General features: G+C 44.3%; 2 protein-coding genes across 2 annotated transcripts in view; one reads left to right on the top strand and one right to left on the bottom strand.

Annotated features, from left to right (window-relative positions):
* LOC8060356 (protein trichome birefringence-like 38) overlaps positions 1-2,400 on the top strand; it is a 4,606-nt gene extending 2,206 nt beyond the window's left edge. Inside the window, exons 3-5 of the mRNA XM_021458086.1 lie at positions 1,274-1,440; positions 1,560-1,721; positions 2,041-2,400. Of these exons, the coding sequence (XP_021313761.1) occupies positions 1,274-1,440; positions 1,560-1,721; positions 2,041-2,344 (633 nt within the window). The 3' untranslated portion in view covers positions 2,345-2,400. The remainder of the gene's footprint in view (positions 1-1,273; positions 1,441-1,559; positions 1,722-2,040) is intronic.
* Positions 58,026-59,196, bottom strand: LOC8060355 (ethylene-responsive transcription factor ERF071). The gene is made up of 2 exons (XM_002455501.2): positions 58,920-59,196; positions 58,026-58,830 (listed from the first exon to the last, which is right to left on the bottom strand). Exons 1-2 carry the CDS (start codon positions 59,053-59,055, stop codon positions 58,283-58,285), a joined length of 684 nt encoding a protein of 227 aa, XP_002455546.1. The 5' UTR covers positions 59,056-59,196; the 3' UTR covers positions 58,026-58,282.

Here is a 72,089-nt window from a genome sequence, read left to right as displayed (position 1 = left end):
ATTTTTCTGCGCTAATGTTAATCTTTAGTATAAGTTTTCACTCGTGCAATTCGTCAACCTTAGCCTACACCAACTATATGGGCTGCCAAGCATGCATGCCCTTAATAGAAAATCTATGGGATAGAGTGGTAAGAGATGGAAAAATGATGGCAGGCGGCGGCGTACTACCTAACTAGGCTATTATTGGTTAGCTCAGTGGTGGACAGTGGTGGCAGTCAGTCAGACACCAATGTTTTGTCAAAGATGAAGAAACAAGCGATACTTTGTACTAGAATATAGAAGAATGCATGACGAAGGAGGTGTGGTAATGTTGAGAAGGTCGGTGATGATATGGACTGGTGTGCATGAAAGGACATAGGAGGTCAAAGAAAGTTATATGTAGTCATATGGATAGATATATGTTTTTGAATATATGTAGATTAGATGTGGTATAATGTCGGACCGGGAAAAATGTTGGGCCAAAACCTTTGGCCCGACCATATTTAGATGGGTGAGTAGTCGTGTCAGAACATATCCGGTCGTGTTCGGCTGGTTAAAAAAAAGGCTATTGCTAATCATATTAATTTATTATGAGAGAAATATTATTATTCCATGATTGAAAAGTTCAAATTTTAGATCGGATCATGGATCGAAAAACATGACCAGACCCAAGATTAAAAAACTAGTGGGTCGAATTCAGTTTGGTTTTTCCTAACCTGGAACAGGCGAGATGAGACCCATGATAAGATGTAGGGTAGATGATGATAGAAGATGGGGATATATTGATAGATGATAAGGTCCTGTTTAGATTGGTGATGAAAATTTTTTGGTTGTCACATCGAATGTGTCGGAAGGATGTCGAAAGAAGATTTTAGAAACTAATAAAAAACAAATTGCATAGCTCGTTAGGAAACTGCAAGACAAATCTATTAAGCATAATATAATTAATCTGTCATTAGCGCACATGTGGGTTATTGTAGCACTTAAGGCTAATCATTGAGTAATTAGGCTTAAAAAGTTCGTCTCGCGATTTTCAACCAAACTGTGTAATTAGTTTATTTTTGTATATACATTTAATGTTCCATGCATGTGTGCAAAGATTCGATGGGACGGATGAAAAAATTTTGGATGGGGAACTAAACAGGGCCTAAGATGGAAGATAAGGGTGAATATGAGTTGTCGGATTGTAGTCCAGCTGTCATCAAAACAAATGGTTTATTTAGAGGTGAAAATCATGTGAAATACAATTGCATCCTCAGATGACGAATGATAGACGACTCTTGCTGTCTTGCAGGACTACGGTGTGACTCTGGTGTACTTCTTGTCGCATTACCTAGTCGACCTCACCAATGACACCGCCGGGCGTACCGTCCTCAAGCTCGACGGAATGGACGAAGCCCGCGCGTGGCTCGGCGCCGACGTGCTCGTCTTTGGCTCGTGGCGTTGGTGGTGGCGCAAGACGTAAGAGCTCGATCGATCGATCGATCGTTCTCCTTGGCTTGGTTTCTTGCCCCCATTGTCCCTCCACTCCTGAACTCGTACTTTGTGTGTGTATTATTTTGTAATTTAATTTGGTGCAGTTGGGACTACATCCAAGCAGGCGACAACACGGTGGTGCAGGACATGGACCGGACCCAGGCCTTCACCAAGGGGCTGCAAACCTGGGCTAGATGGGTCGACGCCAACCTCGCCCAGACCAGTACCAAAGTCTTCTTCCAGGGATACTCGCCCGATCACCTCGAGTAAGAAAACAATTTTCTGCGCACACACATTTGGTCTCTCTCCATTGGTATCTATCAGCAAATTTACATAAAATATAGAGCAAGTAGCTAGGTTGCTTTGGTCCATAGCATGGCTGCTCGCCAGTAGCGTAAAACTAGTTTTATAACATGTTGTTAGGCTCTTCTTATAACACGTTTGTTACGTTCTTCTTAATAAAATACGGGTTAATCACCTGATTGAAAAAAAAATATAGAGGCTGCACAATTTGTGCAAGCACTTGAGATGCTGCGAGTCCGACACATGACCTGATTAACAAGCAGGCGTGACTACACCTTGCAGTAGCCAACAATGGGGAGCGCCGCCGGGTAAGACGTGCATCGGGGAGACGCAGCCGCTAAACAACGCCGCGGCGTACCACGGCCAGCCCAACCCGCAAGACGCGATCGTGAGAAGAACCCTGGGCGCCATGGCAAAGCCGGTGCACCTTCTCGACATCACCTTCATGTCGCAGCTGAGGAAGGACGGCCACACCACCAAGTACAACGGCGACAGCCTCGGCCGTGACTGCACCCACTGGTGCGTCGCTGGCGTCCCAGACACTTGGAACACCGTCTTGTACGCGGCCCTTGCAGGGAATTCATGACATCATTGAGCTTTTTTCAGATAATAATAATGACATTATTGAGCTAGTATGTACTCTCTGTGTAAAAAAAATAAGTGTCACTATGCTATTCATGTCGGTTAAATTTTTTAGTTTAATTAGATTTATAAAAAAAATATTAGCAACATTTATATTCAAAATAACTTTATTACAGAATTAGGTTTAAAGATTTATCTAATGATACTAATTATGTACTATAAATATTTTTTTTATATATATATATATTTGGTCAAAGTTAAAAATATTTAACTCCGATCCACAGAAGATGAAAACGACAATAGTTTAGTATCTATAGCAAGAGATATTACTCCACCCGTTTAAAGATTCTAGGACATACAATGTCATCTTCCTTGCTCTAGCTTTGGTTTCACTACAGGAAACCAAAGTTTTGCCAAATGTCAAATGCTTTGCTGAGTGCCAAAAGTCGGGACCGGGTACCGCACTCAACAAAGCCAGGCCCTCGGCAAAGAACCTTTTTGTCGAGTGCCAAACACTCGGCGAAGGTCGGCCCTCGGCAAAGATGGTCTTTGCCGAGTGTCGGACACTCAACAAAGCAAGGCACTCGGCAAAAGGGTGATGGTGGTACACACCGTTAGTCTTTGCCGAGTGCCAGAAGTATGACACTCGGCACAGATGGCACTCGACAAAGTTTTTTTTTGGTTTTTTGCGTCCAATTTTTTTCGCTGGCTTTACACTTTATATTAAAGTACATGTTCAAATTTGACATAGTTCTCGATATATTTCCTATATATCTTTAATTTATTTCATTTAAATGTATTTTTCTCAAAATTAGAATATTGAACTGTAGGTGCATGGAATCATAGAATTTGATGATTGAAAAAAATGATATTCGAGATACTTATTATAATTTGAGGTCATTTTAAGGAGCACGTCTGAAATTTCGAACGTCTTATACACGAAACATGATGAAAAAGTTGCGAGAGAAATGAATTTTAATTATATAAATTGCAAATAAAGTCTAAAAATCTTGAAACCTGGCGACACGTTTTTACATCACACATGTGGACGCTATGATAAAAATTAAGGAACGTTTCGCTAAAGTTCTCACATATGTTAGTTATAAATATTTCGCTAAAGTTGTCATATACACTGCCACACGTTCGGGCATTAGCACCAGACGGGAAGGGCCTGTTGCCCCGGTTCCCGAGCCGGTGCTGCCGTTCCGGGACTAAAGGCCCACCCTTTAGTCCCGGTTCGGGTAACCGAGGCTAAAGCCCCCCACTTTAACACCGGTTGGTAATACCGACCGGTGTTAAAGGGTCCTGCCAGGGCTGCCACGTTGCAGGACCCTTTAACACCGGTGTTAAAGGGTTTCTTTTTTTGTTCACTTCTTCGGTTCTGTTTATTGTTTTTATATAATATATAATAATAGGTTTTTCAATACATGTTTTTGCTGATACAATAATATATTTATATTACACGCATATTAAGCATATATAAATGAAAATTATAGGCTTAGCTTAATAATTAAGCTTTGCCTATAATAAAATGAATAGACCACATCAAAAATTAAATAGATATGTAAAAAGCTTTATATATATATAGTTTTATATGTACAAAATTCGTAACACATATATACATAGAGTTTTTTTCTCCCAATATCTACAAACAATACAAATGATCATCGTTGTTTGGAATAAGAGTTTCGTTGCCGTTGAAGTGAAACTCGCCGTTTGGATTGATCACTTGGTCGCGGAGAAATCCTGCTATCGTCTCTTGGATAGCTTTGATTCGGTCTTGTTGTAGGACCTTTTCCCTCAACCATTCCGTCTTTAATTTGAAATAAATAAAAAAGGTATTAGTTATCTAAGTTATTCAATATAATTTAGGAGATAATGAAAAGAGACATGCAATGTACTCTGAGCGTCTCTGTGGGTGTTTGATTGACTTGTGCCATCATGAATTTCCACACGTAATATGCACATAGATTGTTCCCTCTTCTTGTCTTAAACACCACTGTACGATATATATATAAAAATATTCACGACCACGACAATAAGAAGGCTAAAAGTTAGCGAAAGTTTGTTAGCTAGTAGAACTTACTTGTGGATGTATTATGTTAAGCGGCACTTTACATCCACTGAGATGTTCACGGTCAATGAATCTTTCTCAAACCCTATACACAGCCATTGTGGATCGTGAACTAATAATTACAGAGTCATATTATGATATTTTTGTAGCTGAGATCGACATTACGTACCTTTGAATAATGTTTACCATTTGTTAATAATTTTCTTGTGGTTTTCTCATTGAGTCAAAGATTATCAACCGGTTCTTGGGAATTTCAATGACCATGAGTATCCAGTGAAAGCTGTTTACACACACATATATATAGTCAGTCCTATAATGTCAAATAAAATATGCATGCACTTAATAACTATATAACTCACTCGAAGTTGAAGGGGAAGAGTATTTTTTGTTTTTCTGTTTGGTTCACAAAGAACCTCATAAGATTGGTGCAGACTTCTGTCTCATGATCTGCTGTCCACACTGCCTGCGGAGCCTTGAAAACAATATAAGGGTCAACGAACCCAATACTATTGTCATTTCTCATTCTGAGCTCTCTCATTTGGTGCCTGCATATATACATACAAATCCTAAGTGTGTAAGGATTATATACATATAATTAAAGAAGTTAGAAGTATAATAAAAAGAAAAAAATACTTACAGACAAAAGCAGCTGACAAGAGATTTGTCAAGAGCGTCGAGGTGACATAATTGGTGCAATTCTTCGAACTGCACATATATGAGGTCGTCTCCACGGAAGTAGTGATGTTGTCTAATACGAACAGAAATCCAATTCTCTCTCCTTCTAGACGCCTCAATGCACCATTTGTTTATTGCAAACATTTGTGTGCCGAGCTCGTGTAAACGCTTAGGGTCGAATAGACTCCTGCCCGGTTCATATCTTGCCCTCCATTGATCAACTACCTCGGCTTCTTCAAATGTTTGGCATCCAAGAATGACGGCAATTTCTTCCATATTTAAACCGCTCTGTCCAAAGTAACGCTCAAGCGAGTCTAGCTCAGACAACGCTAAGGATTTCTTTGGCATCAAGTCTTCATTTGAGCCGTATTGATTTGGCACAATCAAAGGGGGCACCGGTTTTGATACTTCTCCGAGCTGTGGGACCCCCTTTCCTACTCTCTTCTTAGGTTGTGAAGACTTGACCAGAGACCGCTCATAGTCCGAAAGTGCTGGCTTTTTCTGAGCTTCGCGTTGCTTCTTTTGATGGTCCACCACCTTCTGCCTCAATTCCGATGGCTTTACATAAAAGTATGGCTTTTCTGGGTTAAGCTGTTTTTTTCTATCCTCCTTCAATTTATCAAAAAATTGTTTGACCTCAGCTTTGGATGTAGCAATTACCTCCTCTTCACTCTTTTCGTAAGGTAATTTTTCTAGCGTCTTAGCTCTCTTTGCTGAGGCAGCCTTCTTTGGAGGTGGGACCGATGACTTCGGTCCTTCTTGGGCAGACCACTTCTGACTACCTCGCTTTGGAGGCGAGGGGACCGACCGTGCACTCTTTGGAGAGGGCGGTGCAGGTGGTGGAGGTGGTGGGTATAGATGGCCATGCAGCCCGTGGCCCGTTGGCCCGGCCCGCGGCCCGGCATTTTGGCCAGGCCCGGGCACGGCACGGCACGACAACTACCGGGCCCGGGCCGGCACGGCCCGAGGCACCGGGCCGTGCCTGGGCCGCCATCGTGGCCCGTGGCACGGCTCAGGCACGGCCCGACGGCCCGATGTTTAATGTCCCAGTAAAAAATATACCTTTTAATTCTAAAAAAAAAGAAAATATAGGTCTGTTGGCTCATCCATCCATCCTAATTGGCCTGTTAAGAAATATAGCTTGCTAATTCTAAATAAAAAAAGAAAATATAGGTCTGCTACTGGCCTGGCGCGACCTTGGCCCGGTGGCCCGCTGTGCCTTCGGGCCGGCCCGACGGCCCGCGGGCCGTGCCTTGGGCCATAGCCCCGGCACGAGGCACGGTGATGGCACGGCCCGACGGCACGACGGCACGGCGCGGCCCGGGGCAAGCACGGCACGACACGGCACGCCGGGCCAGCACGGCCCGATGGCCATCTATAGTGGTGGGACTGATCTTTTCGGCGTTGGAGAACGCGGTGGAAGAGTTGGAGACCTCGGTGGAGGAGTTGGAGACCTCGGTGGAGGAGGTGAAGACCGTGGTGGAGGCGGTGGCGGGGTCGGTGTGGCCGCCGCAGGTGTTGGAGGAGATCCAGCATTGTCACCGCCCGCAGCACTATGATGCGCTAGGGAGAGAACTGGACTTAGGTTGGAGGAGTCTCTGCAAAGAAAACAATTACAAGTTTTGTGAGCAAACTTTTTTTTAATTTCAATACATAATAAATAATATAAGAAGTAAAATCACACACAAACCTATGTTGAGGAATAATTATGAAGCGCTTGCGCCAACAAATAAATGTCTTCTCAGCTTCACGTAAGGTCTTCTCTCTGTCTCCCCCTTCTAGGTCTAGAGGCACATTGCCACAACCTTTCTCAACCCTATCAACCGAGACGCTAGCATATCCACCAGGTACTGGTCGATTATGAATTCTTGGATTTCTCGTTCGGTCGATAGGGTTGACAACAGCGATAGCCACCTTTTTGCTTGCATTCCCATCTGGTACATGTAGCTCACAGGTAGTAAAAGCCTCTGTGACATCATCCACGGGGAAGTGTAGCTTCGTGTCATCCTGAATGGTTGGTACTTCCGTGGATGCACAGCTGCTTTTCAACTGGCCTGGGGGGCTAACATTGACCTCAGGCTGTGATGTACCTTGCCCTTTCGTCATTTGACTAAGTGCTGCTTGCAATTGCATTTGAATCTCTACCTGCATCCATTCTTCACGAGCTTTCTCGCGCTCTTCTGACTGCAGAACAAAAGCTTCTAGGCGGCGGATCCGCTCTGCCTCCTCATCCTTCTTTCTCTGGCTGCTTCTGTAGGTATCTTGATCGGTTTGGAATGATTGCAGCCACGGAACTGCCCCATAGCCTCTCGTACGCCCACCGTGCTCAGGATTTTCAAGCGCATAGGTGAGTTCATCCTTCTCCCTATTAGGCCTGAACTCACCAGACTGAACCGCCTCTCGTGCACGGACTAGTCTCTCTGCTGCTCTAGAGATTTCTTAGCCCCAAACTAGCACCCCGGTGTCTGGGTCCCCGCTTCCCCCATGACCGTAGAACCAATGCTTGGAGCGCTCGCTCCAATTCTTTGCTATTGTCTCGGGTGTGACCCCCCTAGCAAGCATCTCCTGTTCCATTCGGTTCCACTTGGGAACAGCACTCTTATAACCACCGGATCCCATATGATGGTGGTATGTCTTTTTACTTGCATTCTCTTTGTTTCTAATGGCTCGTTCCTCGTCCTCTTCTGATTTTTTGTACTGCACAAAGTCATCCCAGAAGGCCCTCAGCTTTACGTATTGCTTGAGGTTGAAATTTGAAGTCTCGTTTTTCTTGACATATTTATTGTACAAAGTCTTCTTCCAATTCTGGAAGAGTACTGCCATCTTCTTCATAGTCCAGTCATAAATTCGCACCTTCAACTCTTCATCGTTGGTGTCAAAGGTGAAAACGTCTATGATGGCTTTCCAAACTAACTCCTTGTCACGATCAGAGACAAAACTGATCTCAGGAGCACCTCGCTTCTCTCTCCATTCACGAGCACTGATCGGTATTTGATCTCTCACAAGATATCCACAGTGACTAACATATTTATTTGCATGTTCACCAAGTGGTCTGCCTGTAGCTATCTCAAACTCAGAGATTACATAGCGGCCCTCCAACGGCTTCTTTGGCCCTCGTGGAGGTACGCTTCTCCCCGTAGAGGTCGATCCAGAAGGCTACACGTAGATATAGAAACAAAAATACTAAATTAATAACCAAGTAATAAGTCTAAAACCTAATGTAAGAGATGCATTAATTATATATGTTTACATTTACATATACCTCGCCAGTATTTTCTTCTTGTTGCACGACAAGTTGTTGCTCAGGCGCATTGCCCTCTTGTTGCTCAGGGGCATTGCCCTCTTGTTGCTTAGTCGGATTGCCTTGCATGATCTCGTGGTAATCAATAAAGTACTGACTACCGTCGTCGATCATATTTTGAATGGCAGCTTCCATATAATCAGGATCATCATGAGGACGGTCAGCCATTTCTATGTCTGCAACCATACATATATATATATATATTCTATATAAGATAAGAAATACAATAGAATAATATACTAAAAAACAATGCTAGAATAATAGTACAAACAATAATATATACAAAACACTACTAGAATAAATTTGGTGGGTAAACACTACTAGAATATATAATAGAGACTTATATACTACTACAAATGAAAGTGTTGGAGTGCTCTAAAAATAATACTAGAATCTTTTAAGCCAAGTAATACACTAGAATAATATACTAAAAAACAATACTAGAATAATAGTACAAACAATAATATATACAATACACTAGAAAATAAAATATGATACAAGAATAATACAAGAATAATATACTACAAATATATACTAAAAATACTACAAGAATATATATTACAAGAATACTACAAGAATAATGAAAGTGTTGGAGTGCTCTAAAAAATAATACTAGAATCTTAAGCCTAGTAATACACTAGAATAATATACTAAAAGAATAATACTAGAATAATAGTACAAACAATAATATATACAAAACACTAGAAAATAAAATAGATATTAGAGACTTATATACTACTAGTACCACTACAAATGAAAGTGCTGGAGTTCTCCAAAAATAATACTAGAATCTTAAGCCTAGTAATACACTAGAATAATATACTAAAAATAATAATACTAGAATAACAATACAAACAATAATATATACAAAACACTAGAAACTAAAATATGATACAAGAATAATACAAGAATAATATACTACAAATATATACTAAAAAATAATACTACAAATAATATACTAAAAAAATAATACTACATAATAATACAAGAATAATATTAATATATTACAAATATATACTAGCATAATATAATTTATAATAACAGATCAACACTACACTTATACTAATTGTAATACCCGATTTTAAGGACAAAACCAGATATGCACCATATGTGAGTTTTAAAAGCCAAATCTCACATATAGCTACAAATAAGGGGTAATATCAAAATACAATGCATAAATTATATAACGTACTTAGTATGAAAGAGATAACCTTTAAAAGCAAACAGCGGATAAATAACTCCAACTTCGGGTATTAACTCCACTCTACAGGATCCAACTGACTGGTTGATCACAAGCCTAACACTCCTCCTGAAGTATGGGGGAAGAGTGAGTCCATGTCGAACTCCACAAGTATAGCAACTAGATTGTATAGCTCCCACAATCTCATGATCAATGTGACATAAATAATGTAGAGCATTAAACAATAAATAATGATTATTTTAACACACATGAATCATCACCCTTAATGTAGATGTCCCCAAGGCCGCTCCTGACCGTGAGCTCGGCTAGTATACTAGTTTTAACACTCTGCAGAGGTTGTACATCTTTACCCATGAGTCATGATTTACCCTTTCGCCCGAGGTGATCAGCCTCTTAACCCCCTTCCTAGGGAGGTCGGCAGGGATCACTATGAAGCCTTTCAAAAGTTCGTCTAACATGTTAGGGCCGCAAGGTTTCCTTCGCGAGCAGATATAGATACCCCCTTCCGAATGGCACAATGACGCGCAGCCTATACACATAGGGACAGGGGCTCGCACTATAACCGTGTCGGTTCAGCCCCTCTAGCGCCCTTTCGGGTAACCTCTAACAAGCTAGAAAAGGTCTTCATACTGAGCTAAAGCCAGAGCCATTATAGCCCTCATGGTTGCACTGTTGTCCCGGGTGATCACGTACAGACAAATCATCAAGTTGCTAAAAAGTCATTTTTATCGTTTATTACTTAACATTAATCTAGTCACAGGATCATGGTCATAGAAATAAAATCCAAATGCTATACTTGCCTTAAACACTTGATCAATTCTCAAACCATCAGCTTCCGGTCGTCATCTTCTGATCTTCAGCGCCCACAAACGGTTCTCGTCTACTCATAGCAAGCACCACGCACAGACAGACATACAAGCAACAAATAAAAACAACTAAGAACAATACACCACACAAGAGAAAAAAGCATACTAAAAGAGAATTAGTGCTAGAAGATCGCAAGAAGCACCATAACCGAGCCTATCGCTAAAGGAAATGATTAAGGGTAGTTTTATATTATAAAAGAGAAGCTCACATATTTGATCTATTTAAGTAAACAAAATACTGATTAATATTAATATATTTATTTTCAAAAGTCAAGTTAAAATTAATCATATTTTATTCATAAATATTTAATTAGATATCATTTATGCTAATTCAACACTAACTTGTAAATAAAAATTGACATACGAGAGTAGGAGTTTAACATGCGTATTTAATTTAGACTAGACAAATTATAGCTTAGGTACATGATTATGTTAGCAATTAATCATGTTAACATTTATATATAAAATACATAAGCATAAAATCTATATTGATTTTAATTATAAACTAGATGCAAGTATATTAATCAATTTAGTATTTAACTATACGTAGAAAACTATGTGACAACTAAATTAAAGCACCTTGTGTTTTAAGGTTGAACTAAGCATTTTATAATTCAAAAGACATCAGGGTCAATATTAGTTAAATTAACAATAATTTATGAAGGACCGAAATATAAACCTATTATGCTTTTAATTAGATATACAATTGCATGAGCATAAACTAAATTAATATTAACTTACACCGCTATCACGTAGTTTCGGTCGACACGATTGCATGCGACGAGAACCAATTTATAACCCTAGGTTAATTTTTAATTAGAAAGCTATTTAATAAGTAATAAACAAATTGTATTCAAATAAATAAATTCAAAAGGAAGTTATGTAACAAATATTTATTCTATTATGTAGAGGGCGATGACATGAATCTAGCACAATTTAAACGAATCAAATCAGAGTTAGGATGAGTAAACTGCAAAAATTACGAACGGGTGGCAAATCTGTAAATACCTCGTCTTCATCTTTTGGTCACGTTCGTGAACGCAGCCATGGCCGGCTGTTGCTGCGTCTAAACAAGGGCTCGTGCGAGGGGGTGCAGGGCCTCTGCTGGCCGTCTGGTGGTGCTGGCAGCACCGCGGGCGGCACAAGGCCTGCAAAGTCAGGAGTAGATCAGCTGGACACCCAGAGCAGGGGCCGAGCAGCCACCGGCGGCGGCGCTGTTCCATCAGCACGAAGGGGCAGGGGCTCCGAGGCGGCCGCGGGGTTAAGCGCATGGTGCAGCAAAGCCGTAGGGGTGCGTTGTCTCGACCGTGGCTGCTGTAGAAGGCCAGCATCAGCACCAAAGCATGGCGGTCAAGCTCAGATCGATCGACCGGCGGCGGCAGCTAGGGCTTGGGTGATGCTGTAAGCTCGGATGAGACGTCTACGTTAGGGTTTGGGAATAAGGGCAGCGCGTCACCTGGGCTACCATATATAGGGTCGTAGACGTTTGGAGTGGGGCACTCTGAATCACGGGAAAAATCAGGAGCTGGGCGACGGGATTTCGTCTCAGCTGAGTCCGGCTCGATCACGTCTAGAGGAAAGCGATGACACGGTTTGCGTGTCGTAGCAGTGGATCAAGGTGCCGCCGTGATAGAGAGAAAAGAGGGTGCTGCGCTGGGCTCGAGAGCAGGCTGCGGGAGGGAAAAGCAGGCCATGCCTACTGGTCGTGAAAGAGAAGGGAGTTTTCTCATTTATTTTATTTTCTTTTCTTTATTTCAAAACCTATTTCAAATCCATTTTAAAAAAAACGGTTTGAAAATATTTGTGCACTTTGGTCAAATCACTCAGCACAATAAATTCTCCTGCATGACTCCACAAACAAGTTGCTAAGCTCTATATGATAAATTTTATTTTAATGAAAAAAAATATTATTTTCCTGTATTCTCATGAGCACAAAAATAATAAATTAAATTAAACTTTCATCTATTTTAAAAGGAGCAAATTTTTGGGTGTCACACTAATATACTAATTAAAAACTAACATATATATATATATATATATATATATAATATACTAAAAACTAATATACATTTCATTCTGCAGATTATATATATATATATTATACTAAAAACTAATATACATTCATTCATCATTCTGCAGATTATATATATAAACGTTTGGAGATCGATTTAGTGTATACGTAGAGGATGTAGATCTGAGACGCGACCGGAGTTCGATCAATCGGTGGCCGGAGATGGTGGCGGCCGGCGCTGCAGACGGCGCGGCGGCGGCGGCGCTGGAGATCGGCGAGGTCGCGCGCGGGCAGATGAACGGGCGGCGGCGCTGGAGACGATGAACTCGACGAAGACGAAGAACTGCTCAAATCCAGGGCGTTCATGACTTAAATAGGGGCAGACCCTTTAGCACCGGTCCGTGGCTTGAACTGGTGTTAAAGGGACCCTTTAGCACCGGTTCCAGCCACGGACCGGTGCTAAAGGGTCCTAGGCGGGCTCGGGCGGGGTCCTGAAAATTTTTAGGACCCTTTAGCACGGGTTCCCACTATGGGCCGGTCCTAAAGGCCCTGTTTTTTACTTTAGGGTTTTTCAATTGTTTATATATACAGTTTATATTATAAATTGTATAGTAGATTAAATATTTTGCATAATATTTTTTAAACAGTGACATATATTGTAATTTTTTTAATGTACACATGAAAATTTTTAACCTTAAATATCTTACTATATTTTTATAATTTGCAATGATTTTGTAAGAAATGTTTAGTATTTTGTTAATGCCAAAATATATTATTCCAATAAATTTACAAAAACTATATCCAATCAACTGGAAATCTATTTTCACATCATATTGACGTTAAACTTTTTATTTTTGTTATTTATTACTCGATTTGCTAGTAGGGTATAGTTTTCATCAAATAAAAAATCTATTTATAATATAAAAATATATATCTTGATGAACACACCCTTTGACCGAACCCTAGATTGTCCCAAATGGAAAAGTCATGAATACAAAGTTTGTTAAACTCATCAAGTTCTACATTTTGTCAAATGGTCAACTTTTCTTTTGGAAAAGTTTGAACCACTGAATTCTACATTTTCAGAGAATTCATAGCCACGCAGCGGTTTTGGAACCCTAGATGGTCTCGAATGGAAAAGTCATGAATACCAATATTGTTCCACTCATCAAAATCTACATTTCATATATAGACCATTTTTGCATTTGACAAAGTTTTGGGAAGGTGTAGTTGAAAATCCACAATTGACACATATAGTCATGACAATTTTTGCATTTGATGATCTCTAACAATTGGAAAAGTCATGAATACAAAGTTTGTTACACACATCAAAATTCACAATTCTCAAATATAGTTTCATACAAAGTCAAGCCGACACAACAGTGAACTTCTTCTTGACATATGACCCTTGGTTATGATCCTGCCGTAACCTTGGAGTATCCTCATTGTTTAACAGAATGCTTGGGTCTTTGTTGACTATGAAGGGCGGAATTCGATCATCCCTTTCGTAATCGCCTGACATGTCTGACTTGTCCTCAATTCCGACAATGTTTCTTTTCCTAGAAAGGACAATGTGGTGCTTTGGCTCATTGATGATTGAGTGGTCATCATTTTTTCCTCTCTTTGGTTTCGTAGACATATCTTTGACATAGAACACCTGACTCACGTCTGCAGCAAGGACGAATGGTTCATCTTTGAACCCACTATTGTTAAGGTCCACGGTTGTCATCCCATACTCCTTGTCGACTGTTACCCCACCTCCGGTCATCTTCACCCATTGGCACCGGAACAAAGGAACTTTAAAATTAGCTGCATAGACTAGTTCCCATATGTCTTCTATGCGTCCATAATATGTTTGTCTGTTCCCATTTGGATCCGTGGCATCCACGCGTACACCACTATTTTGGTTGGTGCTCCTTTTATCTTGGCCAACTGTGTAAAATGTGTTACCATTTATCTCGTACCCTTTGTACATGAGGACATGCCATGATGGTTGCCTGGCCAACAAATAAAGCTGCTCATCAATGTTTTCATCACCTTGACATTTTTTGCGCAACCAATCGCCAAAAGTTTCCATGTGCTGACGCATTATCCAAGCTTCATTCTTCCCGGGGCACTGGGACCGTAGGAAATCTTTGTGTACCTCAACATATGGTTCCACCAATGAGGAGTTCTGGCGAACTGTGTAGTGTGCTTTATTGAAGTAATCGTCTCCCGTACCAATATATGTTTTCTTCCCAAGTGTTCCCTTTCCGCTGAGTCTGCCCTCGTGTCGAGATTCAGGAATGCCAATTGGGTCAAGGTCTGGAATAAAGTCAACACAGAACTCTATGACCTCCTCTGTTCCGTAGCCCTTGGCAATGCTTCCTTCTGGCCGGGAACGACTATGGACATATTTCTTTAGGACACCCATGAATCTCTCGAAGGGGAACATGTTGTGTAGGAACACAGGACCAAGAATACGAATCTCTTTGACCAGATGAACTAGGAGGTGTGTCATGATATCGAAGAAGGATGGAGGGAACACCAACTCAAAGCTAACGAGACATTGAACGACATCATTCTGCAGAGTAGCTAGTTGCTCTGGATTGATTGCCTTCTGAGAAATTGCATTGAGGAATGCACGTAGCTTTACGGTGGCTAGACGTACGTGTGGAGGTAAAATTCCTCTTAAAATGACCGGCAGCAATTGCGTCATTAGAACGTGACAGTCATGGGACTTCAAGTTCAGGAATTTCTTCTCTGGCACATTAATTATTCCCTTGATATTGGAGGAGAATCCAGATGGGACCTTGATGCTGCTAAGACATTCAAACATGCTTTCCTTCTCTTCTTTGCTCAGAGTGTAGCTAGCAGGGGTTAAGTAATGACGTCCATCATCTGTCTTTTCTGGATGCAGGTTGTCTCGTTCTTTCATGCGCTGCAAAGTCTTGTCGTGCTTCAAGTGAATCCTTAGACTTCCCATAGACACCCATGAATCCGAGCAAGTTCACACAAAGATTCTTTGTCAGATGCATCACGTCGATCGCGTTGCGGACCTCTAGGACATTCCAGTAAGGTAGCTCCCAAAATATCGATTTCTTCTTCCACATGGGTACGTGTCCCTTAGCATCCTTGGGAATAGGTTCGCTGCCTCGTCTCTTTCCAAATACCACTTTTATATCCTTGACCATTTCGAGTACATCATCCCCGGTTCGATTGAGAGGTTTGGTCCGGTGGTCTGCCTTGCCTTTAAAATGCTTGCCTTTCTTTCGTATTGGGTGGTTCACAGGAAGAAACCGACGGTGGCCAAGGTACACGACCTTTTGACATTTTTTCAAAAATACACAGTCAAGGTCTTCATAACAATGTGTGCATGCATTATATCCCTTGTTTGACTGGCCTGAAAGATTACTCAGAGCTGGCCAATCATTGATTGTTACAAACAGCAATGCTCGCAGGTCAAAGTGCTCTTGTTTGTACTCATCCCACACGCGAACTCCTGGTTTGCTCCATAAAAGTTGAAGTTCCTCAACTAATGGCCTTAGGTAGACATCTATGTCATTGCCAGGTTGCTTCGGTCCTTGGATAAGCACCGGTATCATAATAAACTTCCGCTTCATGCATAGCCATGGAGGAAGGTTGTAGATACATAGAGTAACTGGCCAAGTGCTGGGACTACTGCTCTGCTCACCGAAAGGATTCATACCATCTGTACTTAAGGCGAACCGCAAGTTTCTAGCATCATCTGCAAAATCTGGAAATTCTCTGTCTATCACTCTCCACTGAGATCCATCGGCAGGGTGTCTCAGCATATTGTCTATCTTACGGTCTTCTTTATGCCACCGCAACAACTTTGCATTGTTCTTATTTCTGAACAGACGTTTTAATCGGGGTATTATAGGAGCATACCACATAACCTTGGCAGGAATTTTCTTCCTATGACGTCCTTCACCTTCAACATCGCCAGGATCATCTCGTCTAATCTTATACCGTGATGCCTTACATACTGGACATGCATCCAAATTCTCGTATTCCTCCCCACGGTAGAGGATGCAGTCATTAGGACATGCGTGTATCTTCTGGATTTCTAATCCCAAAGGGCAGACAACCTGTTTTGCTTCATACGTAGTGGTGGGCAATTCGTTGCCTTTCGGAAGCATCTTTTTTATGATCTTCAATAACTGCCCAAATGCCTTTTCAGATGTACCATTCTTTGTCTTCCATTGCAGCAATTCCAGTGTGGTACCCAGCTTTTTTTGCCCCTCTTCAGCGGTGGGATATAGCGATTTCCTGTGGTCCTCTAGCATGCGCTCGAACTTGGCTTTCTCTTTATCACTTTCACATTCTCTTTGTGCATCACGGATGACATCACCAAAAACATCATTGCCCCGATCATCTTCTGCCGCTACCTCTTCTTCATTATCTCCCCCCATTGCAACATCATTGAAGCCACCGTACTGAGCAATAATATTGGCATGGTCCAATTCTTCTTCTTCTTCTTCACCTTCATCCATTATAATCCCGCTTTCTCCATGTTTGGTCCAACAAATATAGTTTGGTACGAAACCAGACTTTAATAAGTGTGAATGAAGAGTTCTTGAGTTAGAATATTCCGTCAAATTCTTGCTCACGGCACATGGACAGCACATGAAACCGTCCCTCTTATTTGTCTCGGTCACACTTAAGAAATAGTGCACGCCATTAATGAACTCTTCGGAGCGCCGATCGGCATTATACATCAAATTACGTGTTACCATCTGCATTAAATATAACATATATATTATGAAAACCATGCACACATATAGTTTCTCATCTTATTGCACAACATGTCTAAGATACATAGTTGATTAATTCAGGAAAGCTTGGCAACAACAAATACAATCGCAACTAGCACTAAAAAACCAAAACTAAAATGCACTTAAGCAACATAATTAGTTCGCGTCCGATCTCAACTATAATAGATAGATCATTCGCTTGATCAACATCATTGAACTCCTTTCGTCGGCTCACTGCCTCACCACCTTCAGCCTCAACCACCTGTGCAAAAGATTTCTTAATGTGTTCAATGTATTCTTCCTCCCAGTACCAACCTGTACATCCGCCGGTACCATCCCACTGAAATTAAAAGAGAGAATCAAAAGTTTAATTATTATTATTTAAAAAAATATGCACATATATAAGCAAATGTCTGGAAATAACTCACATTACGATCCGGACACTTGTAGAATATACGACCCTTGTTTACTCCCTCTTTCGACACTTTGTACTCCATCAAAATCTTCTGCCCACACTTGCCACAAGTAATGAGAGGGAGTTCCGGACGGTATCGCTTTTGAACCCGTTGAGAGACCGAAGACCCGGTCACGGTTGCCATCTACTATCCATACTTAATTTTTAAACAATTATAAATTCCACATTTACTAGTAAACATGTATGATACAATGGACATTATGTAGTAATAAAAATAAATCAAGTGATATTAACAAACCCATTAATTTGAACTATCCTACTTTCTAAGATCATAAAAAGATACTATAATTCATTCTTGCAAACTACATTAATACTAGGTCAACCATGAAATATGATATATATATATATGGATACTAATTCATGTGAATGATTCAAAATAACAAAGTGGATTTGAGCTAAAAAATGATGGGAACATCACAAGCCAAAAACAACATGAAAAAGACAAGAAAGGCTGAAGTTAGTCACCTCCAAGCACGAAGAGACGATGATGGAGTCGAAGAAGATCAACGATGGGCGTCGAAGATGAAGAACAAATGAAGAACAAGCAAGAAGAAGCTTCAAGAACAACAATGGTGCTCTCGGTTTCAAATGGGCAGAGGAGAGGAGGGAGCCGGCCTATAAACCGGACCTTTAGCACCGGTTCAGGGCAAAAACCGGTGCTAAAGGGTCACTCTTACAAACCGGTGCTAAAGGCTTTGCCTCGGCCCGTGGCACTGGCCGGTGCTAAAGGGGACCCTTTAGCACCGGTTTGTAACACGAATCGGTGCTAAAGGGTCCCTGCCCTGACAGCACCAGTCAGTAGCCGTTGGGCAGGACCCTTTAGCACCGGTTCGTGTTACAAACCGGTGTTAAAGAGGTCTTTAACCCCGGACCGTAAAAAGGCCGAGGTTTTTGGTCATTTTGGGCATCGACCAATGCCTCATTCTGTAGTAGTGATATGTATCAAAGAGATGAATTAAAGTTAATGGACTTGTATTTATATATAATTGTTGCCTGCGCAGAAAATCCATCGATCGATGTTTAATTTACCAACAAGTTATCCACATCTCATGAGCTCATCATCCATAAAAGGTTCGTTCACATAGTTAATTAAACTAGCTAAACAATTAGACTGACGATTAGTACAATAATATACACGCAGCTAGCTTATATACTAGCTAGTGTGAGCGTAAGGACTAGCTAGCAACCCAGTATGATCTGCAAGTAGCCGTATTATATTGCGCGTATGCACGCACGTCAAAGATTTTTTTAAAAAAAATATTTCTTTGTCACTCGACAAGGAATTTCCAAAATATTTCTTTGCCGAGTGCCTATTGGGAGGACACTCGACAAAAAATTTCTAAAAATAAGTTGTATTTCTTTACCGAGTGCTTCCTGGGAGGGCACTCGGCAAAGAATTTTCAAAAAGAAATTATTTCTTTACCGAGTGCCAAACACTCTCAGTAAAAGTCGGCCCTCGGCAAAGATGATCTTTGCCGAGTGTTAGACACTCGGCAAAGAAATGCACTCGGCAAAGGGTGACGGTGGTACACACCGTTAGTCTTTGCCTAGTGCCAGAAGTATAACACTCGACACATATTGTCTTTGTCGTGCCAAATTTGGCACTCGGCAGAGATTTTTTTTTTGGATTTTTGCTTCCAAACTTTTTTGTCTGGCTTTACACTTTATTTTGAAGTGCATGTTCAAATTTGGCACAGTTCTCGATATATTTTCTATATATCTTTAATTTATTTTATTTAAACATATTTTCCCAAAATTAGAATATTAAAACTGCAGGTGCATGGAATCATAGAATTCGATGATTGGAAAAATGATATTCACGATAAATATTATAATTTGAGGTCATTTTTAGGAGCACGACTGAAAATTCGAATGTCTTAAACACGAAACATGATGACAAAGTTGCGAGAGAAATAAATTTTAATTATATAAATTGAAAATAAAGTCCGAAAATCTTGAAACCTCGCGACACGTCTTTACATCACATGTGGACGCTATGATAAAAATTGGGGAACGTTTTGCTAAATTTGTCACATATGTTAGTTATAAATATTTCACTAAAGTTGTCACATATGTATCAAAGAGATGAATTAAAGCAATTGTTCATCATTTCAACATAGGGAGAACTTAAGCATTCCTAGTCACATATGAGAGTGGAATCATTATTATTATTACTAGGGTTGAAAACTTTATTCAAATAATGCAATAATTTTTTTGAGTGAGTAATAAAGAAAGCGATAGGAAAAGATACTTACCTGATTGGGGGTCCTCCCCCAAGCTTATCCTTTACTTATGGCTCTGGGGAAGTATCCCATGTGCCTCCAATAGGCAGCTTGGGTGTCTTTTGTTGTGCCTTCATGCGTTCATTCATTTCTGCCCATTGTTGTTGTTGCTGCCGCCGCCATCGCACTTCTTCTTGATGCCACTAGGTGTGCTGCATGTTCATGTTTGCTTGTTGTTGTTGCCATTATACATCTTGTTTGTGCCATCCTGTTGTTACCTTGCACATGAGAGTTGAATGCGGTTTGCAACTCATCGGTGCGGATGTTTATTCCTCGCACTTGGTTTGTGAGCTCCTCTAGTCCGGTCATCGGGTGCGGAGGCATAGGTGGAGGTAGGCCCTCGGAGTCAGAGTCACCTCCTTCTTCTCCTGTGGGTGTCCACTCCGATCCTCCAGCTTCGTGATCGTGAGAAGTCGGCATCCGTCGATTCAGGTGGTGTCGGCTACTCCTCTTGCTCTTCCTCTTCTTCTTCGTGCATCGGGCTCTCTTCTCGCTTGGTGTAGCGCGAAGAGCTTGTGCTTGCACAAGAGCGCTTCGATCCCGCCTTCACCTTCCTGAGGGCATCGATGATCGTCTTTCCAAACCTACCCATGGTGAAAACACAAGACAAAAGATGAGAATTTGGGCTCGGAGTAGGGGGTTAGCTCAGGCTCTCAAGGGCTAGTGGGCTTGAGCACTTGGAGGGCTTTCTTGCACTAGAGCTAGAGAGGGAGTGAATGAGAGTGAGAGTGAGAGGGGTGAAGAGATCAACCGGCTACTCGTGTATTTATGGGAGATGAGCAGCGCGGGGAGTGGAGGGGCAACAGCCACCTACACGTCGGCCAAAGCAGGGCGCCAACCGCTCTAGGGTGGGGCCGGCCAGCCCCAGGGATCAGCCGGTCCCTGGCTGCCTCGGTTCGCCCCCCCCCCCCCCTATTTTTGGTTCAAAGCCATTGGGGGCATTGTCCAGGTCACAACATTTATTAAATTTTTTCTTTTTTTGGGTTTGATGAAGAAGCTTCTACTCCGGTTATGGTGGTGGAGCTTTTTGCTTGTCCTACTTGCTTAAAAGTTTTGTGATATATTTGTGGTTGCCTAGGTTGGTTATTCTTTTAATTTTTCTTATAGCCAACGAAGGGAGACTTGAGGTTTTTTCTTGAACTCTAAAATTAATACGCCCTGAGCTAGCATAGATTGTTGTATTTGCAGTATTAAGGAATGGCCTTCCCAAAAGTAAAGAGACTTATTTAGGTTCACCTACATCCAAAATGACGAAGTCGGCAGGGATAAATTTATCTTGAATTCTTATCACGATGACTTTAGTCTTTAGCCATCCCTTCAGGGCGTCTACAGGTTTTGTCTGCCATTTGCACGCAAAAATTTATAGGGACCAAGGATCCGCTAAATAGGGCTTCATATATTTTCTTTGGCATAATATTGATACTTGACCCAACGTCACACAGAGCATTGTTAAAGTGGTGTGGGCCAATGGAACATTCAATTGTGGGTCACCCCGGGTCTTCCTTTTTTTGAACAAATAATGTTTGAATTATTTCATCAAAATTCTCATGGCATAAAAGTTGGTCTTCATTTATTGAGACCAGATTGGCAGATTCTACGGGAGTTGCAGATTGTTCAGAGGTTGGTATTGCGGCGGCGATCTGTGCTAGTTGAGTTTCAATTATTTTGTTGAAGCTTAGCTGATCCTGTGCGGAGGAAGTCAAGTTTTCTAATTTAAAATTTATGCTCTCTATATTTTTATCATGGTGAGCAAGTTTCTTAGTAAGGTTTTCATTAATTTTGGCTTGCCCTAGCACTAGATCTTTTAATGAAGGCTGATTCGAATTGTAATTGGAATTGTGGTTCGAATTACCTTGGTAGGGTGGACTTTGCTGGTTGTTACACCTGTTATTACTTGGTTGGCAAAACCCATTGTTGATGAATGCTACGTTTTCTCAGGTTTCGGGGCAGTCGTTTGTCGAGTGGCCAACATTTTCACAAACCTCACACGTCATGCGTGAGTCTATGGCATTGACGGTGCTTGTCATGGCTTCCTTCTCTTAGGCACGATCATCCAACCTTTTCATCAATAGGTCTATTTTTGCGGCCAGCATATCCGTTTCTTTAACGCTATGCATTCCTTTTTGTGTTTTCCTTTCCTCCCCCAACTCTGGTTCGTCACCATCTTAGTGATCAGTGCAATGGCTTTGTCGATGGTGAGGGAGAGGAAGGCTCCTCCAGCAGCAGCGTCAATGTGCCCCCTAAACATCTGGGTTAGCCCATCATAGAAATACTGGAGCACTAACCAATCGTCGATGTCGTGGTGCGGGCATGCTTGGATGTAGTCTTGTAGTCTTTCCCATGCCTCTAGAATTGACTCGGCGGTGTTCTGCTGGAAGTTGGAAATTCTTCCCCTTAAGGCATTGGTTTTGCTCATGGGGAAGAACTTGGCGAGGAACGCCGCAGAACATTTGGCCCACGTGTTGACAACTTCCTTTTCCTTGTAGAACCATTGTTTTGCTTTTCCCGCAAGGGAAAAGGGAAACAGACGAAGCTTTATGCTTGCAGGTGCGACGTCTTTGATGACTATGGTGTCGCAGAGCTCGAGGAAGTGTTGGAGATGTGCGTTTGTGTCCTCGCTTGGCAAACCATGTGAAAGGTTCTTGTTTGGTTTTGGTAATTGAGTGACAACTTAGGTGGACTAATAGTGTTTATGTGAGATACACCCCACTCAACCCTAGGAACTCCACCTCCTTTGTAAATGTGCCAACACCACCAAGTGTCCACCACCAAAGTGCAAGTGTGTTAGCTTTTCACAAACATTTTCACCAAAGGAGTTAAGTTAACACCTCAACTTGCCACGCCACTCGATCCTAACACGCATGCAAAGTTAGATCGCTCAAGTGGCACTAGATGATCGATATGCAAACAAGTTTGCCCCTCTTGATAGTACGGTCATCTATTCTAAATCCGGTCATAAACTTCTCTACACACCTATGACCGGTGAAATGGAAATGCTCTATGTTATACGTTTGCCTTGCGCTTTCCATTCCATCTCCTCCATTGTTGATGCAACACATGCACCAACCAATTACCAAATGATATGATCCACTTCATATCATCACGTGACTGTATTGGTTCATCGATCTTGACCTCACTTGCTCTTCAGCGTTGCCTCGGTCCATCGGCGCCAAGTCTTGCTCAAGCTTCACCGTCACACGCGGTCCCTCGCTTCAAAGCCTCTGACTTGCCCTTCGCTCTTGCAACCGGTCCATCAAGCCAAGCCTCATCTTGGTCTTCTCAACCTTGGTCACATGACCCCATGTCATGTCTCATATGCAATGAGCTCCTTCATCGCATCATCACATGTAGACTAATCTCCTGTGTATCTCACATAAACACTATGTGTGGTGAACAAGAACTTCGTTGTGTGATGGATGATTGTAAGCTAAACACTTATATTTCTCGTTATATCCTGCTTGTGTTAGCTTCTTTAGACTTTTGTTGGTGCAATGTTGTTTTGAATGGTTATTGTGAGTCCCTTGGTTCTTGCACAATCATTCAATTTCTTCTTTTACTCTTTGTGATATACCCTGTCATACACATCACGGTTTATTTCTTGTCACACACACACTTTTTTTAGGCACCCCACGGATTACAAAATTTAGGGGGAGCTTGATCTTAATGTATGCCATCTTGATATTGATCAAGATTTGAAATTCCAAATTCAATGCATACATTAAGGGGGAGCCCAACCTAATTTTTGGAATTCAAAAGCTCTACTTCTTTCAATCTTTTATAAGCCTAAGTTGGTTGTCATCAATTACCAAAAAGGGGGAGTTTGTAAGTGCATTCGCCCCCGGTGTGGGTTTTGATAATTAATGACAATCGAATTAGGAACTAACATGTCTATCAAGTGTAATCTACAGGTGTTAGTTCATTGATGGAATCAAACAAACACATTTGGTGAATCACAACACCCCCAAAATTTCTTCATTTAAGCGACGTTTCAACTCAAGGAGCTACCTAGTTTTATTTCTTGGTTGAGTTATAGGAAACGCCGCACTATCAAGAGGGATGCAAATTGAGTCGGTAAGATGAGGATAAAGGTGCTCAGGTCATCTTAGGTCTTGCGCTTGAGAGACACACTTGCACACACGAACTTCTGGAAAGTTTCTTCTCTGCCAGGGTGAGCCGGTAGTACCGGCCCTCAGGGCCGGTGGTACCGGCAGTGCCAGCTCTACTCCTGTGTTTTGCGAGAAATTGAACTACCGGTAGTACCGGGCCTTGACCGGTGGTACCGGCTACCGCCGGTAGTACCGGTGAAACGCCGGTAGTACCGGCAGGCAAAAATCCCGCAGAACTCATATTTTGCGAGATTTTGCACTGCCGGTGGTACCGGCCTTCCACCGGTAGTACCGGTGCTGGCCGGTAGTACCGGTAGGCCTTTTTCTCGCATCTTTCTCAGCTTTCTCACGTTTAGATCTGGGGGCGCCGGTGGTACCGGTGTTTGCACCGGTAGTACCGGCCAGTGTTCTGTACTCTAGTATAAATAGCTCTTCCCTCTTTTCTAACCTTTGGCTTGCTTATTCTAGCCACTCCAACTCTGAGAAAACAGTCTCCAAGCTTCGTCTCACCCACTCTCTCTCCCTCTTGCTCCTAGACTTCATTTCTTGAGAGATTCGAGCTAGAGAAGTGAGATTAGAGAGTTGGGAGCATCGATCTGCGACTTGAGCACTCCGTTCCTCGTCTTGCCGGTTTGGTTTGTGTTTGTTACTCTTGGGTTCTTGGAACCCTAGCCGGCTAGGCGTTCTTCGTGGTTGCCCGTGTTGACTCATTTGTGAGGGCACCCCGAAGTGTTTGTATTACCCTTTGATTCTTAGTGGAAACATCAAGCTAACCTTTGTGGTTGCTTGAGGAGGAGACCTAAGTGGTCAGACCTTCGTGGTCACCTCAACAACGGGGACGTAGGTACTCCTAAGTGGAGATTGCCGAACCTCGGGAAAAATACCGTGTCTTGCTGTGGAGGTAGCTTCGACTACCCTTGCTTGTGTTCTTTGTGTTCCTCTTTCTATTCCTTCTTTCAACAGGTAAACAAAGGTCGATCTACGTTGTGGTGAAGGATTAAGCTAAGGGGACTCCAACAACATCCTCTTCTATACTTAGGAAAGTGGGGTAAAACTCAGATATGAAATCTAAGCACTTTTTACTCAGATTTCGTAGCTGTCTTAGGGAGTCGGTAGTACCAGCAGTTTGCGTCGGTAGTACTGGCTGTGTGACACCAGTAGTACCGGCCCAAACTGTCGGTGGTACCGACAGGCATTTGACTTCCGCAACTTGAGTTTTTGAGTTTCAGGTTTTTAAGATACGCCTATTCACCCCCCCTCTAGGCCAATTAGATCCTTTCAATTGGTATCAAAGCAAGGTTCCTCGTACAAACGCTTCACCGCGTGAGGAATAACATTGGTCAAGATGGATCCAACAACTCAACAACAAATCGTTGAGCAAATCACAGCATAGATCACAGCATCCTTGCAGCTGCAGTAGAAAGAGCAGATGAAGAAAATGCAAGAAGAGCTAGACAAGATGAAAGAACTCCTAGGTAAAAGGAGTCTTGAGTCTGATGGCGAAGGTGGAAATGAAGATGCTAGCAAAGGGCCAAAGTCCTACAACAACACTGGGTTTGATTACAGCAGCTCAAGCAAAAATCCAACATTGCCGATGATCAATCCTGGAAAGCCACCTCCATTTGATGGTATAAGGTATACCGATTGGGCTCATAGAATGAAGTTGCATCTCATTGCAGCAAGATGCTGGGAAGTAGTGGACATTGGAGTGAATCCACCGCAAAATCCAAGTGAGTGGACTTCCGAAGATGAGAGAGACTTTCACCTCAATGCAACAGCTGCCACCTTGATTCTGCAATGTCTCACTCCGGAAGACAACAACAAAGTAAATGGTATGGTGAATGCTAAGCAGATTTGGGACACCTTGAAAGTGTCATTTGAAGGAGACAAGAGTGTAAGAGTAGGAAACATTGAGCTCTTGCAAAGCAAGATTGAGAACTTTTGCATACTTGAGGGAGAAACAACAAAAGCCATGTTTGATAGGTTTTTGTCATTGATCAATCAAATTAGAGCACTTGGAGCAACAACATGGGATGACAACTCTGCAGCAAGAAAGATTTGTAGGGTGTATAGACAAAGGAACAACATGCTCGCATCCGTTATCATGGAGAAAGACAACTATCATACTATGACTCCTCAAGAAATGCTAGCAAAGTTGATGCACCATGAAGTCTTAGATGATGAAGCCAAAGAAGCCCTAAATCAAAGAAAGAACATAGCACTCACAGCTTCACATGGAAGTGAGTCAAGTCATTGCAACAAAGGATGTTGTGAGCATAAGCACAAAGAGGATGATGATCTCGATGAAGAACAAGCTATGCTAGTGGGAAACTACAAGAACTATCTGAGAATGAAGAAAGATAAGATGAGGAGATACGGAGGAAGCAAGCCATATAGGAAAAGGTTTTGCTATGAGTGTGGTGACACCGGCCATCTTGCAGCAGATTGTCCAAATAAAGGAAAGAAGTCAAGGTACACCAAACAAAATGACAAGAAGTACAAAGACAAGAAGAAAGGGGAAGCTCACCTCGGGCAAGAATGGCAATCGGACAGTGACAGTGATGATGATGACAATGAGAAGAAGAGTGTAGCTGCCATCGCAGTACAAGAAGGATCCTCCCCAAACAAGATCCTCACCAACGTTGCCTCATCAACAGCACTCATCTCCGACATCCATTCATCGCCTAGGCTCTTCGCCAACCTCTCCGATGACGATGATGACACCCCTACATGCCTTATGGCAAAAGGAGATAAGGTACAAGCTGACTTCTCTCCTCAAACCACTAGTGACTATAATAGTGATAATGAAGATGATGAAAACTATGCCAACAATCTCATTAAGAAATATGGTAAAGCTGCTGCAACTAAAATTCTAAAACTAATATACGCTAATGACAAGCTTGAGTCATGCATCGAGTCGCAAGGGGAATTGCTCCTAGAGGAAAGGGAGAAGAACCAAGGGCTCGAAGTATGTCTCTCCAAGGAAAAGGAGAGGGTTGAGAAATTGGGTGTGGAATTGTCTTTAGTCAAGGACTCCAATGAGCGATTGACTAAGGAACATTCTTCACTCAATGGATCTTTGGCTAGCCTAAAGACTAATCATAGTTTGGCTCAAGAAAGCCTCACAAGCTTGACAACAAAATATCATGAGCTTGAACAAAACTATGAAAAGCTTTGGACTAGCACCTCTACCATTTCCAAGGATTCAAAAGCCTCCACAAGTAAAAGCTGTGAAAGATGCATAAATGTTGATATAAATGCATGTCTCACTAACCTTGATGAGTTAGCCAAGAAGGACAAGGAGATCCAAAGATTAAACACAATTGTCAAGATTGGTTGCAAGTGCAAGGACAAGCAACCGGCAAATGTGTTCAAGGCATCAAGGCACCCCATAATAAAGGATGGCCTCGGATACAGCAGGTATAATGGTAGAGCCAATGGAAGAAACATGATAAATGGGGTGGCGTGTGTGAAGTTCAACAAGAGTGTGCCTCTTGTTGACCTTATTGACAAAGTGAACAATGTTGTCACTCCTACAATTCCACTTGCAAGCAACAAGGACATCAAAAAGAAGCAAAGGGAAATGCCCAAGCAACAAGAGCCTGTCTCACGCAATCATATCAGTGATTACATGTGTTGTTGGGATAAGGATGGCAAGATTGTTGTGAAGTATGTGGGCGCCCTCAAAAAGAGACAAATCTTGAGGAGTGTTTGGGTGCCCAAATCTTATGTGTCTAACCCCCTAGGTTCCAACTCGGGACCTAAAACAAAGGCTTAATCTTATCTTGTAGGTTTATTCCTCCGGTGGGCCAAGTTGGGTGCTCGATAGTGGATGCACAAATCACATGACCGGAGAGAAGAGCATGTTCACCTCCTTTCAACCAAATCAAACCACAAGTGAAAGGATTGTGTTTGGTGACAATAGTAAAGGAGATATCCTTGGTTTAGGTAAAATTGCAATTTCAAATGATAATTCCATTTCGAATGTTTTGCTTGTGGATTCGTTGGGATACAACTTGTTGTCCGTCTCACAACTTTGTGAGAAGGGTTACAATTGTCTCTTTACGGATAAGGGTGTGGAAGTCTCTAGAAGGTCGGATTCCTCTATTGCTTTTACGGGTCAACTAAAGGGCAAGCTCTATCTAGTTGATTTTTCAGCTAGTAGAGTGGGGTCCGAGACTTGTTTAGTGGCAAAATCTAGCATGGGCTGGTTGTGGCATCGCCGTCTAGCCCATGTTGGGATGAGGAACTTGGCCGATCTTCAAAGAGGTGAACACATCCTTGGACTAACAAATGTTTCTTTTGAGAAAGATAGAATTTGCAGTGCATGTCAAGCAGGAAAACAAGTTGGAGCCAAGCATCCCGCGAAGAACATTGTGACTACATCAAGACCACTTGAGCTTCTTCACATGGATTTATTCGGACCCAATGCTTACATAAGGATTGGAGGTAACAAATATGGTTTTGTAATTGTTGATGATTTTTCTCGCTTCACTTGGGTATTCTTTTTGAAGGATAAGACTGAGACTCAAGGGATCTTCAAGAAGTTTGCAAGAAGGGCTCAAAATGAATTTGAAATAAAGATCAAGAAAGTGAGAAGCGACAACGGGACTGAATTCAGAAACACCAACATTGAAGCATACCTTGATGAAGAAGGGATCAAGCATGAGTTCTCGGTTGCATACACTCCACAACAAAATGGTGTGGTGGAAAGAACGAACCGAACACTCATTGAGGCCGCAAGAGCAATGTTGGATGAATACAAGATTTCCGAAAAAGATTATTGGGCAGAAGCAGTTAACACAGCATGTCATGCTATCAACCGCCTATATCTTCACAAGCTGAGGAAGAAAACTGCCTACGAGCTCCTAACCGGTAAAAAGCCTAAGGTGGATTACTTCAGAGTTTTTGGATGCAAGTGTTTCATACTTAATAAAAGATCCAAAAGCTCTAAGTTCGCACCAAAGGTCGATGAAGGATTCTTACTTGGTTATGCTACTAATCAACATGGCTATCGTGTTTTCAATGAGACCACCGGTCAAATTGAAATAGCGGTAGACGTGACGTTTGATGAAAGCAACGGCTCTCAAAAGGAGCAAGTCAATGCTGAAATTTTAGGTAAAGAAGAGCCATCACACCAAGTAATCAAAAAGCTTGCTACCGGTGAAGTGAAACCCGTTGAAGAAGAAGAAGATGATGCACACATGCAAATTCCTCGTGACCCAAACCTGCATCATGGGTCAACCAGTACCCATGATAATGCTTCCACATCAAGAAGAGGTCATGGCTCAAGAGAACAAGCTGCACAAGATCCGCCTCAAGCACAAGAACCAAACCAAGATGGAGATCAAAATGTTGAAGATCTAGACTCTTCAATCAACCAAGACCATGAAGATGAAGATGATGGTCCCATTCAAACAAGAACAGCGGTGCCTCACCCAAGAGTCCATCACTCTATTCAACGGGATCATCCCTTTGATAGCATTTTGGGAGACATACAACGAGGGGTAACAACACGCTCTCGTTTAGTTGGTTTTTGTGAACATTACTCTTTTGTCTCCTCTATGTTGCCAAATAGGGTGGAGGATGCCTTGGCGGATCCGGATTGGGTGATGGCTATGCAAGAAGAGTTAAACAACTTCACTAGGAATGAAGTCTGGTCCTTGGTGGAAAGACCCAAGCAAAACGTGATAGGTACCAAGTGGGTTTTCCGCAACAAAGAAGATGAGTATGGTGTGGTCACTAGAAACAAGGCTCGGTTGGTAGCCAAAGGTTTCACTCAAATCGAAGGTTTGGATTTTGGGGAGACTTATGCACCTGTAGCTAGGCTTGAATCTATTCGTATATTACTTGCCTTTGCTGCTCACCATGATTTCAAGTTGTTTCAAATGGATGTGAAAAGTGCATTCCTAAATGGCCCCCTCTCCGAAACCGTGTACGTGGAGCAACCACCGGGTTTTGAAGATCCACATCATCCTGATCATGTATACAAGCTGGACAAGGCACTCTATGGGCTTAAGCAAGCCCCTAGAGCTTGGTATGATTGTCTCAAGGATTTCCTACTCAAACAAGGGTTTGAGATTGGGAAAGCCGATCCCACTTTATTTACTCGCAAAGGCAATAATGATATTCTTATATGCCAAATATATGTCGATGACATTATATTTGGTAGTACTAATGCGGACTTCAGTGAGGAATTTAGTAGGATTATGACCAAGAGGTTCGAGATGTCCATGATGGGGGAGTGGACCTACTTCCTTGGATTTCAAATCAAGCAACTCAAGGACGGCACATTCATAAGTCAAACCAAGTACACCACTGACATGCTAAAGAAGTTTGACATGGACAAGGCCAAACCCATAAAGACACCAATGCCAACAACCGGACATCTTGACCTTGATGGAGACGGCAAGGCCATTGATCAAAAGGTATATTGCTCCATGATTGGATCTTTGCTTTACCTTTGTGCATCTAGGCCTGATATTATGCTTAGTGTGTGCATGTGTGCAAGATTTCAAGCTAATCCGAAAGAATGTCATCTTATGGCTGTTAAGAGAATCTTTCGATATCTTGTGTTCACTCCTAATCTTGGCTTATGGTACCCAAAGGGCTCCACTTTCACTCTACTTGGCTACTCCGATTCGGACTATGACGGTTGCAGGGTAGAGCGAAAGAGTACATCAGGAACTTGCCAATTCCTTGGCAGGTCTTTGGTGTCATGGAGTTCCAAGAAACAAAACTCCATTGCCCTTTCCACCGCTGAAGCCGAGTATGTGGCGGCTGGCGCGTGCTGTGCCCAACTACTTTGGATGAAGCAAACCTTGAGAGACTTTGGTTGTGAGCAAAGCAAGATTCCCCTCTTATGTGACAATGAGGGGGCAATCAAGCTAGCTGATAATCCTGTGAACCACTCTAGAACAAAGCACATAGACATTCGACATCACTTCCTGAGAGACCACCAATCCAAAGGAGATATCGCTGTGCAACATGTGAGAACCGAATACCAGTTAGCCGATATCTTCACTAAACCTCTAGATGAGTCAAGGTTTTGTGCTTTGAGGCGTGAACTAAATATCGTTGATTCTCGTAACATGGCTTGATGTCTTGCACATACTTGATTGATTAGAATGGACAAATCTTTGTGAAAAACTCTAGTGTCTTTCAAAAACTATTTTTCACATCTCAACCTGGCCATTGTTTTGTAATGATTTGACGAAATCTGGCCAGGATTGATTTGTTTTTAAGTTCCCCACACTAAATTCATCATTAAGCGTTGTTTTCTGCCCTGCCGGTGGTACCGGTGCCCAGCACCGGTGGTACCGGCTCCAGCCGATGGTACCGGCCAAAGCCCGATAGCACCGGTAGGCCAAAATCCCGCAGAATTCATCTCGCAGGTCTCTGGCCCGCCGGTGGTACTGGCCCCTGAAGCCGGTAGTACCGGCAGTGCTTTTTACTGCGGTATATAAGCCGCCCGCGGTTATTCTCTTTCTTATCTCTTCCCCACCCGCCCGCCCCTTTCTCTCTCTCCATCTCACGGCGGCGGCGGCTCTTCCCTTGCCCCGATCTCTTTGCTCCTCCATCTTCGTCGCCCGATCTTTGAGGAGGACCTTGCCCCGGCCGTGAGGGACGCGTAGAGGTCCTTGGTTGACTCCAAGACCCGTGGGTTTGCTTGGATTCGGCTCCTCTTCTTTGTGAAGCAAGGTACATCTTGAAGTTGCTCGATCTCTCAATGTACCTATCTTTAGGCCGATTCCTCGCAATCCTTTCCTCATCTTAGTGTGTTCTTGCCCCTAGAATGTTTTATGCGCTTTTCCCGTGGTCGATTTGGTCGATAGGAGGTGATTTCCTTGCTCCACGTTGCCGCCGGTAGTACCGGCCCTAGGGCCGGTGGTACCGGCCCCTGTGAGCAAGGCAGTTCCTCCCATCGCCTTGATCGATTTCTTGTTACATTCTAGTATGGCCTTGTAACGATCTCTTGCTGCCCCTCTTTGTGGTGTTGTAGCATGGATTCCGGCAAGCGCAAGAACCCTCCTCGTGGTGCTCGTCCTCGCTCCAGTGATGCCGGTGGTCGGTCTGCGGACCGGTCAGTGCGTGGTCGTGGAACTCCTTCTCGCAGTTCGGGTGTGGCTGGTGCTTCCACTGGTGATGAGGGCATTCCTGCCCCTCTTCACACCCACACCATCCCGTGTCCGCCTCCTTCCCATCAAGCTAGAGTTCGAAGTCAAGTTGTGCCTGATCCTGTGCAAGAGGAGGGCAGATCCATGGACCCCAATGTCCTTCGTCGCTCCCCTCTGCATCTCAGTGAGGTTGGTGCTCGCCGGACTCTCCAATGGCATCCTCAGTTCAATGCTCATGTCCGGAGGCCCTCTATTCCCTCTGGTACGTTGCCCCGTTTTGGTATTGATTACAAGAAGCGTCTTACGGACTTAAGAACTCAGCGCAGCGAGAACCCGTACAAGTTCATCAAGTTTGAGGGAGTTGAGGAGAGGTTTTGGTCTCAGTTTCACAATGACTTTTATGAGTCCGTCCTCTACAAGGGCAGCAAAGCCACCAAGAATGGACCTCTTTTTCAGCACAAGTATGTGGTCCTCAAGTCCTTACAAGATTTCAATCATCTGGAGGTCACTGCTTTGATTCAAAGGCTTGAAGAATGGCGTATTCTTCCTCTTATGACTCTTGAGAAGAATTGGAATGAGGAGATCCTCTTTCAGTTTTGGGCAACTTTGTGGGTCGATCAAGCCTTTAGGGTGCTGCATTGGATGACTCAAGGTGTTCACTATCGCCTTGATTTTATCACTTTCTCTCGTTTGCTTGGTTTTGATCACTTGGATCGCGATGCACCCCGGCTGTCTACCATTTTTGCTGAGGGGATTTCTGAGGCTGACATTGATGCTGCTGAAATGTACAAGCCCGGAGCTCATTCGGATCTCAAGACCACTCACCTGAAGCCTTACTTCTATGTGCTGAACAACCTGATCCGCTACACCATTGACCCAAAGTTTGGAGATTCCATTCACCTTCGTCAAGATGCTCCTAAAATTTTGGCTCGCTTTGGTGCTAATGGTGGCCGCTTTGGTGTCTCGGATTTCATGTGGAACAAGATTGCTGATGCGTCCGTGGATCCAAACAAGTACCTGCCCTATGCTCCATATCTGATGTATATTATTGAGCAAGTGACTGGCATGCAGTTCTCGCACCCTTGCATTCATGCTCCGGTCCGTGCAAAGCACTTGGGTCCTCCTCATGCTCCTCCTCTCAGTCCTGCTGGTGCTGCTACTCCTGGTGCTGCTACCCCTGGTTTTGCCACTCCTGCTGGTGCTGCTGATGCTCATGGTGAAGATATTCCTCCTCAGGGAAGCGGTCGTGGTCGCCGCAGTCCTACCCGTCATGCGTTGCAGCGGTTCTTCTCCTATTTTTGCTATTGCCAAAAGAAGACCGATCAGCGTCTCCGTCGTCTTGAGGAGAAGGCAGATCTTCCTCCGTCCTCTCCTCTTCGTGAGTTCCAGGATCCCTATGATGAATATGACAACATGCACCGGACTTCGGCTGATGACGATGAGGAGCAGCAGGATCCTCCCTCTGCTTTTGATCCATCCTATGGTGGTGGGATTCCTGCTGGTTTCTCAATGGAGGACACCGAGGCTGGCTTTGCTTATCAGGATCTCTTTGGAGCTGCGGACGATGTTACCAGGGCCTCTGCTTCTATTGCACCCCCTCATCAGCAGTCCACCTCAGCTGATCCTCATGGTAAGGGTCCGTTGCGTACCTTCATCGACTACAGCGACGACGACGACGACGACGACCTTGGTGGTGGTGACGAGTAGTCTTTCTAGCTCTTCCTCACAGCCTACCCTTTTTGGCACTTGCTGCCAAAGGGGGAGTGTTAGGCTTATATTTGCTGTAATAAGTTAGTTGCTGGTGTCCGTCTTAAACTTTCTTAGTGATGAACTATGTGTGGTGAACAAGAACTTCGTTGTGTGATGGATGATTATAAGCTAAACACTTATATTTCTCGTTATATCCTGCTTGTGTTAGCTTCTTTAGACTTTTGTTGGTGCAATGTTGTTTTGAATGGTTATTGTGAGTCCCTTGGTTCTTGCACAATCATTCAATTTCTTCTTTTACTCTTTGTGATATACCCTGTCATACACATCACGGTTTATTTCTTGTCACACACACACTTTTTTTAGGCACCCCACGGATTACAAAATTTAGGGGGAGCTTGATCTTAATGTATGCCATCTTGATATTAATCAAGATTTGAAATTCCAAATTCAATGCATACATTAAGGGGGAGCCCAACCTAATTTTTGGAATTCAAAAGCTCTACTTCTTTCAATCTTTTATAAGCCTAAGTTGGTTGTCATCAATTACCAAAAAGGGAGAGTTTGTAAGTGCATTCGCCCCCGGTGTGGGTTTTGATAATTAATGACAATCGAATTAGGAACTAACATGTCTATCAAGTGTAATCTACAGGTGTTAGTTCATTGATGGAATCAAACAAACACATTTGGTGAATCACAGCACCCCCAAAATTTCTTCATTTAAGCGACGTTTCAACTCAAGGAGCTACCTAGTTTTATTTCTTGGTTGAGTTATAGGAAACGCCGCACTATCAAGAGGGATGCAAATTGAGTCGGTAAGATGAGGATAAAGGTGCTCAGGTCATCTTAGGTCTTGCGCTCGAGAGACACACTTGCACACACGAACTTCTGGAAAGTTTCTTCCCTGCCAGGGTGAGCCGGTAGTACCGGCCCTCAGGGCCGGTGGTACCGGCAGTGCCAGCTCTACTCCTGAGTTTTGCGAGAAATTGAACTACCGGTAGTACCGGGCCTTGACCGGTGGTACCGGCTACCGCCGGTAGTACCGGTGAAACGCCGGTAGTACCGGCAGGCAAAAATCCCGCAGAACTCATATTTTGCGAGATTTTGCACTGCCGGTGGTACCGGCCTTCCACCGGTAGTACCGGCGCTGGCCGGTAGTACCGGTAGGCCTTTTTCTCGCATCTTTCTCAGCTTTCTCACGTTTAGATCTGGGGGCGCCGGTGGTACCGGTGTTTGCACCGGTAGTACCGGCCAGTGTTCTGTACTCTAGTATAAATAGCTCTTCCCTCTTTTCTAACCGTTGGCTTGCTTATTCTAGCCACTCCAACTCTGAGAAAACAGTCTCCAAGCTTCGTCTCACCCACTCTCTCTCCCTCTTGCTCCTAGACTTCATTTCTTGAGAGATTCGAGCTAGAGAAGTGAGATTAGAGAGTTGGGAGCATCGATCTGCGACTTGAGCACTCCGTTCCTCGTCTTGCCGGTTTGGTTTGTGTTTGTTACTCTTGGGTTCTTGGAACCCTAGCCGGCTAGGCGTTCTTCGTGGTTGCCCGTGTTGACTCATTTGTGAGGGCACCCCGAAGTGTTTGTATTACTCTCTGATTCTTAGTGGAAACATCAAGCTAACCTTTGTGGTTGCTTGAGGAGGAGACCTAAGTGGTCAGACCTTCGTGGTCACCTCAACAATGGGGACGTAGGTACTCCTAAGTGGAGATTGCCGAACCTCGGGAAAAATACTGTGTCTTGCTGTGGAGGTAGCTTCGACTACCCTTGCTTGTGTTCTTTGTGTTCCTCTTTCTCTTCCTTCTTTCAACAGGTAAACAAAGGTCGATCTACGTTGTGGTGAAGGATTAAGCTAAGGGGACTCCAACAACATCCTCTTCTATACTTAGGAAAGTGGGGCAAAACTCAGATCTGAAATCTAAGCACTTTTTCTTGATGCCACTAGGTGTGCTGCATGTTCATGTTTGCTTGTTGTTGTTGCCATTATACATCTTGTTTGTGCCATCCTGTTGTTACCTTGCACATGAGAGTTGAATGCGGTTTGCAACTCATCGGTGCGGATGTTTATTCCTCGCACTTGGTTTGTGAGCTCCTCTAGTCCGGTCATCGGGTGCGGAGGCATAGGTGGAGGTAGGCCCTCGGAGTCAGAGTCACCTCCTTCTTCTCCTGTGGGTGTCCACCCCGATCCTCCAGCTTCGTGATCGTGAGAAGTCGGCATCCGTCGATTCAGGTGGTGTCGGCTACTCCTCTTGCTCTTCCTCTTCTTCTTCGTGCATCGGGCTCTCTTCTCGCTTGGTGTAGCGCGAAGAGCTTGTGCTTGCACAAGAGCGCTTCGATCCCGCCTTCACCTTCCTGAGGGCATCGATGATCGTCTTTCCAAACCTACCCATGGTGAAAACACAAGACAAAAGATGAGAATTTGGGCTCGGAGTAGGGGGTTAGCTCAGGCTCTCAAGGGCTAGTGGGCTTGAGCACTTGGAGGGCTTTCTTGCACTAGAGCTAGAGAGGGAGTGAATGAGAGTGAGAGTGAGAGGGGTGAAGAGATCAACCGGCTACTCGTGTATTTATGGGAGATGAGCAGCGCGGGGAGTGGAGGGGCAACAGCCACCTACACGTCGGCCAAAGCAGGGCGCCAACCGCTCTAGGGTGGGGCCGGCCAGCCCCAGGGATCAGCCGGTCCCTGGCTGCCTCGGTTCGCCCCCCCCCCCCTATTTTTGGTTCAAAGCCATTGGGGGCATTGTCCAGGTCACAACATTTATTAAATTTTTTCTTTTTTTGGGTTTGATGAAGAAGCTTCTACTCCGGTTATGGTGGTGGAGCTTTTTGCTTGTCCTACTTGCTTAAAAGTTTTGTGATATATTTGTGGTTGCCTAGGTTGGTTATTCTTTTAATTTTTCTTATAGCCAACGAAGGGAGACTTGAGGTTTTTTCTTGAACTCTAAAATTAATACGCCCTGAGCTAGCATAGATTGTTGTATTTGCAGTATTAAGGAATGGCCTTCCCAAAAGTAAAGAGACTTATTTAGGTTCACCTACATCCAAAATGACGAAGTCGGCAGGGATAAATTTATCTTGAATTCTTATCACGATGACTTTAGTCTTTAGCCATCCCTTCAGGGCGTCTACAGGTTTTGTCTGCCATTTGCACGCAAAAATTTATAGGGACCAAGGATCCGCTAAATAGGGCTTCATATATTTTCTTTGGCATAATATTGATACTTGACCCAACGTCACACAGAGCATTGTTAAAGTGGTGTGGGCCAATGGAACATTCAATTGTGGGTCACCCCGGGTCTTCCTTTTTTTGAACAAATAATGTTTGAATTATTTCATCAAAATTCTCATGGCATAAAAGTTGGTCTTCATTTATTGAGACCAGATTGGCAGATTCTACGGGAGTTGCAGATTGTTCAGAGGTTGGTATTGCGGCGGCGATCTGTGCTAGTTGAGTTTCAATTATTTTGTTGAAGCTTAGCTGATCCTGTGCGGAGGAAGTCAAGTTTTCTAATTTAAAATTTATGCTCTCTATATTTTTATCATGGTGAGCAAGTTTCTTAGTAAGGTTTTCATTAATTTTGGCTTGCCCTAGCACTAGATCTTTTAATGAAGGCTGATTCGAATTGTAATTGGAATTGTGGTTCGAATTACCTTGGTAGGGTGGACTTTGCTGGTTGTTACACCTGTTATTACTTGGTTGGCAAAACCCATTGTTGATGAATGCTACGTTTTCTCAGGTTTCGGGGCAGTCGTTTGTCGAGTGGCCAACATTTTCACAAACCTCACACGTCATGCGTGAGTCTATGGCATTGACGGTGCTTGTCATGGCTTCCTTCTCTTAGGCACGATCATCCAACCTTTTCATCAATAGGTCTATTTTTGCGGCCAGCATATCCGTTTCTTTAACGCTATGCATTCCTTTTTGTGTTTTCCTTTCCTCCCCCAACTCTGGTTCGTCACCATCTTAGTGATCAGTGCAATGGCTTTGTCGATGGTGAGGGAGAGGAAGGCTCCTCCAGCAGCAGCGTCAATGTGCCCCCTAAACATCTGGGTTAGCCCATCATAGAAATACTGGAGCACTAACCAATCGTCGATGTCGTGGTGCGGGCATGCTTGGATGTAGTCTTGTAGTCTTTCCCATGCCTCTAGAATTGACTCGGCGGTGTTCTGCTGGAAGTTGGAAATTCTTCCCCTTAAGGCATTGGTTTTGCTCATGGGGAAGAACTTGGCGAGGAACGCCGCAGAACATTTGGCCCACGTGTTGACAACTTCCTTTTCCTTGTAGAACCATTGTTTTGCTTTTCCCGCAAGGGAAAAGGGAAACAGACGAAGCTTTATGCTTGCAGGTGCGACGTCTTTGATGACTATGGTGTCGCAGAGCTCGAGGAAGTGTTGGAGATGTGCGTTTGTGTCCTCGCTTGGCAAACCATGTGAAAGGTTCTTGTTTGGTTTTGGTAATTGAGTGACAACTTAGGTGGACTAATAGTGTTTATGTGAGATACACCCCACTCAACCCTAGGAACTCCACCTCCTTTGTAAATGTGCCAACACCACCAAGTGTCCACCACCAAAGTGCAAGTGTGTTAGCTTTTCACAAACATTTTCACCAAAGGAGTTAAGTTAACACCTCAACTTGCCACGCCACTCGATCCTAACACGCATGCAAAGTTAGATCGCTCAAGTGGCACTAGATGATCGATATGCAAACAAGTTTGCCCCTCTTGATAGTACGGTCATCTATTCTAAATCCGGTCATAAACTTCTCTACACACCTATGACCGGTGAAATGGAAATGCTCTATGTTATACGTTTGCCTTGCGCTTTCCATTCCATCTCCTCCATTGTTGATGCAACACATGCACCAACCAATTACCAAATGATATGATCCACTTCATATCATCACGTGACTGTATTGGTTCATCGATCTTGACCTCACTTGCTCTTCAGCGTTGCCTCGGTCCATCGGCGCCAAGTCTTGCTCAAGCTTCACCGTCACACGCGGTCCCTCGCTTCAAAGCCTCTGACTTGCCCTTCGCTCTTGCAACCGGTCCATCAAGCCAAGCCTCATCTTGGTCTTCTCAACCTTGGTCACATGACCCCATGTCATGTCTCATATGCAATGAGCTCCTTCATCGCATCATCACATGTAGACTAATCTCCTGTGTATCTCACATAAACACTATGTGTGGTGAACAAGAACTTCGTTGTGTGATGGATGATTGTAAGCTAAACACTTATATTTCTCGTTATATCCTGCTTGTGTTAGCTTCTTTAGACTTTTGTTGGTGCAATGTTGTTTTGAATGGTTATTGTGAGTCCCTTGGTTCTTGCACAATCATTCAATTTCTTCTTTTACTCTTTGTGATATACCCTGTCATACACATCACGGTTTATTTCTTGTCACACACACACTTTTTTTAGGCACCCCACGGATTACAAAATTTAGGGGGAGCTTGATCTTAATGTATGCCATCTTGATATTGATCAAGATTTGAAATTCCAAATTCAATGCATACATTAAGGGGGAGCCCAACCTAATTTTTGGAATTCAAAAGCTCTACTTCTTTCAATCTTTTATAAGCCTAAGTTGGTTGTCATCAATTACCAAAAAGGGGGAGTTTGTAAGTGCATTCGCCCCCGGTGTGGGTTTTGATAATTAATGACAATCGAATTAGGAACTAACATGTCTATCAAGTGTAATCTACAGGTGTTAGTTCATTGATGGAATCAAACAAACACATTTGGTGAATCACAGCACCCCCAAAATTTCTTCATTTAAGCGACGTTTCAACTCAAGGAGCTACCTAGTTTTATTTCTTGGTTGAGTTATAGGAAACGCCGCACTATCAAGAGGGATGCAAATTGAGTCGGTAAGATGAGGATAAAGGTGCTCAGGTCATCTTAGGTCTTGCGCTTGAGAGACACACTTGCACACACGAACTTCTGGAAAGTTTCTTCTCTGCCAGGGTGAGCCGGTAGTACCGGCCCTCAGGGCCGGTGGTACCGGCAGTGCCAGCTCTACTCCTGTGTTTTGCGAGAAATTGAACTACCGGTAGTACCGGGCCTTGACCGGTGGTACCGGCTACCGCCGGTAGTACCGGTGAAACGCCGGTAGTACCGGCAGGCAAAAATCCCGCAGAACTCATATTTTGCGAGATTTTGCACTGCCGGTGGTACCGGCCTTCCACCGGTAGTACCGGTGCTGGCCGGTAGTACCGGTAGGCCTTTTTCTCGCATCTTTCTCAGCTTTCTCACGTTTAGATCTGGGGGCGCCGGTGGTACCGGTGTTTGCACCGGTAGTACCGGCCAGTGTTCTGTACTCTAGTATAAATAGCTCTTCCCTCTTTTCTAACCTTTGGCTTGCTTATTCTAGCCACTCCAACTCTGAGAAAACAGTCTCCAAGCTTCGTCTCACCCACTCTCTCTCCCTCTTGCTCCTAGACTTCATTTCTTGAGAGATTCGAGCTAGAGAAGTGAGATTAGAGAGTTGGGAGCATCGATCTGCGACTTGAGCACTCCGTTCCTCGTCTTGCCGGTTTGGTTTGTGTTTGTTACTCTTGGGTTCTTGGAACCCTAGCCGGCTAGGCGTTCTTCGTGGTTGCCCGTGTTGACTCATTTGTGAGGGCACCCCGAAGTGTTTGTATTACCCTTTGATTCTTAGTGGAAACATCAAGCTAACCTTTGTGGTTGCTTGAGGAGGAGACCTAAGTGGTCAGACCTTCGTGGTCACCTCAACAACGGGGACGTAGGTACTCCTAAGTGGAGATTGCCGAACCTCGGGAAAAATACCGTGTCTTGCTGTGGAGGTAGCTTCGACTACCCTTGCTTGTGTTCTTTGTGTTCCTCTTTCTATTCCTTCTTTCAACAGGTAAACAAAGGTCGATCTACGTTGTGGTGAAGGATTAAGCTAAGGGGACTCCAACAACATCCTCTTCTATACTTAGGAAAGTGGGGTAAAACTCAGATATGAAATCTAAGCACTTTTTACTCAGATTTCGTAGCTGTCTTAGGGAGTCGGTAGTACCAGCAGTTTGCGTCGGTAGTACTGGCTGTGTGACACCAGTAGTACCGGCCCAAACTGTCGGTGGTACCGACAGGCATTTGACTTCCGCAACTTGAGTTTTTGAGTTTCAGGTTTTTAAGATACGCCTATTCACCCCCCCTCTAGGCCAATTAGATCCTTTCAATTGGTATCAAAGCAAGGTTCCTCGTACAAACGCTTCACCGCGTGAGGAATAACATTGGTCAAGATGGATCCAACAACTCAACAACAAATCGTTGAGCAAATCACAGCATAGATCACAGCATCCTTGCAGCTGCAGCAGAAAGAGCAGATGAAGAAAATGCAAGAAGAGCTAGACAAGATGAAAGAACTCCTAGGTAAAAGGAGTCTTGAGTCTGATGGCGAAGGTGGAAATGAAGATGCTAGCAAAGGGCCAAAGTCCTACAACAACACTGGGTTTGATTACAGCAGCTCAAGCAAAAATCCAACATTGCCGATGATCAATCCTGGAAAGCCACCTCCATTTGATGGTATAAGGTATACCGATTGGGCTCATAGAATGAAGTTGCATCTCATTGCAGCAAGATGCTGGGAAGTAGTGGACATTGGAGTGAATCCACCGCAAAATCCAAGTGAGTGGACTTCCGAAGATGAGAGAGACTTTCACCTCAATGCAACAGCTGCCACCTTGATTCTGCAATGTCTCACTCCGGAAGACAACAACAAAGTAAATGGTATGGTGAATGCTAAGCAGATTTGGGACACCTTGAAAGTGTCATTTGAAGGAGACAAGAGTGTAAGAGTAGGAAACATTGAGCTCTTGCAAAGCAAGATTGAGAACTTTTGCATACTTGAGGGAGAAACAACAAAAGCCATGTTTGATAGGTTTTTGTCATTGATCAATCAAATTAGAGCACTTGGAGCAACAACATGGGATGACAACTCTGCAGCAAGAAAGATTTGTAGGGTGTATAGACAAAGGAACAACATGCTCGCATCCGTTATCATGGAGAAAGACAACTATCATACTATGACTCCTCAAGAAATGCTAGCAAAGTTGATGCACCATGAAGTCTTAGATGATGAAGCCAAAGAAGCCCTAAATCAAAGAAAGAACATAGCACTCACAGCTTCACATGGAAGTGAGTCAAGTCATTGCAACAAAGGATGTTGTGAGCATAAGCACAAAGAGGATGATGATCTCGATGAAGAACAAGCTATGCTAGTGGGAAACTACAAGAACTATCTGAGAATGAAGAAAGATAAGATGAGGAGATACGGAGGAAGCAAGCCATATAGGAAAAGGTTTTGCTATGAGTGTGGTGACACCGGCCATCTTGCAGCAGATTGTCCAAATAAAGGAAAGAAGTCAAGGTACACCAAACAAAATGACAAGAAGTACAAAGACAAGAAGAAAGGGGAAGCTCACCTCGGGCAAGAATGGCAATCGGACAGTGACAGTGATGATGATGACAATGAGAAGAAGAGTGTAGCTGCCATCGCAGTACAAGAAGGATCCTCCCCAAACAAGATCCTCACCAACGTTGCCTCATCAACAGCACTCATCTCCGACATCCATTCATCGCCTAGGCTCTTCGCCAACCTCTCCGATGACGATGATGACACCCCTACATGCCTTATGGCAAAAGGAGATAAGGTACAAGCTGACTTCTCTCCTCAAACCACTAGTGACTATAATAGTGATAATGAAGATGATGAAAACTATGCCAACAATCTCATTAAGAAATATGGTAAAGCTGCTGCAACTAAAATTCTAAAACTAATATACGCTAATGACAAGCTTGAGTCATGCATCGAGTCGCAAGGGGAATTGCTCCTAGAGGAAAGGGAGAAGAACCAAGGGCTCGAAGTATGTCTCTCCAAGGAAAAGGAGAGGGTTGAGAAATTGGGTGTGGAATTGTCTTTAGTCAAGGACTCCAATGAGCGATTGACTAAGGAACATTCTTCACTCAATGGATCTTTGGCTAGCCTAAAGACTAATCATAGTTTGGCTCAAGAAAGCCTCACAAGCTTGACAACAAAATATCATGAGCTTGAACAAAACTATGAAAAGCTTTGGACTAGCACCTCTACCATTTCCAAGGATTCAAAAGCCTCCACAAGTAAAAGCTGTGAAAGATGCATAAATGTTGATATAAATGCATGTCTCACTAACCTTGATGAGTTAGCCAAGAAGGACAAGGAGATCCAAAGATTAAACACAATTGTCAAGATTGGTTGCAAGTGCAAGGACAAGCAACCGGCAAATGTGTTCAAGGCATCAAGGCACCCCATAATAAAGGATGGCCTCGGATACAGCAGGTATAATGGTAGAGCCAATGGAAGAAACATGATAAATGGGGTGGCGTGTGTGAAGTTCAACAAGAGTGTGCCTCTTGTTGACCTTATTGACAAAGTGAACAATGTTGTCACTCCTACAATTCCACTTGCAAGCAACAAGGACATCAAAAAGAAGCAAAGGGAAATGCCCAAGCAACAAGAGCCTGTCTCACGCAATCATATCAGTGATTACATGTGTTGTTGGGATAAGGATGGCAAGATTGTTGTGAAGTATGTGGGCGCCCTCAAAAAGAGACAAATCTTGAGGAGTGTTTGGGTGCCCAAATCTTATGTGTCTAACCCCCTAGGTTCCAACTCGGGACCTAAAACAAAGGCTTAATCTTATCTTGTAGGTTTATTCCTCCGGTGGGCCAAGTTGGGTGCTCGATAGTGGATGCACAAATCACATGACCGGAGAGAAGAGCATGTTCACCTCCTTTCAACCAAATCAAACCACAAGTGAAAGGATTGTGTTTGGTGACAATAGTAAAGGAGATATCCTTGGTTTAGGTAAAATTGCAATTTCAAATGATAATTCCATTTCGAATGTTTTGCTTGTGGATTCGTTGGGATACAACTTGTTGTCCGTCTCACAACTTTGTGAGAAGGGTTACAATTGTCTCTTTACGGATAAGGGTGTGGAAGTCTCTAGAAGGTCGGATTCCTCTATTGCTTTTACGGGTCAACTAAAGGGCAAGCTCTATCTAGTTGATTTTTCAGCTAGTAGAGTGGGGTCCGAGACTTGTTTAGTGGCAAAATCTAGCATGGGCTGGTTGTGGCATCGCCGTCTAGCCCATGTTGGGATGAGGAACTTGGCCGATCTTCAAAGAGGTGAACACATCCTTGGACTAACAAATGTTTCTTTTGAGAAAGATAGAATTTGCAGTGCATGTCAAGCAGGAAAACAAGTTGGAGCCAAGCATCCCGCGAAGAACATTGTGACTACATCAAGACCACTTGAGCTTCTTCACATGGATTTATTCGGACCCAATGCTTACATAAGGATTGGAGGTAACAAATATGGTTTTGTAATTGTTGATGATTTTTCTCGCTTCACTTGGGTATTCTTTTTGAAGGATAAGACTGAGACTCAAGGGATCTTCAAGAAGTTTGCAAGAAGGGCTCAAAATGAATTTGAAATAAAGATCAAGAAAGTGAGAAGCGACAACGGGACTGAATTCAGAAACACCAACATTGAAGCATACCTTGATGAAGAAGGGATCAAGCATGAGTTCTCGGTTGCATACACTCCACAACAAAATGGTGTGGTGGAAAGAACGAACCGAACACTCATTGAGGCCGCAAGAGCAATGTTGGATGAATACAAGATTTCCGAAAAAGATTATTGGGCAGAAGCAGTTAACACAGCATGTCATGCTATCAACCGCCTATATCTTCACAAGCTGAGGAAGAAAACTGCCTACGAGCTCCTAACCGGTAAAAAGCCTAAGGTGGATTACTTCAGAGTTTTTGGATGCAAGTGTTTCATACTTAATAAAAGATCCAAAAGCTCTAAGTTCGCACCAAAGGTCGATGAAGGATTCTTACTTGGTTATGCTACTAATCAACATGGCTATCGTGTTTTCAATGAGACCACCGGTCAAATTGAAATAGCGGTAGACGTGACGTTTGATGAAAGCAACGGCTCTCAAAAGGAGCAAGTCAATGCTGAAATTTTAGGTAAAGAAGAGCCATCACACCAAGTAATCAAAAAGCTTGCTACCGGTGAAGTGAAACCCGTTGAAGAAGAAGAAGATGATGCACACATGCAAATTCCTCGTGACCCAAACCTGCATCATGGGTCAACCAGTACCCATGATAATGCTTCCACATCAAGAAGAGGTCATGGCTCAAGAGAACAAGCTGCACAAGATCCGCCTCAAGCACAAGAACCAAACCAAGATGGAGATCAAAATGTTGAAGATCTAGACTCTTCAATCAACCAAGACCATGAAGATGAAGATGATGGTCCCATTCAAACAAGAACAGCGGTGCCTCACCCAAGAGTCCATCACTCTATTCAACGGGATCATCCCTTTGATAGCATTTTGGGAGACATACAACGAGGGGTAACAACACGCTCTCGTTTAGTTGGTTTTTGTGAACATTACTCTTTTGTCTCCTCTATGTTGCCAAATAGGGTGGAGGATGCCTTGGCGGATCCGGATTGGGTGATGGCTATGCAAGAAGAGTTAAACAACTTCACTAGGAATGAAGTCTGGTCCTTGGTGGAAAGACCCAAGCAAAACGTGACAGGTACCAAGTGGGTTTTCCGCAACAAAGAAGATGAGTATGGTGTGGTCACTAGAAACAAGGCTCGGTTGGTAGCCAAAGGTTTCACTCAAATCGAAGGTTTGGATTTTGGGGAGACTTATGCACCTGTAGCTAGGCTTGAATCTATTCGTATATTACTTGCCTTTGCTGCTCACCATGATTTCAAGTTGTTTCAAATGGATGTGAAAAGTGCATTCCTAAATGGCCCCCTCTCCGAAACCGTGTACGTGGAGCAACCACCGGGTTTTGAAGATCCACATCATCCTGATCATGTATACAAGCTGGACAAGGCACTCTATGGGCTTAAGCAAGCCCCTAGAGCTTGGTATGATTGTCTCAAGGATTTCCTACTCAAACAAGGGTTTGAGATTGGGAAAGCCGATCCCACTTTATTTACTCGCAAAGGCAATAATGATATTCTTATATGCCAAATATATGTCGATGACATTATATTTGGTAGTACTAATGCGGACTTCAGTGAGGAATTTAGTAGGATTATGACCAAGAGGTTCGAGATGTCCATGATGGGGGAGTGGACCTACTTCCTTGGATTTCAAATCAAGCAACTCAAGGACGGCACATTCATAAGTCAAACCAAGTACACCACTGACATGCTAAAGAAGTTTGACATGGACAAGGCCAAACCCATAAAGACACCAATGCCAACAACCGGACATCTTGACCTTGATGGAGACGGCAAGGCCATTGATCAAAAGGTATATTGCTCCATGATTGGATCTTTGCTTTACCTTTGTGCATCTAGGCCTGATATTATGCTTAGTGTGTGCATGTGTGCAAGATTTCAAGCTAATCCGAAAGAATGTCATCTTATGGCTGTTAAGAGAATCTTTCGATATCTTGTGTTCACTCCTAATCTTGGCTTATGGTACCCAAAGGGCTCCACTTTCACTCTACTTGGCTACTCCGATTCGGACTATGACGGTTGCAGGGTAGAGCGAAAGAGTACATCAGGAACTTGCCAATTCCTTGGCAGGTCTTTGGTGTCATGGAGTTCCAAGAAACAAAACTCCATTGCCCTTTCCACCGCTGAAGCCGAGTATGTGGCGGCTGGCGCGTGCTGTGCCCAACTACTTTGGATGAAGCAAACCTTGAGAGACTTTGGTTGTGAGCAAAGCAAGATTCCCCTCTTATGTGACAATGAGGGGGCAATCAAGCTAGCTGATAATCCTGTGAACCACTCTAGAACAAAGCACATAGACATTCGACATCACTTCCTGAGAGACCACCAATCCAAAGGAGATATCGCTGTGCAACATGTGAGAACCGAATACCAGTTAGCCGATATCTTCACTAAACCTCTAGATGAGTCAAGGTTTTGTGCTTTGAGGCGTGAACTAAATATCGTTGATTCTCGTAACATGGCTTGATGTCTTGCACATACTTGATTGATTAGAATGGACAAATCTTTGTGAAAAACTCTAGTGTCTTTCAAAAACTATTTTTCACATCTCAACCTGGCCATTGTTTTGTAATGATTTGACGAAATCTGGCCAGGATTGATTTGTTTTTAAGTTCCCCACACTAAATTCATCATTAAGCGTTGTTTTCTGCCCTGCCGGTGGTACCGGTGCCCAGCACCGGTGGTACCGGCTCCAGCCGATGGTACCGGCCAAAGCCCGATAGCACCGGTAGGCCAAAATCCCGCAGAATTCATCTCGCAGGTCTCTGGCCCGCCGGTGGTACTGGCCCCTGAAGCCGGTAGTACCGGCAGTGCTTTTTACTGCGGTATATAAGCCGCCCGCGGTTATTCTCTTTCTTATCTCTTCCCCACCCGCCCGCCCCTTTCTCTCTCTCCATCTCACGGCGGCGGCGGCTCTTCCCTTGCCCCGATCTCTTTGCTCCTCCATCTTCGTCGCCCGATCTTTGAGGAGGACCTTGCCCCGGCCGTGAGGGACGCGTAGAGGTCCTTGGTTGACTCCAAGACCCGTGGGTTTGCTTGGATTCGGCTCCTCTTCTTTGTGAAGCAAGGTACATCTTGAAGTTGCTCGATCTCTCAATGTACCTATCTTTAGGCCGATTCCTCGCAATCCTTTCCTCATCTTAGTGTGTTCTTGCCCCTAGAATGTTTTATGCGCTTTTCCCGTGGTCGATTTGGTCGATAGGAGGTGATTTCCTTGCTCCACGTTGCCGCCGGTAGTACCGGCCCTAGGGCCGGTGGTACCGGCCCCTGTGAGCAAGGCAGTTCCTCCCATCGCCTTGATCGATTTCTTGTTACATTCTAGTATGGCCTTGTAACGATCTCTTGCTGCCCCTCTTTGTGGTGTTGTAGCATGGATTCCGGCAAGCGCAAGAACCCTCCTCGTGGTGCTCGTCCTCGCTCCAGTGATGCCGGTGGTCGGTCTGCGGACCGGTCAGTGCGTGGTCGTGGAACTCCTTCTCGCAGTTCGGGTGTGGCTGGTGCTTCCACTGGTGATGAGGGCATTCCTGCCCCTCTTCACACCCACACCATCCCGTGTCCGCCTCCTTCCCATCAAGCTAGAGTTCGAAGTCAAGTTGTGCCTGATCCTGTGCAAGAGGAGGGCAGATCCATGGACCCCAATGTCCTTCATCGCTCCCCTCTGCATCTCAGTGAGGTTGGTGCTCGCCGGACTCTCCAATGGCATCCTCAGTTCAATGCTCATGTCCGGAGGCCCTCTATTCCCTCTGGTACGTTGCCCCGTTTTGGTATTGATTACAAGAAGCGTCTTACGGACTTAAGAACTCAGCGCAGCGAGAACCCGTACAAGTTCATCAAGTTTGAGGGAGTTGAGGAGAGGTTTTGGTCTCAGTTTCACAATGACTTTTATGAGTCCGTCCTCTACAAGGGCAGCAAAGCCACCAAGAATGGACCTCTTTTTCAGCACAAGTATGTGGTCCTCAAGTCCTTACAAGATTTCAATCATCTGGAGGTCACTGCTTTGATTCAAAGGCTTGAAGAATGGCGTATTCTTCCTCTTATGACTCTTGAGAAGAATTGGAATGAGGAGATCCTCTTTCAGTTTTGGGCAACTTTGTGGGTCGATCAAGCCTTTAGGGTGCTGCATTGGATGACTCAAGGTGTTCACTATCGCCTTGATTTTATCACTTTCTCTCGTTTGCTTGGTTTTGATCACTTGGATCGCGATGCACCCCGGCTGTCTACCATTTTTGCTGAGGGGATTTCTGAGGCTGACATTGATGCTGCTGAAATGTACAAGCCCGGAGCTCATTCGGATCTCAAGACCACTCACCTGAAGCCTTACTTCTATGTGCTGAACAACCTGATCCGCTACACCATTGACCCAAAGTTTGGAGATTCCATTCACCTTCGTCAAGATGCTCCTAAAATTTTGGCTCGCTTTGGTGCTAATGGTGGCCGCTTTGGTGTCTCGGATTTCATGTGGAACAAGATTGCTGATGCGTCCGTGGATCCAAACAAGTACCTGCCCTATGCTCCATATCTGATGTATATTATTGAGCAAGTGACTGGCATGCAGTTCTCGCACCCTTGCATTCATGCTCCGGTCCGTGCAAAGCACTTGGGTCCTCCTCATGCTCCTCCTCTCAGTCCTGCTGGTGCTGCTACTCCTGGTGCTGCTACCCCTGGTTTTGCCACTCCTGCTGGTGCTGCTGATGCTCATGGTGAAGATATTCCTCCTCAGGGAAGCGGTCGTGGTCGCCGCAGTCCTACCCGTCATGCGTTGCAGCGGTTCTTCTCCTATTTTTGCTATTGCCAAAAGAAGACCGATCAGCGTCTCCGTCGTCTTGAGGAGAAGGCAGATCTTCCTCCGTCCTCTCCTCTTCGTGAGTTCCAGGATCCCTATGATGAATATGACAACATGCACCGGACTTCGGCTGATGACGATGAGGAGCAGCAGGATCCTCCCTCTGCTTTTGATCCATCCTATGGTGGTGGGATTCCTGCTGGTTTCTCAATGGAGGACACTGAGGCTGGCTTTGCTTATCAGGATCTCTTTGGAGCTGCGGACGATGTTACCAGGGCCTCTGCTTCTATTGCACCCCCTCATCAGCAGTCCACCTCAGCTGATCCTCATGGTAAGGGTCCGTTGCGTACCTTCATCGACTACAGCGACGACGACGACGACGACGACCTTGGTGGTGGTGACGAGTAGTCTTTCTAGCTCTTCCTCACAGCCTACCCTTTTTGGCACTTGCTGCCAAAGGGGGAGTGTTAGGCTTATATTTGCTGTAATAAGTTAGTTGCTGGTGTCCGTCTTAAACTTTCTTAGTGATGAACTATGTGTGGTGAACAAGAACTTCGTTGTGTGATGGATGATTATAAGCTAAACACTTATATTTCTCGTTATATCCTGCTTGTGTTAGCTTCTTTAGACTTTTGTTGGTGCAATGTTGTTTTGAATGGTTATTGTGAGTCCCTTGGTTCTTGCACAATCATTCAATTTCTTCTTTTACTCTTTGTGATATACCCTGTCATACACATCACGGTTTATTTCTTGTCACACACACACTTTTTTTAGGCACCCCACGGATTACAAAATTTAGGGGGAGCTTGATCTTAATGTATGCCATCTTGATATTAATCAAGATTTGAAATTCCAAATTCAATGCATACATTAAGGGGGAGCCCAACCTAATTTTTGGAATTCAAAAGCTCTACTTCTTTCAATCTTTTATAAGCCTAAGTTGGTTGTCATCAATTACCAAAAAGGGAGAGTTTGTAAGTGCATTCGCCCCCGGTGTGGGTTTTGATAATTAATGACAATCGAATTAGGAACTAACATGTCTATCAAGTGTAATCTACAGGTGTTAGTTCATTGATGGAATCAAACAAACACATTTGGTGAATCACAGCACCCCCAAAATTTCTTCATTTAAGCGACGTTTCAACTCAAGGAGCTACCTAGTTTTATTTCTTGGTTGAGTTATAGGAAACGCCGCACTATCAAGAGGGATGCAAATTGAGTCGGTAAGATGAGGATAAAGGTGCTCAGGTCATCTTAGGTCTTGCGCTCGAGAGACACACTTGCACACACGAACTTCTGGAAAGTTTCTTCCCTGCCAGGGTGAGCCGGTAGTACCGGCCCTCAGGGCCGGTGGTACCGGCAGTGCCAGCTCTACTCCTGAGTTTTGCGAGAAATTGAACTACCGGTAGTACCGGGCCTTGACCGGTGGTACCGGCTACCGCCGGTAGTACCGGTGAAACGCCGGTAGTACCGGCAGGCAAAAATCCCGCAGAACTCATATTTTGCGAGATTTTGCACTGCCGGTGGTACCGGCCTTCCACCGGTAGTACCGGCGCTGGCCGGTAGTACCGGTAGGCCTTTTTCTCGCATCTTTCTCAGCTTTCTCACGTTTAGATCTGGGGGCGCCGGTGGTACCGGTGTTTGCACCGGTAGTACCGGCCAGTGTTCTGTACTCTAGTATAAATAGCTCTTCCCTCTTTTCTAACCGTTGGCTTGCTTATTCTAGCCACTCCAACTCTGAGAAAACAGTCTCCAAGCTTCGTCTCACCCACTCTCTCTCCCTCTTGCTCCTAGACTTCATTTCTTGAGAGATTCGAGCTAGAGAAGTGAGATTAGAGAGTTGGGAGCATCGATCTGCGACTTGAGCACTCCGTTCCTCGTCTTGCCGGTTTGGTTTGTGTTTGTTACTCTTGGGTTCTTGGAACCCTAGCCGGCTAGGCGTTCTTCGTGGTTGCCCGTGTTGACTCATTTGTGAGGGCACCCCGAAGTGTTTGTATTACCCTCTGATTCTTAGTGGAAACATCAAGCTAACCTTTGTGGTTGCTTGAGGAGGAGACCTAAGTGGTCAGACCTTCGTGGTCACCTCAACAATGGGGACGTAGGTACTCCTAAGTGGAGATTGCCGAACCTCGGGAAAAATACTGTGTCTTGCTGTGGAGGTAGCTTCGACTACCCTTGCTTGTGTTCTTTGTGTTCCTCTTTCTCTTCCTTCTTTCAACAGGTAAACAAAGGTCGATCTACGTTGTGGTGAAGGATTAAGCTAAGGGGACTCCAACAACATCCTCTTCTATACTTAGGAAAGTGGGGCAAAACTCAGATCTGAAATCTAAGCACTTTTTACTCAGATTTCGTAGCTGTCTTAGGGAGTCGGTAGTACCAGCAGTTTGCGTCGGTAGTACTGGCTGTGTGACACTAGTAGTACCGGCCCAAACTGTCGGTGGTACCGACAGGCATTTGACTTCCGCAACTTGAGTTTTTGAGTTTCAGGTTTTTAAGATACGCCTATTCACCCCCCCCTCTAGGCCAATTAGATCCTTTCAGGTGGCCGGCCTTGGCCGGGGCTGAGCACCCTTGGGACTTAGTGTCCATGCTTGGGGAGTGCTAGGAAAGCATCTAACTCACTTATGCTTGAAAGAGTGCGAATCAATAGCGAGTGTGTGATTCTAGTGCGTTGCATTGAGAGATTGCATCGAGTGGCACTAGGTGTTTGTGTTGCAAGCCGGTGGTGCTTGTTACTCTTGGAGGTTGCCACCTCCTAGACGGCTTGGTGGCTTGTGACTCTGTCGAAGCACGCAAGGAGATTGTGCGGTGCTCCGGAGAAGAGATTGTGAGGGGTACGGTGCTCACCCCGTGGGGATCGCAAAGAGCAACTCTAGTTGAGCGAGACGTGAAGAGCGACAAGTGGTCCAGACGGGTCAAGTGCTAGAGCTTGTGGTAAGCACTCCACGTGGGAGAGTGTGACTTGCGGGTCACCACTAGCAAGAGGATCGGCGGCAACCTTGGAGCTTGTCTCAACGGGGACGTAGCTTGGTGGCATCCAAGTGAACCTCGGGAGAAAATCATCGTGTCAACATTGTTCTTCCCATTGGTTTGCAAGTCCCTAACACAAGCTTGTTCTTACATTCATATACTTGTGCTTGTGTAGTTGCTCTTATAATTAGTTAGCTTGTGTAGCTTGCCAGTTACCTTCTTGCTTGTGTAGCTAGAAGTAGTTCCCTTGCGTGACTAATTTGGTTTGTGTAACCTTGTTAGTCACATTGCTTAGTTTGTGTAGCTAAGTAGTTCGCGCTCTCTAATTTGGCATTGGTTGCCTTGTTATTGAGCATGCTAGTGAGCTTAGGCTTTGTGCGCTTTGCCTCACTAGTTTGTGTAGGAGCTCCCCCGGTTTGCAAAGTACTAGTTGCATAGGTTTGTGTGACCTTGCTCCTAGAATTGATTAGGTGAGCTCTTGCTAAGGTAGCACCTTGTTTGCTTGTTTAGGATCTTTTACAAGGTGCTAGAGAACTTAGATAGAGGGGTGTAGTCTTGGCTAGACCGATAGTTTTAATTCTGCTTTTGTTTCGGTTAGCCGACGTAATAAATTTTAGAAAGGACTATTCACCCCCCCCCCTCTAGTCCGCCATCTCGACCCTTCACCATGGAATTGGTTTGCCTGCACCATCACGATGAGGCTAGTGCAGAGCTCAAAGTTTCCATTCCCAGTGTCGACAGCGGGCCCAGAGGGCACGTTGGCAACGTCAGGAACATAGTATTCACGGAGAGTCTTGACCATAGTAACCCTAAACCCTAAACCCTTAACCCTAAACCCTAAATCCTAAACCCTAAAACCCTAAACCCTAAACCCTAAACCTTAAACCCTAATCCCTAAACCCTAAACCGTAGTAGTGAATGGTGCGGGGTGGACGAGATCGTCTGTCGGTGGAGGAGATGTGGCAGGAGTCGTGGTATGCGAGGAAGTGGTTCTTGTATGACTCTCCTTAGGATCGCCTTCGGGTTGTCGACGAAGTTCCCCGGCAGATCGGACCTGGTCATACACTATCCCTGTTTTCACCCACAACAGGAGAAAACAAGCAAAGTTAGCCTACATAAACAACGGCTACCTTGCATGCATACTATTATGAACATATGATTATGAATCTTAATCATTTATGCCTTCCCCAGGAACGGCGCTAGAAATGCTTGTTGGGATTTCTTAACATAGTCACTAGGAGTAGGCAGAGAGCCTATCCCCAGCCACTGCGCCAGAAATATCGGGTGTCAATTTTACTTAGAGACATCACTAAAGTATAGTAGTGTCACTAATATTGACCTTGTTAGTTCCTTGATCTCTTTGAGATATTAATCTGCAAGCGCACAGAGCTATCGTTTGTAGCATTTCACCCAGTGAGTATTCGGGTATCATTATTTGTATTTTCCCAAAGAAAGGCATTTGATTTAAGATTCTGATATGATCATGAATAGTAGTACTATGCAAATTAGCCAGCTGTTCATATAGGAGTAAGGATTGATAGTAGAGATAGTGGACACACAAATGAGCTCATCTCAAATGATAAATAAAAGAGAAACTAATAAAATAAGATTTCTAGACGAGCAGGCATTATTCAAGTATATTCATGTTACAGTTAGTTAATATTCATACAATTCACATAATTAGGATTAGTACTAAGTGTGATATGGATCAGGAGAACATGCCGTATTGGTCTACCAGCAACCGTCATGCCAATTTAGACTTCTACATCCCAAACGAACAGGGGGAATGCCAAGGACGAATAGGGTTGTCACCACCTACCGCCATCCACCTCACTGAAGCAAGGGCCATGCAGACACTTGCCTCTCCATACCTAGGCACCTCGCCTACGTATGCAAAGTCTACTCAACTCACCCCGAGACTCCGACCCTACGGATCGATAATTTATGAATTGGGCACACCTTGCGGTGCGATGAACCACCACATCCAACCTAACTCTAGCTTTAATTAAGTGAAATGTATTTATTAGGCACAATGTTAATGATGACACTCTATTGACACATAGACTATACTCTAGTTCATATATCAATAGCATAACATCACAACTATACTCTAGTTCATAATCATGACTATAATTAAATAATGAGAGAATGAACTTGGAAGAACTCATGATTCTATTCATACCCCAAGTGGCCGTCTTCCAAGGAGTCAACCTCTCCAAGGTAGCTTTGTCTTACTCTTCTACTAACAAGAAAATAAAAGAACTACAACTAGAGAGTGGAGATGTTGAATGGCTCAAGTGTTGGTGTGTGTTGAGGGGGGTATGCCCCCCTATTTATACCTCCAGCTTCACGTGTTGGACCTTGGGCCTCTTCTCATGAGGGCTGCGTCAGGGGGAATTGCTCTGGAGAAACTTCACTTGATGTCTTGGTTATTTGATAGTGTAATCATGCATTGAAAAGTGCCTTTTTGTGGTGTCCTCATGTATTTGTGCACATGTCTTGTAAAAAATACAATCTTCCAAATACATGTGGAACTAGGTTAGAAATAAATGCATATGTGATGTTGGTTTGCCAAATTTCCCTATTTTTGATAGTAATTGATGGTTGGATTTCTGAGTTAATGACCATCAACAACTACTGCCACAGTCTTGACACCACCCCTCCTCTGTATGCTAGAAGTAAAAAGTAGTATTGACACATGGAAAAACCCATCTCCCCTTGAGACTATAAAAGGGAAGGCAGGGCCCTGTCTAGGGAGAGACAATCACGCAACCACAACACAACAATCTAAGAACTCACACGAGCACTCAACCATCCCTCAAGCCAAGACCTAGGCCACATTCCCTCTCTCGCACATGCTTGTAACCCCTACTACGAGCACTTCAGGTGCAAGATAATACAAGGCTCGATCCTCACACTAGACATAAGACATCATTGGCCCAAACCAGTATAAACTCTTGTGTCCTTCTTGCATCACCATCTGGGTATAGGGGCACGTAGAATCACATTCACTCGTTGGTGCCTGGGTCACGGGTCCAGACACCAACAAAGTGTGTTTATACTTTATAGAGATGAATGAGCATTTATGTATGCAGATATGGCTGCTTGTGTACTTAGGCCTTGTTTAGATCCAATTTTTTTTGGATTTTGACACCATAGCACTTTCGTTGTATTTGATAAACATTGTCTAATCATGAAATAACTAGGCTCAAAAGACTTGTCTCATAAATTATAGGCAAACTGTGTAATTAGTTATTTTTTATCTATATTTAATGCTCTATGCATGCGTCCAAAGATTCAATGTGATGTGAAATCTTGTAAACTTTTGGATTTTTGAGTGCATCTAAACAAGGCCTTAGTTTTGTAAAGAAACATCTATGGGTTGATGATGAAGTACCTCATCCGCATGTCAACCTCGGATATTGCACCGTCTAGAAACATGTCACTGTTGACTTTTCCTATTCCTAATTTGACAAGTGTTTGTTGGTGAATCCAGTGGCGGACTCAGAAATTGAAATCAAGGTAGTCCTAAACTTTTTTTTCATGCGCAACACGATAAAATTTAAAGAAAAAATCGGTAAAATGACTATAGAATAAGCAAATTGCGACAATACAATTTAATGTTCAAAGCTTAAATAAATTAGTCTGAAACTTGCACAAATAGATTATATATAAGATAAGGTCTTAGATAAATATAAAAGGCTACTTTAATTTGCGCTTTCTCATTACCATAACTTCCACGTTTATCAATATAACACAAACAAACTGCTAGTTGTTCTTTATGTGATATACACTACATTCATCAGCTAGAATTGCATACTAATCATCCCCAAGTGCTTCAAGTATGGATCTAGTAGTTTTCTCAGAGCAACATCTAATAATTTGCTTTTGTATGCGAGGGGAGGTCAATGTGCAATTACCTGGGGCATTTTTCAGAACCACTTTGTTCACCTCTTCATTATTTCCTGCAAACCAATTCAAGAGTTCAAGAAAATTCCCTCTGTTGACACTTTGTTCAGTTTCATCATGCCCACGAAAAGCTAATCCCTGATTCAAAAGGAACGTCAAACATCTAAGTGAATAAGTCAACCTAGTCTTGTAATCACCTCTATCCTTTTCTGACACCTTCACAATGACACAATGACAGTATCAATTTTTGTACCATTTTGTAGCTGTAGGTGTTTCTGTCCCTTCATCCACATGTACAATAGCACTTTCTACACTCACAATTAGAGGATCTTCAACAATAGGAATAGACAACTCTTCATCAATGACTGGAATTGGTGGAGCTGGAGCAGTGAGTTGCAATTTTTTTCTCCTTATGTTTCTGGAAAAAACTGCTATATTTGATTTCTTCATGCCTAAACATCCTAAAACATATTAATAAATTGATTCAATTCTTAGGCTCACAGTCTCACAGATCTGGGAGAAAATCAAATCCCTAAACTAGAAAGGCAGAAAGCCATAGCCATCTACTGATCTACATATGGGAGAAAAAAACAACTCACCAGTGTCGGCCACTTGTCCAGGGAGGGTGCAGGGAGGCGCAGTCCACTTGTCCAGTGTCGGCCGACCGCCGATGGTGTCTGGCAGGGCGAGGGAGGCCGACGGGCGACGGTGGGGCGAGAGGCGAGGGTCGAGGGAGACAGGGAGTCCGAAAGTCAGGGACCGGACCGGAGGGAGGCGCAGTCCGTGTCTGCGCGAGGGAGGCCGGAGGCCAGAATTCGGAGGCCAGCGCCTAGCGACCGGCGTGGGTGTGGGCGGGATGGCGTCGGCGGTGCGGTGCGGCGGCTCCTCCTCAGCAGGTCGCGCGCTCGCGCGTCGGAGACGGGAAGCGACCGCACCCGACTCGGCGCTCGTGCGATGTCTTTGCAGTCGCCCGACTCCACTGACGGGATGAACGAAGGAAGGCTTGGGCCAAGTTTCTGTGGGCCGAGAAGGAATAAAAAAATTTTGGGCCAAAATCCAGGGTAGTCCAGTGCCTACCTGGACTACCCATTGGTCAACTTGTACTGGCCACTATATAAAACCTATAAATTATATTTTTATTATTGTATTTAACTAAGTATTTCAGAAGTAGTTATTATGTGGTCAAGTTTTTAACCTTGGGTGTGTGAATTACGTAGCAGTAGGAGTATCGGAAATCGCTTTATGGACTGCAAATTATCTCCAGAGGTGCGGCGTTGCGTCATTGCGTGCAGAAGCAGAAGATGCCAAGTTGGCCTTCCCTTCTTGTTCTTTGGTCTTACCGGCAGACACGGAGGTAGTAGGTGGGTTTCGGCGTGCCTCGCCGGCCCAAAAACCAGCGGCTTCCCCACGAATCCCCGGCGGCCCACGGTAAAATGCCTGACGCGCCTTGGCCTGTACTCCAAGGAACTCCCCGCGCGAGCAAAACGTGCAGGCCCTGTTCCTGTTCTAGTTAGCGCCGTGTACGACCGCTACCTGGAGATAACTAGTACTACGCGACCACAAAACAACGGGCCGCGAAACGGCGGCGCGGAGACACCGGGGTCGCGTTGTAGTTGTACGCGGCGTGTCTTCCGTTGAATCCTCATCCTACGGTCCGGAGAAGACTACTAGACGCATGTTGCGGCTGTTTGACCGGTTTTTCCTGAAGCTGGGAAGGCACGCATTTTCTGTTGTGCGAATGCAAGGAACAACGGCACGGATATGAGTATCCAGTTCATCAGTACGGTAAAAACTTTTCTTTCAAATGGTGAGCAGCTAAAATGTCAGGCCTATTTACAAAGGAACAAACGAGTGAGAATCAGAAGCATCGACCAACACTCAACAGCGCGTTGCAATCACGTACAAAATGAAACAGATTCCTCTGCAGCGAGCTGCTGAGAAGCAAAGATCAGAGTTAAACTGCAAATCTTGATTACATGCCTGCCTCAACTTGCGAGTTACAGAAACACAGGGTACAGTCACAGAAACGAAACAATGGGATCGAGTTCAACAAAACACAAGACAGGAGGAGCTCGATTGATGCTCAGTCTGTCACATTTACAGCGACTAGGACGAGCAGGAAAATCTTTTTACAAAAGAGTTAACAAAACAGGCACGGTAAAAACCGCGTTCATTATTCAGTGAAGAGCGACAGTGACGGCGGGTAGTAGTAGTCCTCGAAGCTCCACAGCCCGGCTGGCGCCGCCGGCACCTGCGCTTCTTCGGCGACGGTGGCGGCGGCGGCGGCGGTGGTGGCACCTGCAGCTGCATTCCCGCCCTCCATGTAGGGGATGCCGAGGAAGTTCATGTAGTTCTCGTAGGCCATCAGCTCCTCCGACAGCTCCTTGACCTCGTCGGACACCTGCGCCTGCGCCTCCACCTTGGGCGCCGGGAGAACGGCCGGGGCCTGTGCTGCTGCTGCTCCGGCGGCCGTCGTCGGCACGGCGGTGACGCTGGAGGAGGTGTCGTTGGGGAAGTTGACCTTGGCTTTGGCGCCCCTGATGCGCCTGGCGGCGCGGTCGTACGCGCGCGCGGCGGCCTCGGCGGTCGGGTAGGTGCCGAGCCAGACGCGGACGCCCTTCACGGGGTCGCGGATCTCCGCCGCCCACTTGCCCCACGGCCGCTGCCGGATGCCGCGGTACTGGTTCTTGCGGCCACGCTTCGCCTTCTTCGCGCGCGGCGCTGCATGCACGGGAACAGCCGGCACACCATTGAGTCAGTCATTGACAGAAACACAGCAAGACGCAAGAAACAAACAGAGCTGCTTTTACCTCTCTCAGGGGCAGGGGTGAGCGAGGCGTGAGAGTCCTCGGCGTCGGCGTCGGATCCAGGCCAGAAGTCGGCGGCGGATGACAGCCGGCGCCGCGCCGCCGGGATGTAGTCGAAGATGATTGCGCCGCCGCACATGGATTCCTCGAGTAACTTGGAAGGGGGGAAAGGTTCTTGGTTGAGTAGTTGAGGGAGGATAGGATCGAAGTGGAGTGGAAACTATGGGATGGGAGTGTGTTTTCTGCGGACGCTGGATTTGGTTCGCCGGTATGAGACGGCCGAGACGGTGTATTTATACAGCTTGGAGTTGTGGGCGCGGACCTGGGTAGCCGGGTAGGGGAGACTAGCTGGAACTGGAAGTGCAAGGCAGGTGCCGGTGCCGCCGAGCTGGAGTGGACCCCAAACAGAGGAGACAATTAGACAAAGCATCGACGTGATTACGGTCCAAATTATGCATGGTTTATTCGACAGGATTTTTTATAATTTTGATTGATCTGCAATTTTGGTGTGGCCTGCACTCTTGATGTGGCTTATCCTGTAGTAAAAGTTACATCCTGGCCTATACTCATACGCCTATGACAAGATTACGTACGGGTACAGGGATAGTCCATCGCAGGCAAACCTACTCGTGTGACCTTAAGGTACTATTTTTAGAAAATAGAAGATCCATGGATTCAAACCCTTTAAACAAAGAGGCGTCAAAACGGGAAGGAAATAAAAATATTCACATCAATATATTGAACAGAAAAAAAAAACTAGAACAGTAAAACGTTCACCATGGAAAGCATAGAATAGCACTCCTCGTATTTCTATAAGTTGGCACACTAAAATTAATGACTGCTTTATGGTCTTCATGGGAACACATAGTTGATATAAGCCTATATTGTGAGGGAGGAGGGATATCAAGAAAATATTTTGTGTTTTAGTTAAGTGTGTGTGGGAATAACGGACCTATGAGTTAGTGTGCGTAACATGTCTCTTGTCGTCAATGTGTTAGTGCTCAGCGTGTCATGACAATGGCAATCGACGCCAATGAAGGAAGATCAAGCGAGGAGTCCGTGCATGGTGGACTGATAGCAATGAAGGATGGACACGAAGTCTTGGACCGAAAGACCGAGGGCCGGAGGATGAGCTGTGGATAGCTAGCACTTGGGCACGCCAACAAGAAAGTGTACATGCGAGGATAGTGACGGAGACAATATTGACCAAAGTGAAGAAAACAATTGAACCAAGTCAAGGGGGCACACAAGAACATGACAATCAGTCATTTGAGGACAATCGGGACACACATCTGACATCATGGACAAGATGTAGTTACATGACTCTAATGGGTTTAGCGGTTTTTGCCCCAAAACCGCGGGTGATGGGTTTGCCAATTTGAACCTCAAAACCAAAGAATGGCGGCATCGAAGCTTGTGTCGAGACGCAACAAGTTCTGAAGATGCTGAGCCTGAGACCATTAGATGCGCAAGGAAAGATTTGGACAGTTTTGTCCTCAAGGATGTGTATTCACTATTAGTTAGTAGGAATAATTTAGTAATCAGTCATGGCACCATATCTATAAGATCGGATGGTGTTAGAGGTGTCATTTTGTGGTCCTAATATTATTTGCTCTAGGTTTAGCCCAGTTCTTAAAGGAGAAAGGCTAGGGTATAGGCAGTTAATCACCCCTTGCTCAAGTTTTTTTGGTTTCTTGGTGGGAGGATGATGGGAGGAGGCTACATCTATCATGTTGTATACATAAATTCATGGTTCGTTAATCGAGTTTATTTTGAAAATTTTGAGTTCATCGTGATCTTCTTCCCAATTTTTCTATTTCCTGCTACTTTCGTGGAAATTCGTTCTTATAGTAGTTTTTTTGCTGGTTAGGATTTTCTTTAAGGAAATCAGTGCTAAGAAATGTGAAGAGGTAGTTCTCTCTTCAATTTGTTCAAATCTCTCTCGAGTCACGAGCACCTCAAATCAATGGTTTTTCTCCCCAAAATTTCTCCACTTTACGTTTTCCCAATTTGCTAAAATTGGTGTTTTAAAACTCAACGTGTTGTTGTGAGACTTTGGTTGAAATTTTTATAAAACATGTTGCCAGTGTTAGGACCTTTCCCTCTTGGCCTCTCATGACCAACACAGTAGATGAAAATAGAGAACAAATAGACACAAGACAGGAAGACTATTTTTTATTCCTCTGAATATTGGTAATTACAACATAGAGCTCCCACATATATAGCTATGTCAAGTTCTAAGAGTTTTGGTAAGAGCTCACGTACAAACAGACTAGGATTAGAATTTCTCCTTCTCCTTTCCTTCTAGGATTAAGTTTGTATGTTTTACAACACTCTCCTCGGGCGATTATCGCGATATGCACATACCTCATTAAAAACTCCAACGAAAAATCCAATGGGAAAAAAGGTTCCTAGAGAAAAGAGTACATTGCATTCGTTAATTGCATTACACATGTTGTCTCATTAAAAACCTTCTGTGAGAAACCTTTAAGTAAAAACTCAACATTATCTGTCAAATCCTTTTTGACCTGCATAAGTGAAGACCAGAAGATAGATTTTGTCGAGTTATTGACAGCCTTCCAGAAAGAATTGTGAGGATAATACTTAGATTATAAGAGAGCAGAAAGAAAGAGGTCTTTAAAATTCGCAATGTTATAGGTAGTGTGAATAACAAGAATTCTATTAACAATGTGGAGGTCTCTGATACTAAGACCTCTATTTTTTTTATTGACAGATATCATCCCACGACCTGTAAGCAACAGGGTTAGAGGGATCATCTTGCTGCACACAGGCCCACCAGAACCTTCTCATAACTGATATAATCTTTTTGATAAAAGTTTTAGAGAGAATAATGGTAGACATATAGTAGGTGGGAATGGAAGAAAGAACCGATTGAATATAAGCAAGACGCCCAGCATGATTGGTGCTTCTTGCAGCGTGTAGAGCGTTCAGCCCCGCGATGTGACTTTAGATCACAACATATATATTCCCTCCATACTCATAAAACAAGTCGTTTTGGACAATGACACGCTCTCCAATGTCTAACTTTGACTTCTTGTTTTTATAAAAATATTGGTGAAATAGCCATCTTCGTCCCTAAACTATCACCCGAGGCTCAATTTAGTCACTCAACTTTCAAAACGCCCAGTTTTTAAACAATCGATTTTCAGGTTTTTCTCGTCCATCGCCGTTAACTAATCGCCACGTGTTTAGGAGGTTATGCCAAAAGTCATCACTGCCCTCGCCCATCCTTTCCGAGTTGCCCAGTCTTCACGGCGTCCCTGTCCACCGTTTCCTCCCTGTTTTCCCTCTCCTTATCTCAGGTCTCACAATAGATGCCTCATGCAGAAACAAATTTCTAACAATGTTTGTCATATATGTCTTATGTTTTGACATAACAAAGACAAGTGTTCACACACAAATGATTGGGTGATACAAAGGCATTAATATCATTGGCTTGAAACTATATTTTTTTTCTTTACATTCATCTAACGTGTTCATAGTTTTTTTTTCTAAGGAGAGCTACTCTGCCTTTTGGCACGAAAAATCTAACGTGAAGACAAGCACGAGATTGACGTGTTCATGGTTTTTTCTTTGAATGCATCTAACGTGTTCATAGTTTTTCTCTTTGAATGCATCTAATGTGACTCATAAAAGATGGAGGAAGGGGCATGAATGACTTTTGGCATGACTTTCTGGACACGTGGCAATTAGTTAACAACAATAGACAAGATTGACCGAAAATCTATTGTTTAGGGACTAAATTGGATGTTTTAAAAGTTGAGGGACCAATTTGAGCCTTCAGCGATAGTTTAAGGACGAAGATGGCTATTTCACCAAAAATATTTATCAAAAAGCGGTATAGATATATTTTTATGAAATTATTTTTCAAGACAAATCTATTTATATGGTTTTTATATTTTCAAACTCAACAACTTAAAAGTTATTCATGATTTATATTCCCAATATTTGACCTAAATCTTTTCCAAACTAATTTGTTTTATGGGTATGGAGGGAGTATGCCTGTTCGGAGGTGTGAGACCAGAGGGGTGTGAGAGAGAGAGACTGACAGGTGGGATCCGCTGACACACGGGACCCACGCGACAGAGAGACAGAGACAGGGGAGAAGCTCGTCGCCGGCGAAACTCGACGACGGCGAGGTCTCCGAGAAACCAAGGGCACCAACGTAACCCTCTCACCAAGGCAGACTTACCGAGGTGCAAAACCCTAACTCTACCGAGCTCTAGGGGGCTCGCCGGCGTGAATGGCGTCTCGGCGGCGCTGCTGGCGATACGCCGGCGTGCACAGCCGATGCCGTCCCGGTTGAGGTTCACGCCGAGCATCAGCGAGTCGAGGGGAAGCTCTAGGAATAAGAATGGAGAGAAATGGTGGAGCAGAGAGGCCTGGCCACGTCGCCGGTGAGCTCGGGCGGAACTCCGGCGAGGAAGAACGGCTCGGAGCTCGGCAATGCCGCCTTACCCGTGCTCGACAGTGGCCAAGGAGGTGACGCCGAGGTAGAGGAAGCTCGGGCGAAGCTTTTAGCGGGCTGGCTTGGCCGGAGACGGCGACGAAAGCTCCGGCGAGGCTGCTGTTTCGCGGCGGAGCTCGCCGAGGTGAAAAGGAGGAGAGAGAGAGTGCTGGGGAGGCGAAATGAGGACGGCCGAGGCTTAGGGTGGCGTCCAAGTGAAGGCGTTGGGGCTAACAGGCGGGGTCGCCGTCGACGTACGGCCGCCACGGGTCATCCACGCGTCGGTCGGCCGGCGACTGACGAAACTGAATCGCGCGATTCAGTCGTCGCCGACAGTGACTGAAACCCAAAGTTCAACAAGGTTTTACTCTTGATCCACTCGACGGTTTTGGCTCAGATTTGTTCCATTGGGTAGAGCTACATGAGATCTACAGTTTTGCTTACAAGATCAAAGTCTAACTCGGCCTGGATTTCAAACCACAAGGCTCCCAAGAACCCTCTGTCAAATCCCAGACTTAGCCAAATTCGGCTAAGTGTGGAAACAGCACTGATTTCTGGCTTGTGAGCTAAATTTGAATATGTTCCAAGCTTTTTCATAAAAAGTCATAAACATAACTTTTGTAGCTTATAAATTTTACTACAACTTTCTTTTAGGTGTCATTTACATGAAAGGTCTCTAACACCAGTTTCATAAAACATCTTTGAAAAGAGGTCTAGGTGGTCAATTAGGTCAATCTAGGGCCAACCATGACTTAGGGGCTTTTTTGGCCAAAACCTCCAACATGAACTTTGTTCAAAATGTTATTCTAAACATGATTAAAGCATGTGGGAAGACAATGTACACTTATATGCATTGGTCACCCATTACAAACAATAATAGCAAGTCATATAGCAATTCAATCACATAGTATATGTAGCAAATGATATGTGATCATGGTATGATGCTCATGAGTGATCATGATGATGCTTATGTTGATGCAATGCTCATGGTTAACATGCAAGCTAACACTAGGAGTGTTACAGCCCTCCCCCTTACAAAAATCTCATCACGAGATTTGAAAGACGTACCATTTTTCATAGAATGAGGGGTAAGTTACTTGTAAATAGTCTTCCCTTTCCCAAGTGGCATCTCTTTCATTTTGACGGTTCCACAAAACTCTGAAAAGGTTAATTACTCTCCCACGAGTAACTCTTTCTTTGACATCAAGAACTTGTACCGGCTTCTCTTCATAGGGTAGATCGGACTGCAACTTAAGATCTCTTGTTTCCACTCTTTCTTCGGGCACACGAAGACACTTCTTGAGTTGAGACACATGGAATACAGGGAAAATAGCTCTCATCTCAGGAGGTAGTTGTACCTTGTAAGCTACTTTGCCACTCTTTTCGATGATTTGGTAGGGACCCACATATCTAGGGGCAAGCTTTCTTTTTACACCAAAGCGATTCACACCCTTCATAGGCGATACCTTTAGGTACACAAAGTCACCTACTTCGAACTCGACCGGTCTTCTTCTTCGGTCAGCATAGCTTTTCTGTCTTGCTTGGGCGGCTTCCATGTGTTTCTGGATAGTGAGGACTTGCTCTTCGGTAAAGTTGAGCATGCAGCCCGTGGGCCAAAGGCACGACCCAAAGCACGGTCATTTGGCCCGGCCCGAGCAAGGCACGGCCCAATCCTAACTGGGCCCAGGCCGGCCCGAAGCACGTTGCGGGCCGTGCTTGGGCCGACCCCTCGGCCCGCTGGGCGGCACGGCACGGCCCGCTTTTAACACCAGGCACGGTGTCGGCACGGTATCAGGAAATTTATGAAACTTGAAGTATTAGGTTCTATGACTTGTGAAACTCGTGACTTTTGACAAATAAAATATGATCTGAGAGTATATTGTGCTATGTGAACTGTGAAGTATTAATATATGTGACTTGAATGTAATGTATTTATACTTTGTTAAATTCTGTATTAAATTTGGTGTTTTTCATATATCGGGTCATGGGCCGGCCCGAAGGACTATTGGGCCTCGTGCCTTTCGGGCCGGCCCGCACGAAAATTGGCCCACGGGCCGTGCCTGGGCCGTCAGGCAGGCACGATGGCCTGTGGAGGCACGACCCTATGGCACGCGGGCCATACGGGACCGTGCCCTTTCAGGTCGTGCCTAGGACGGGCCCGTGCCGGCCCGTGCCGGGCCGGCCCGTTGGACATCTTTACTCTTTGGCTTCTTTGACAAAGTCAATTCCGTAGTACCTCCTTTCACCCGGTTCGACCCAGTTCAGAGGAGTTCTACACTTGCGGCCATACAAAGCTTCGAAAGGGACCATTTGAATACTTTCTTGATAACTATTATTGTAGGAGAATTCAGCTAAGGGTAGCCATTTTTCCCATGAGCCCTTGGAAGATATAACACACGCCCTCAACATATCCTCTAAGATTTGATTCACACGCTCAGTCTGACCAGAGGTTTGGGGGTGGTAGGCTAAACTGCGAACCAATTTTGTACCAAGGAGTGAATGCAAATGCTCCCAAAAGCGGGCAGTGAACTGAGGACCTCTATCAGAAATAATAGTGCGGGGTACTCCGTGCAATTTAACTATCTGAGAGAAGTACAACTCAGCATAGTCGGATGGTCAGTAGGTAGAATGTACGGGAATAAAATGAGCTGACTTGGTCAAGCGATCAACAACAACCCAAATAGAGTTGTGTCCCTTTTGAGTAGGGGGAAGTCCAACAATGAAATCCATGCTGATTTCTTCCCATTTCCACCCCGGAACCGACAAAGGTTGTAATAAACCTGCAGGTTTGAGGTGAACTGCCTTTACCCTGCAGCAGGTATCACACCTAGCAACATAAGCTGCTATCTCCTTCTTCATCTTGGTCCACCAGAAACGAGGTTTCAAGTCTTGGTACATTTTGCTACTACCAGGATGGATGGACAACTTGGAAGAATGAGCTTCATCTAAGATTTTGTTGCGTAGGTCACGTTCTTTGGGGACGACAAGTCGTTCGTCAAACCATAGTACACCTTTCTCATCTACCCTAAAATGCTTGGTGTTTTGCTCTTGCATTTTTCTTTTGATATGGAAGATACCAGGGTCAGTCTTTTGGAGCTCTATAATTTGACTTTCTAATGAGCAACTAATTACAATGTTGTGCAGGACCACAGGATGCAATAAATTGAAGCCTTCCTCAAGGAGAGGTCCAACATGTTGCTTTCGGCTAAGAGCGTCAGCCACAACATTGGCTTTGCCTGGATGATAGTGTACTTCTAGATTATAGTCCTTTATCAATTCCAACCATCTCCTTTGTCTCATGTTTAACTCGGGCTGAGTAAAGATATATTTGAGGCTCTTATGTTCAGTATAAATGTGACATAGATTACCCAACAGATAATGCCTCCAGAGTTTCAATGCGTGTACAACTGCTGCTAACTCGAGATCATGAGTCGGGTAGTTAGCTTCATGTTTCCTCAGATGCCGGGAAGCATAGGCAATGACTCGGCCTTCTTGCATAAGTACACAACCGAGGCCAGTGCCAGATGCGTCACAAAAGACATCGAACGGCTTTTCAATGTCAGGCTGTGCCAAAACAGGAGCAGTGGTTAGCAGGTGACGTAAAGCGGTGAAAGCGACTTCACACTCCTGAGACCACATAAACTTCACATCTTTTTGCAGTAGCTTGGTCATAGGCTTGGCTATTTTGGAGAAGTCTGGAATAAAGCGGCGATAATATCCAGCTAGATCGAGAAAACTCCGAACCTCATGCACCAAAGTCGGGGCCTTCCAGTCTAGAACCTCCTGCACCTTTGACGGATCAACAGAAATACCATCTTCAGATAAAATATGGCCTAGGAAAGGCACTTTCTTCAGCCAAAACTCACACTTGCTGAACTTGGCATAAAGCTAGTGTTCTCGCAATCTAGTGAGTACAATTCGAAGGTGTTTCTCATGGTCTTGGGCATTTTCAGAATACACCAATATGTCATCGATGAACACCACCACGAACTTATCCAGTTCAGGCATGAACACCGAATTCATCAGGTACATGAAATGAGCAGGGGCATTAGTCAGACCAAAGGACATGACTAGATACTCGTACAACCCATACCTAGTCGAGAAAGCCGTTTTAGGAATGTCTTCGGGTCGAATCTTGATTTGATGATACCCGGATCTCAGATCAATCTTTGAGAATACCTTAGCCTTGGCTAATTGATCAAACAGAGTATCAATGCGAGGCAGAGGATACTTGTTTTTGATCGTCACGGCATTCAGTGGACGATAGTCTACACACATACGTAGAGACTTGTCCTTCTTCTTGACAAAGAGAGCTGGACATCCCCATGGAGAAGAACTAGGCCGAATAAGACCTTTTTCTAGGAGTTCTTGCAATTGTTTCTTCAATTCTGCCAATTCATTGGGTGGCATTCGATATGGCCTTCTAGAGATAGGTGCAGTACCCGGAATTAGATCAATTTTAAACTCTATATCTCTGTCTGGTGGCAACCCAGGCAGATCCTCTGGAAAGACATCTGGAAACTCGCACACTACTGGAATCTCTGCCACCGTGAGTGGTCTAATAGCATTAGCAGCGTGACGGATGTCGTCATTTCTAGGGAGTTGAACTAAGAAAGCTTTTTTACTATCAGGCTCCCTCAACATGATTACCCTGGTTGAGGTGTCTATTAGCACTCCATGGTCACTCATCCATTTCATTCCTAGGATAACATCTATTCCCAAGCCTGGTAAAATCACAAGATTTGCTGAATAACTACGCCCTTCAATGGCAATATGTACATCCCTCCCTAATGGATTTGTAGAGATTGATTACCCGCAGCAATAATGCAAAATTTTCCACTGTCAAGATCAATTACATGCTGCCCATGCTTAGATGCGAATGCTTGACTCATAAATGAATGTGAAGCTCCAGAATCAAACAAGACGACTACGGGGTGTTCATTAACAAGAAACATACCAGCCGTGACAACTTCACCTTTGGGGATTTCTTCAATGGTGGTATAGTGCACTCGGCCGGGACGAGTAGTAACCCCAGCTGCAGAAGTCCTCCTAGGATAAGGGTAATCCCTTGCCCAGTGACCAACTTGTTTGCAATTGAAGCAGGGACGGTTATCAGGGGGAGTTTTGGGGCTCCCTTGACCTGTAGCACCCCTGGGAAGAGCAACTGTGAAGGACTTGCGAACTCCCGTCTTCACATTTGATTTCTTCTGCGGCGGCTTGTACCTTGTCACAGCATTGGGTGGGCGATAGGCCGGCTTACTTGTCACTGGAGCCTTGGACTGCGAAGCACCTGCCTCGTAGGCCCTCTTGCGGTTATTGGACACGGCATAAACAGTATTGGAGTTCTCCTGGGTCAACGCATCACTCACAAACTCATTGAAGGTGGTGCTCTTGTTTCCAGCCATGTTCTTGGACAGCTTGGGTCCCAATCCCCTCTTGAAACTAGCAAGCTTCTTGGCCTCAGTATCAACAAACTCAGGAGCATAGCGAGACAAGTTATTAAAAGCATGAAGATACTCAGTCAAACTCTTCGTTCCCTGAGTCAAGTTCATGAACTCAGTATGCTTGATAGTCATTAAGCCTTGTGGAATATAGGTGTTCCTGAAAGCAGTTTTGAACTGATCCCAGGTCACAACAGCATTGGCAGGCAGGCTGGTCCTATAGTGACTCCACCAGACACCTGCTTTGCCTTCCAACTGGTGCGCTGCATACTCCGCCTTCAGTTCTTCCGTCACCCTTAGCAGGCGTAATTTCTGCTCGAGCATGTTCAGCCACTCATCCGCTTCCAGAGGTTCAACGGCCTCCTTGAAAAGCGGCGGCTTTGTGTCATGGAAATCCTTGAAGTTGCTATACAGATTGGCCTCTCCGCCTTGGCGGGCATGGCGACCACCACGGTTCTGCTGTGCCATAGTCTGCATAGCTTCGTTGAGCATCCGCTGGCCCTCAACAAGTGTTGCCAAGAGCTCAGCAGGCGTAGGCGGGGGAGGAGGTGGTGGTGGCGGCACCTCTTTGTGACCGGAGCGAGTATTGCGAGTCATCTGCACAAGACATACCAAGTGACCGTTTAGGATACAGATATAATTGCCATGAATCTCGATTGCTGCCATACGGAATTTAATGAAATAAATTCACATAATTCAAGGCACAATAATCTATGTACAACAAGAGAATATCATCCACACCACTGGTTATTCTCGCGATCATTCACAGCCACAATTCACCAGGATTAAAGACATTGCAGAAGATTATTTAAGCTCAACATAAGCATGGAGCATCACAAATAAGTGCATAGGGTTACATAGAGTCACTGCCACAACTTAAGTCTTACAGGAGGAGCACCATGGCCAAATACATAGAGTTTCAGCTGAAATTCAGATTACATGTCCGTTACATAAAGAGATGGAAACTGATACATGAGCATGGAAATCATTGCTAGGCTACATATCTTCCTCAGATTCTCCATTAGAAATTATGTCATCATCCTGATCTTCCTCACTGGGAGCTTCTTCATGATTAACGGGAACAGGGTGTGGGATGGGATTTATGATATTATTTAGGCGATGGACATCTAACTACAGCTCAGCAATCCTAGTGGTCAGCTCTTCCTCTCTAATCTCAGCATGGAACAGAGCTCTAACTCTAGCAGCTTCTCTATTTTCAGCCAAGCGCATAGCCTCATCTCGCTCTCTAGTCATTTGCATCATGCGGGCTTGTGCTTCATTACGCTCTCTAACTGCATTTTCAACTTGGTTGCGGCGAGCATGCAAAGCGGTGTGATAGTTTTGAATTTCAGCTTGTGCATCGCTAAAGGCCTTGCATTGCTTGCGCACGCGCTTGCGCAGTTTGCGCTGTCCAACTTGAGCTTGTTGGAGCGCTAGCATGGCTTCTATGTAGGTGTCTTGGCGTACATAGTACAGCTTTAGTACCGCCAGCATGGCACTCATAGCAAGGCTAGAGCTATAGCCTAGTATGGTTTCTCTCATCTCTAGAGGCTCAGTTCCTATCTGGAACACAAAAGTGTCAGTCACACTCACTCTAGGAAAAGATCCAGCTGGACCATTAATTAGCTCATCCCCATAGTCTTGGCATATTTCTAACAGTACTTCTAAAGCTGCTACTTGGACACCCTCCCAAGGAGTTTGACCATCGGACTCTACTATCCATCCTAGCCACTGTGGGTTGTTTGGGCAAGGGGGAACTGTAATTTGGACATCTACCCATGGTAAAGATCCTGCATGCTCGGCCTCTGTCCAAGTATACTGAGGTGGTTCCTCATATCCCACTGAACTTAGCACCCTCCACAACAAAGTAGGAGTGCCAAACATGTCCAGAAAAGTCTCACTTGCATGTGGGGCTGCCATCTGTAGGAAAGACCACAACTTAAGTAAGAAAGATTAATTACATGGGAAGATAATTAGATATATTTTTAGAATTATAAGAATTAAGTAGTACATAAGGAATGTATGAATGATTCATGATGCATGCACGTTCCATACGTCCTTTCCATTCCTAGAAGAAAGTTCTAACGATATAGTTGGTGGCATACATACGTGTACTCCATATACGCAACTACACGGTCTACACGTTTCGTTGTTAGTGTACCTGCAGAAAATTTCACTTCAGCCCAACCCACAAGAGTATATGTGCAGAAATGATAATCCAATCATCTACATTCAAGCTAGGTACTCCGATATATATTCCCGAACGTATATCGCAGCACCCTACCCATTTGGGATACACCCATATATAGACCAAACATGTATACATGGCTGCACCTACTACCCATAATTAAGTACCTTCATATATACATGTGTAAAACATGTGAATATTCCAGTAACCACAGCTAACACTCCCCTAGACCGACGGTTGGACGGTCATGCTCTCACAGCTCACACTTACCGTAGCGTAGAGGCATATAGATCCATACATTACCACTCAAGCAAGTGGCATCCATACAATTTCACGCCATATGGACGACGAAAGAAAACAAGCAATGCTTACCATGGTGTAGAGGCATATGATCCATTTATTACCGCTCAAGTAAGCGGCATCCATATAATTTCACGCCATATGGACGACGAAAGGAAAAACCCCCATGTTAGTAATATTAAGCCACCTAGAAGTCCTTAAGTGGGCATAAAGGGTATGACCACTGGCATGGTATATGTTATTGAAACGTTTTTAAAACAGCTCTATGTATAGTATAATTTGCCAATTAGTTTGAAAAAACAAGTTCATTTGTTTTTAAATACATCTATGATGGTTAAATGCTTAATCTTGCTCCGATGCCAGCTGTAACAGAACCGTCCAATTTATAAGAATTCAAGTGAATTAGCGACCACGGAAGCAGTCAAGCCAATGGACTTGAACCCATATAAACCCGGTAGTCCGACGAAATCTCAACAGACTTTGATTCAACCAACATACAACCAAGATCGTACATTATCAAGCATCGCCATCACAGATTACATACATTCATCACAGAACATAGTTTTACAACACATCGAAGTTTAAACAAAGTTAATACAAACCAGTTCAGTAGCGGAAGCAAAGTAGTTTTGAAACATCACACACCTAGTTTAATTACATGCCAGTTCTATAGTCATCCCAACAAAAGCACAAATGAAGATAACGGAGGTGATCATGCCCATGATCTACTCATCGTCCGCAGCCGGATGATGACAGTTAGCACAATAGCCGTGATA

The sequence above is a fragment of the Sorghum bicolor genome, chromosome 3, assembly GCF_000003195.3.
Source record: "Sorghum bicolor cultivar BTx623 chromosome 3, Sorghum_bicolor_NCBIv3, whole genome shotgun sequence".
NCBI lineage: Eukaryota > Viridiplantae > Streptophyta > Magnoliopsida > Poales > Poaceae > Sorghum > Sorghum bicolor.
Note: the sequence above shows the minus strand (reverse complement) of the source record. Positions and strands in the feature narration are given on the sequence as shown.

Coding starts and splice junctions, on each gene's coding strand:
- LOC8060355 (XM_002455501.2), bottom strand. CDS start 59,055: ATGTGCGGCGGCGCAATCATCTTCGACTACATCCCGGCGGCGCGGCGC. Junction 58,831..58,919: donor CACCCCTGCCCCTGAGAGAG/GTAAAAGCAGCT, acceptor CCGTGCATGCAG/CGCCGCGCGCGAAGAAGGCG.